We start from the raw sequence: 71534 nt of genomic DNA, 5'->3' as shown, positions 1-71534 counted from the left end.
TGGGACACTGGGATTCGAACCAACCACCTTTGGTCCTGGATCGGCTGCTTGCAAGGCAAACGCTGCTGTGCTACCTCTCCGGGCCCTAAAAATTATTTTTAAAAAATGTATAGGAGAGACTTTACAGTGGGTAAAACACTTGCCTTGCACACAGTTGATCAGGTTTTGCTCCCCAGCATTCCATATGGTCTCTCAAGCATTGCCAGGAGTAATCCCTGAACATCTCCAGGTGTGGCCCCCAAACAAAACAAAATAAAAAATAGTAGAGATAGGACAGCAGATAAAGCACTTGTTTTACACCAACTGACCTGAGTTAAATTCCAGCACCCATATGGTCCTCCAAGCACTGCCAGAAGTAATTCCTGAGCACAGAGCCAGGATTAATCCCTGATATCACCGGGGTGTAGCCCAAAAACAAACCCCAAGATATGTCTATTAGGATGAGGGATGTGATTCCTGATCAATTAAATGCCTCACAGATCCTGAGTTCAATTCTCAGCAATGCCAAAACCAAGAAGACAAATGTGAATAAAAAGAATTAAACATATACTTTACCACAGAAGATGCACGAATGACCAAAATGTAATGATGAGGGGCCAGAGCGATAGCACAGTGGTAAGGCGTTTACCTTGCATGCAGCCAACATAGGACGGACCCCAGTTCAAACCCCGACATCCCATAGGGTCCCCGGAGTCTGCCAGAAGTGACATCTGAGAGCAGAGTCAGGAGTAACTTCTGAGCACCACTGGGTGTGCCCCCACCCCCCAAAAAAAGAAGGAATGTAATGCAGAGCCGGGCGGTGGCGCTAGAGGTAAGGTGCCTGCCTTGCCTGCGCCAGCCTAGGACGGACCACTGTTCGATCCCCCGGCGTCCCATATGGTCCCCCAAGCCAGGAGCGACTTCTGAGTGCATAGCCAGGAGTAACCCCTGAGTGTCACTGGGTGTGGCCCAAAAAAAAAAAAAAAAAGAAAGAATGTAATGGGAAGTGAAGGGAACTCATACATTACTGCTGGCAATATAAAATTTGGAAACACTTTCAGACACAATTTGACAGTTGCTGATAAAGTTAAACATACACTAACCATATGACCCAGCAATTCCACTTCTAGGCATGAACCCAAGAAAAATTACAGCATATGTTCTCACATTGTACACAAATACTCAGGGAAGCTGTGTTTGTAATAGAGCAAAAGTGGAAATCAGCCAAATGTCACCAACAGGTGAATGATTAAACAATTAATGGTCTAATCTGTATAATAGATTTTATTCTCAGCAATAAAAAAGACTCTTGAACTATTGGTTCTACAATGTGAATGAAATTTGAAAACTTCTGACTGGGGATGGGTGAGGCTTAAAGGGCTGGAGCATATGTTTTGTATGTAGGAACCCTGAATTTGGTTCCTGGCACCAGGTACACACACACACACACACACACACACACACACACACACACACACACCACCTGCTGTGATCCAAAAAAAAGAAAGGCAAAATCTTTTGGCAGAGCAAACCAAACCTGAAAGAGTTACACTCTAGACTACAAGAGTCTCTTAAAATAGACCAATCCAGGGGGCCGGAGAGATAGCATGGAGGTAGGGTGTTTGCTTTCCAGGCAGAAGGACAGTGGTCTGAATCCCAGCATCCCATATGGTTCTCCGAGCTTGCCAGGAGCGATTTCTGAGTGTAGAGTCAGGAGTAACCCCTGAGCACTGCTGGGTGTGACCCAAAAACAAAACAAAAAAATAGACCAATCTATTGCCTAGCACTAAGCAGACATCAACTGGGAACTGGTACCAGGAAATTCCAAGGCTTGAAGAGAGGTTGAGGGAAATATTCCAGAGTATGGCTATATGAAACATCAATCTATCAAACTTCATCAAAGATGCCCTCCAAATTCATTTATTTCATGTACTACTGCTCCACGTGTTGATTTGGGAGGTGGTTTCATTGTTTTGGTTGGTTGGTTGGCTGGTTTTGGATTTCAGGTCACACCCGGAAGTACTTAGGGGTTACTCCTGACTCTGTGCTCAGGAATCACCCCTGGTGGTATTCAGAGAACCATATGGGATGCCGGGGATCAAACCTGGGTTGGCTGTGTGCAAGGCAAACACTCTACCCTCTGCATTATTGTTCCAGCCTCAGTGGTTTTGTTTTGTTTTTATTTTGTTTTTAATATCTTTATGTAAGCACCATAATTATAAGCATGTTTGTAGTTGGGTTTTACTTATATAAAAAAAGAACACCCCCCCTTTTACCAGTGCAACATTCCCACCACCATAATGCCCCCATCTCCCTCCTCCCTCACGCCCTGCCTGTATTTGAGACAGGCATTCTATTTCTCTCACTACCATTGTCATGGTAGTTGTCAGTGTAGTTATTTCCTAACTGAACTCACCATGGTAAGCTTCATATGGTTTTCCAGACCTTCCAGCCCTCATCTCTATTGTCTCTGTATTATTACAACAATGTCTTTTATTTTTCTTAAAACCCATAGAAGAAATTATTCTGTGTCTATCTCTCTCCCTCTGACTTATTCCACTCAGCATAATAGTTTCCATGTCCATCCATATATAGGAAAATTTCATGACTCCTTTTTGTCTGACAGCTGCATAGTATTCCATTGTGTATATGGACCAAGTTTCTTAGGCCACTCATCTGTTGTTGGGCATCTGGGTTGTTTCCAGATTCTGGCTATTGTAAATAGCACTGCAATGAATATAGGTGTGCAGAAGGCCTTTTTGTGTTGTGTTTTTGTGTTTTTAGGGTATACATCTCTAGGATGTTTTGTTTTGTTTTTAATGATTTGAGCATGGTTATCCTATTAATGGGTAGACCTTGAGGGACATTTTCTTGGTTTTAACTCATTAGTATACGAAACTCCTCCCATTCAGCTTGAGAAGTATTCCCCATGTGTAATTCAGCGGGGTGTCAGCTTGCAGCTTTACACAAGAAATCAGACAGAGTCAAAATTGTACTTTTGGCCAGGGGTGTCGAGCAGCATCTTGGATCTTACTGAGTCAGCCAAGCCTCTTTTTCTGCTGCTTTCCCTGCCACTTTTATTAGTCAAGAGTTTAACATAAATCACCTGAAGGTCACAATTGACATAATTAAGGGTACTTGTGCTAATTAACTTAGAAAAGGTGAAAGGAAAAAGTCAAGCAATTTTACATGTGTATAACAACACCCATGTGTGGTTGTGAAGACCAGAGAGTTCCTCATCTACTCCCAGAAAATTGTTACTCAGGGACCAGAGAAATAGCACATTGGGTAGGAAGTTGCCTTGCACACAGTCAACCTGAGTTCAATCCTAAGGATCCCATATGGTTCCCCAGAGCCTGCCAGGAGTGATTTCTGAACCAGGAGTAACCCCTGAGTGTTGATGTATTTAAGGAATTAGTGAGTGTAATTTTAAGGGATGATGACACCTCCCAAGAGCAATTAGACTGGGACATGCCCCCCATAACTGACAACTGCCCTAAATATAAAAAGGTAAAGTCTGACAGTTGGGAGGGTAGGTAGGGTAGAGTGAAGACTGGAGTAGAGCCCGCTTGGGGGGGGGGGCAGAGGCACAGGCACCCCTGGAGGACATTTTAGTAGCATCCCAGCCCAATTGTTTTCTACCTCTCCTTCTTTCAGTCCTGCCCATCTTCTTAGCCAAATTCTTGTCTTTTGCCTAAGGGACCTATAACCCTTCCAGTGAATTGGGTGGAGAGGGGGAGAGGGGTGCTTAGAGCTTACTCCTGGCTCTGTGTTCAGGAATTACTCCTAGGGGGGTGGGGGGAGTGGAATACTAGAGCTAGAACTAACTTGCTGTACCATTTCTCCAGTCTCCCAATAAATTTTCTATGAATAAAGTCTCTGTTGTTTCCACTTCCCAACCTTAATGCACATAGTCTTCCTGTCACCCAGCTCCCCTTGAGTCTGTCCCATATTTTCAGCTTACAGTTCTGATCACAAAACATGAGGACTCTTTCAGTTGCGAGTAACACGAAGCTCAAGCTGCCATAGCAAATAAATAATTTACAAGTTTCTGGGAGGTGGAGAGATAACACAGAGGTAAGTCATTTGCCTTGCACACGGCTGACCCAAGACGAACCTGGGTTCAATTTCTGGCATTTCATATGGTCCCCCACCCAGCCTGCCAGGATCGATTTCAGAGCAGAGCCAGATGTAACCCTTGAGCACCGCCAGGTGTAATCCAAAAACAAAAACAAAAACCTGGAGAGAGGGGCTGGAGCGATAGCATAGTGGTAAGGTATTTGTCTTGCATGCAGCCATCACAAGACAAATGGTGGTTCGAATCCCGGCATCCCATATGGTCCCCCAAGCCTGCCAGGAGCGATTTCTAAGCACAGAGCCAGGAGTAACCCAAGTGCCACTGGGTCTGACCCAAAAATCAAAAATAATAATAATAAAATAATAGTATACAAGTTTCAGTATCCAGGTACACCATCATCGTGGATCCAGGTTCTTTTCAAACCTCTCCTGTACCATCCTCAGCAAGTCAGCCTCACCCCCTCCTGCTGGCAGAAGGATCCGAGTACTGCGGGCATCACCTTCCCACACAGCAGCTTCTAATGGCAAATACATTCATCAGAATTCATGCTTGCACGAGATTATAATTTAATGTCATCTCATTTGAGCACAAAAGGCTTCCGTAGCCAAACTACAAAGAGAGCAAAGGTAAAGCTGGTTCTAGGGACATTGGAGGAAGGATTACAACTGCAACCAGGACCCAGGTTGGTCCTTCTCTCTGCTTTTCTTTCTAATTTTCCATGCTGTGGGTGTCAACTGCACCAGGCCCTCCAGATGACCACTGACCATTCCAGGCTCACTCCCTAATTGTCCATCACTGTCAAGAAAAGGTTTGGGGCTGGAGAGATAGCATGGAGGTAAGGCATTTGCCTTGTATACAGAAGGTCAGTGGTTCAAATCCCGGCATCCCATATGGTCCCCCGAGCCTGCCAGGAGTGATTTCTGAGTGTAGATCCAGGAGGAACCCCTGAGCTCTGCTGGGTGTGACCCAAAAAAAAAAAAAAAAGAAGAAAGAAAGGATGGTTTATGGTGCCAAAGTGGTGGCGCAAGCAGTAAGGCATCTGCCTTGCCCACACTAGCTTAAGACAAACCGAGGTTTGATCCCCCGGCATCCCATATGGTCTCCCAAGCCAGAAGCGATTTCTGAGTGCATAGCCAGGAATAACCCCTGAGCGTCACTGGATGTGGCCCAAAAACCAAAAAAAGAAAGAAAAGGAGGTTTCTGGGACCAAAGAGATAGCATAGCAGTAGAGCATTTGCCTTGCATGTGGCCAACCCAGGACCAACCCCAATTAAGATTCCTAGCATCCCATATGGTCCCCTAAGTCTGCCAGGGGCAATGTTTGAGGACAGAGCCAAGAGTAACTCCTGAGCACCACTGGGTTTGACTCAAAATCCAAAAAAGAAAGAGAAGAAGAAAGAGAAAGAAAGAAAGAAAGAAAGAAAGAAAGAAAGAAAGAAAGAAAGAAAGAAAGAAAGAAAGAAAGAAAGAAAGAAAGAAAGAAAGAAAGAAAGAAAGAAAGAAGAAAGAAAGAAAGAAAGAAAGAAAGAAAGAAGAAAGAAAGAAAGAAAGAAAGAAGAAAGAAAGAAAGAAAGAAAGAAAGAAAGAATAAAAGAAAGAAAGAAAGAAAGAAGAAAGAAAGAAAGAAAGAAAGAAGAAAGAAAGAAAGAAAGAAAGAAAGAAAGAAAGAAAGGAAGAAAGAAAGAAAGAAAGAAAGAAAAAGAAAGAAAGAACGAAAGAAGAGGGAGGGGGAGGGAGGAAGGACGGAAGGAAGGAAGGAAGGAAGGAAGGAAGGAAGGAAGGAAGGAAGGAAGGAAGGAAGGAAGGAAGGAAGGAAGGAAGGAAAGGGATAAAAAAGAAGGAAAGAAAAGGTTTCTGCCTTTCTGCTCCAACTTTGAAAAATTTCAGGGAAAAGCTTATTGGCTGACTCAGATCATACATCTATGCCTTGAACCAACGACTATAGCATATCAAGGATGTGAGATTATGTTTTACGTTGGGGGGGTAGATATTTTGTTTTGTTTTGTCTGGATTTGGGCTACACCTGACTATGTTCAGAGATTATTCTTGGCTCTGCATTCATGAATCACTCCTGGCAGTACTCGGGGATCCATATGAGATGCCAAGATTCTAACCCTGATCAGCCGTGTGCAAGGCAAGCACCCTGCCCCTAAAGAGCCCTTAATCTCCCAGGGAAAAATGCTGGTCCCCATATTAGGGACCAGAGACTCAGACTGGAGCAAGGGTGGCTCTCCACTAGAAAGGAAATCAAGTCATCTGACCCTCACAGAAAAGAAGTTCAGGAGGAGACAAATAGGAAAGTAACATAATTTTATTAGGCAAATATGATTGGCAGAGGAAAGAGAGGAAGTTATACATTAAAGAGAGAGTGCAGGCTGGCCCAGAATAATAGCATAGCAGTTAAAGCATTTGCCATGTCTGACCCAGCTTTGATCCCCAGATCCCATATGATTACCACCCACCTCCCAGCCTGCTGGGAGTGATTTTTTTGGGGGGTCACACCTGGCAATGCTCAGGGTTTACTCCTGGCTCTATGCTCAGAAAGTGCTCCTGGCAGGCTCAGGGGACCATATGGGATGCTGGGATTCGAACCACCGACCTTCTGCATGCAAGGCAAATGCCTTACCTCTGTGCTATCTCTCCTGCCCCTGGAAGTGATTTTTGAGGACAGGGGTAATCCCTGGCTGCTGGGTGTGGCCCAAAAGAAAACCAATAAATAAATAAATAAATAAATAAATAAATAAATAAATAAATAAATAAATAAATAAATATGAGAGAGGGGCCAGAGAGATAGCACAGTGGTAGGGTGTTTGCCCAGGACCTATGGTGGTTCGAATCCCAGCATCCCATATGGTCCCCGGTGCCTGCCGGGAGCGATTTCTGAGTAGAGAGCCAGAAATGACCCGAGTATCGCCGGGTGTGGCCCAAAAACCAAAAAATAAAATAAAAGAGAGAGAGAGAGAGAGAGAGAGAGAGAGAGAGAGAGAGAGAGAGAGAGAGAGAGAGAGAGGGAGAGGGAGGGAGGGAGGGAGGGAGGGAGGGAGGGAGGGAGGGAGGGAGGGAGGGAGGGAGGGAGGGAGGAGCAGGGAAGGCAGGTTTCACCTGAAGGGAGAGATCTGGGAGGGCTTTTCTAGGATTTTCTCCAAATTCCTGTAGCCTGGAGCTCTCTGCAGATATGAATGCCACAGGGAAGAAACTTTGAATTTGGGGTGCTTCTCCCCCTGCTCTTACCACAGCCTTTTCTGAATCTTGTCTCGGTTTCTGCATCTTCAAAGGGGTGAGTCTTCACTCCTTAAGTCAAATACAGGTGACAGGGAAATTTCTCTAATACTTCTAAGAAACTGATGTGCTAGGAGCCCTCTATCTGCCTACCTGCTCCAGAACACTAAACTGGCATAAGCCCCAGGCAGCATTTGCTTTTGTTGATGACAAGTAGCTTCAGGCAAAAGCGACAGAGGGAGTGTTTCTGAATTCTTACAATCAATTCCTTTTTTTCTTTGGTTGCGGAGTCATACCTGGTGATGCTCAGGGGTTACTCCTGACTCTGCACTCAGAAATTACTCCTGGTGATGCTCAGGGGACCATATGGGATGCCAGCAGGGTTTGAATCTGGCTTCAAAGAAAATGCCTTTCCCTCTTATACTATGGCTCCAGCCCTTCATTGATAAAATTCTAACCCAGACTTCACAGAGATCTCAACATGAGTTTGTTTTCAGACACATACTCTGCACTCCTCTGAATTCTTTCCTTGTTTAAACCTTGTTTAAAGACCTCCCCCAGCTTCCATTCCTGCTGTTTCTCAGCTCTCCTCTATAATCTCCTTAACCCACTCACCCCAGCATGTCCCACGTGCATGCCTCTCGTCAGTTGTATTCTATTCAGGGATTTCCATCAAAGTCAAAATGTATTCCCAGACTGACATAGCCTGGCAATTTTCCTTTTTTTAAATTACAATGATATCAAAGTATAGAAAGTCATTATTAGAATAAAAATCCAGGGGCTAGAGCCAGCAGAGAGGGCATTAGCCTTTCCTTTGGCTGACCAGGTTGGATCCCTACATCCCACAGGGTCCCCCAAGCCCACCAGGAGCGATTACTGAATGCAGTCATGAGTAACTCCTGAGTATCATAGAGTGTGGCCCCCAAACAAACAAAAATCCAGACAGCCCATTGCTTTGAAGAAAGTGTTCAAAATGCAGATATCCCCCAAATATCAATGGATTATTTTAACCTGGCATACTGAAAAAATTCACACAGTCATAATTAAATTCACAAGTAAGGATTTCCCTCCAACCAAGACTCTTCAGTAACTTCTCTTAAAGAATTAGTTCAGTGGGCCAGAGATACAACCATTACCTGCTTTCCTTGCATGCAACCAACCTGGGTTTGATCCCGATCCTATATATGCTGTCTTGGGCACCATATGTGGTCCAAGCCTCCCACCCACCCAGTGGAAAAAAAAATCTTTTTAGTTTTATGTCATAGTCCATGACGCTCACTTATGGCAATGTCAGGGGATCCAAGGTAGTGTTGGGGATCAAACCAGAGTCAGCCATATGCACAGAAAGCACCATAACTCTAAAGTAGTGTGTTCAAGACAGAAAGGATCATCCTGTGTAAAGGTGGGTCTGGAGCAGGGAATGCCACAGGAAATAATCCAAACCAGATACATGAGGATGAAACACATATCTAGAGACCTCGCTACCTCATGGAGCAAAAGGAATAGACCAGCCAACACCACCCCCGTGACGGGGGTGGAAGAGCAAGGCTAAGGATCTTTCCAGAAACTCTACCTTGGTGAGTCTTTGACATGTAAAAGAGGAAGTGATCATTGTTTAGGATGAAGAGGGGTCAACCTCACAATCTTGCAAAATTGCATAATATAGAAACTCAGATGTGTGGTGTTGAATCAGAATTTAGGGAGTGAAAAAAAAAACTCCCCCAAAGTGACAGTTAAATTCAGAACTGAATGAAAAAAGGAGGCAGAGGACTAGAGAGCTAGTACAAGGGTTAAAACACTGGCCTTGCATGTAGCCAATCCGGGTTCGATTCCTGGCATCAAATATGGTTACACACCCAAGAATACTATTCCCAAGCACAGAGCCAGGAATAGTACCTAAACATCTACTGGGGCCCAAACTTCCCCCCAAATAAGATAACCTCTTCTGTTCAGTTGAAGAATCCTCATCCACCAGGAAAGGACTTTGACTCCCTGCATACATGGACACATGTCTGTCCTCACACAAGCCCTAGCTTCCATCTATGTCCTACTTGTTGTGCCCAACCAACTTTGGTCTTCTTAACCTGTTTACCTTGGCCTGTGCCTGTTCTTCCTGTCTGGTGCAGCTCACACCCTGCACTCCTGGGACCACATGCAGTGACTGGTCTCTCAAACCATCCTTGTCTTCTTCATCCACTCCAGTTTGATAGGACCTGGGGGTTCACAATAAGTCACCAGTGGACAGAGCACCTTCTACCACACCCCCATCTCCTGTCTTATATCAATGTAAGTTAATACAAAAAAAGAACTATGTACAGGGGCTAGAGAAACAGTACCAGGTCAGATACTTGCCTTGCATGCTGCTGATCTAGATCTAATCCCTGGCACCCCGTATGGTCTTTTGAGTACCACCAAGAGTGATTTCTGAGTGCCGAGCCAGGAGTAACCCTTGAGCGTGGCCAGGTATGCCCATTCCCCTCCAAAAAAGAACCATTGTTCAATTTAATAAGTGGAGAAGACCATGCCTATGAAGGGACCATGAAAGAGAGGAATTCACTCCTTTGAATATAGCCCAGCACTTCTTTTAATCCTGGCTCTATGCTCAGAAATCGCTCCTGGCAGGCTCAGTGAACCATATGGGATGCCGGGATTTGAACCACTGACCTTCTGCATAAAAGGCAAATGCCTTACCTCCATGCTATCTCTCCAGCCCCTAGCCCAGCACTTCTAATTTGCAGATCAGAATTCTTCCTGAGTCTGCCATGCCTCCTCTAAAAGGATATTGGACCCCACCCTGTGAGCTCTGTCAGCAGAGTGATCCCACATATACACAATCCTCTGAGCAACAAGAGAAGGACATCTGGTTGATCAGAGAGGTGAGAAAGTCATGACCTTGACACCCCTAAATCATTATCGAGATCAGGACATCTGGATATTTTCCAAGGAGGTGTCAGTCAGGAGGAGGAGCCGCAGGACAACCAACCGGGAAGTCCCAGCTATGCAAACAGTTTCCCCAAGTCAGTCTGCTGTAGAAGAACTTGAACCTGAGCGTAGTCCAGCCCTCCAGGCTTCTCTTTCTTTCTAGTTGGGACCTCTGCCTCTGCCTCACACCACTGTGATAAGGTCCCTCCCAGCTCAGCAAGGACACAGACATGCTGACACAGAGAGTATCTGACTAAGAACACAGAAAAAGGCTAACACACACATACACACACACACACACACACACACACACACACACACACACACACACACACACACCCTCATGCTTGCATGTGTGCTGGTGTTTGTGCTTCTCTTCTTCCTCTGTATCTGTGTGTTCTTTCTATTTTATTTCTATGTCTCTGAGCATCTTGCAGCTCAGGTCTTTGTTGGTGGTGGTGGTGGTGATTTTATCCAATTCTACTGCCTAAATGCATTTCCTCTCTACCAATAAAGCACAGCAAACAAAAATGTTGCCAGGCCTGCAAGATGACATGTAGGCTGTCTCTGACTATGAACTCTAAGTGTTAGCTTTGCTAGCAGCTTCTCCTGCTGTTATGCTAACAAGTTTTCCCTTAACCTCAGTCAGAACTGCTTCCGGTGCCATGGAGGGGCTACTCCCACCTGAAGAGACAACTCCTGGCTCAGTTTCGGGGCTCTGTAGCAGTGGGGATCAAACATGTAAGTATGAACTCTAACTCTTGGAGCTCTCTCCCAGCAACAACTGCATTCTTCAAGATTAGAGAGTTTGCCATAACTTCATAATTTATTCTACCAGTGGTAAACTAGTGAAGTTTACTATAGGTTCTTTTCAGATCTTTTCAGTTAAAAACAAGGGTATCAAAAGTATCCCTAGGTGTCTGTCTGATATTCCTTGGAATAAATCTTTAAAAAGTGTGATTATTGGGCCAATAGTACAGAAAAATATGTATCTTTTCAGCCTACACTCCAGTGAAATAATAGTCTACAAAAAGCTGAGACAGCCTCATCAACATTGCTCAGATAAATAGAAAATAAATAATACTATTGCTCAAAGAAATAGAAAATATTATCTTATTTTTATTCACATTCATTTGACTCTGGAGGAAGTTGAAGAGTTCTTTATAAGATGTTGATCTATTTATAATTTTTTTCATAAATTTCCTATTCATTTCCCTGGCCCATTTCTTCCTTTGTATTGGCTTGCAAGAACTGTCTTTCACATAAAAAAAAAAAAAAGAAAGCTAGCCTCTTACCCTAAATAATCAAGTTTTTACATTTCAAAATGTGTCTTCTAAATTTTGTTCTTATTAAAATAGAAAACTTGTATAGCTTTATATAATCATATCTATCCTTTTCTTTTTTGGGGGGTGTTGGTTATTGGGCAATATCCAGTGGTGCTCAGGAATTGCTCCTGGCTTTGAGCTCACTCCTAGCAGTGCATGGGGGATCAGATACAAATGTTGGGGGTTGAGGCCAGAGCAATAGCACAGTGGGTAGGGCATTTTGCTTTGCACACAGCCAACCTGAGTTCGCTCTTCAGCATCCCCATTGAGAGCCTGCCCAGAGAGATTTTCTGAGTGCAGAGCCAGGAGTAACCCCTGAGCACCACTGGATGTAACCAAAAAAAAAAAAAAAATGCAGGGGTTTGAACCAGGGTTGACAGCATGCAAGGCAAGCACCTTATATCCATTACTACCACTCCTTCATTGATTCTTAAATATTTATTTTTATTTTGGTTTTTGGGATACACCCAGTGATGCTCAGGGCTTACATTCACCAATCATTCCTGGCAAGGGTATCCTCTGCAGATCTTATGAGGTGCCAGGAATTCATCCTGGTCTCCCCCAATGCAAGGCAAATGCCCTACCAGCTATATTATTGTTCTAGTACCTTCATCTATTCATTATTTGATTTAGTCTTGGTTTGGGGGTCGCATTCAACAGTGCTCAGAGCTAATTCCTCACTCTGCACTCAGAAATTTTTCTGGCAGTGCTCAGAAACCATATGGGATGCCAGGGAGTAAACCCAGGTCAGCCACATGCAAGGCATATGCCCTATGAACTAAACTATCATTTTGGCCTCAACTTCAGTTTTTAAAACTCATTTTCAAGTTACATTTAAAAAAAAAAACCTCTTGAGGCCGAGTGGTAGCACAATGGTAGGGTATTTGCCTTGCACACAACCAATCCCGAATAGATCCAGGTTCAATCCCCAGCTTCCCATTTGGTCCCCCAACCTGCCAGGCGCAATTTCTGAGCACAGAGCCAAAACTAACCCCTGTGCACTGCAGGGTATGGCCCAACAACAAAAACAAACAAACAAACAAAAATCTCCTGGGACCAGAGCTTCAGGCACAGTAGATACAGTTGATAGGGTGCTTGCCTTATATCCAGTCAACCTGGGTTCAACCCCCAACATTCCATATGACCCTTCAAGCTGGCCAGAAGTCATTGCTGAACATAGAGCCCAGGAGTAACCCCTGAGTACTACTGGGTGTGCCCCCACAAAAATAAAGTCTTCCTCTATTTCTGAATATAAAAAAAAATTCACCTAGGTTTTCTTCCAACAAGGTCTTTTCTGTTTAGACTTTCTTTTTCCATTGTTTATTTTAACTCTAGACTATTAAAACACCATGATTCACAATTCTGTTAATAATAGAGTTTCAGGATTACAATGTTCCAACACCAAATCTACCACCAGTGTCAACATCCCTTCACCAATGTCCAAGGTCCCCTCCCACCCTCACCCTACTTCCTTAGCAAACTCACTTGATAAAATTTAATTATTATAGTCCAAGAGCCTCCACCAACACTCTTAGGTTGGTTATCTATCTCCAGTTCACCCCCACCACCCCTCTACCCTAATTCTTCCCTGTCTTGACATGTTTGATACTTAATCCAGGGTCAAGGCTTTGCCATCATTTGATGCCTTTCATTCCTTTGTCTTGCTCTTGTCTATCCTGGAGAGTGACATCATTCAATATTTATCCTTCTGCCTCTGACTCACTTCACTCAACATGAGACCCTCCAGTTCCATTCAAGTTGCTGCCAGTTGCATGATGTCATCCTTTCTTGCTGGGCTTTTATATTTGATCACAATCCGTATGGAATTTGGTTAAACAAAGTCGAAAGTAGGACACATTCCTCTCTTAGCTGAATGTTTAACAACTTACCATTTAACGAATCATTCGACTTTCTCTGGCTGGTAGGAAACATTATGAGATTGTTTCTGGACACATCAGTCCCTTCAACTTGTCTATTCTGATGCCAATTCTACTCTGTTTAATCTACCTCTTTCTGGGGCTGGAGAGATAGCACAGTGATAAGGTGTTTGCCTTTCGTGGCCAACCAGGAGGGACCCGGTTTGATTCCTGGCACCCATATGGTCCCCCAGCCTGCCAGGGACTATTTCTGAATGCAGATCCAGGAATAACCCCTGAGCACTGCTGGGTGTGGCCCAACAACCAATCAACCACCCATCAATCAATAAATAAATAAAAGTTTGTTTTTAAAAAACTACCTCTTTGGGCCCGGAGAGATAGCACAGTGGCGTTTGCCTTGCAAGCAGCCAATCCAGCACCAAAGGTGGTTGGTTCGAATCCCGGTGTCCCATATGGTCCCCCGTGCCTGCCAGGAGCTATTTCTGAGCAGACAGCCAGGAGTAACCCCTGAGCACCGCCGAGTGTGGCCCAAAAACAAACAAACAAAAAAAAAAAAAAACTCTACAGGGAGGTGAAGGAAAAACTGACAGCAAAAGTAGAGGCTTCTCTGCCCACCCTCAAACCATCCTTGCCTAGCAGCCAGTTTCCTGACTCTCTTTTGCACAGCCTCTCAAATCTCTTGAGAATTTCTCTCCTGCTGTCCATAGCGTGCATCTATCAGTAGAACCAACCAGCCCTTAAATGAAACCTCCTCCTTTCTTAAGATATCTTTGCTTGTCATTTGTGCATTCCTAAGGGCAATCAACTTGAAAAGCAGGCACCTAGCAAAAGTGGGTTTTTCCAAATATCAAAGGAGCTTGCTTATCTGAGACATATAGAATAACAGGACAGGGCCCGGAGAGATAGCACAGCGGTGTTTGCCTTGCAAGCAGCCGATCCAGGACCAAAGGTGGTTGGTTGGAATCCCGGTGTCCCATATGGTCCCCCGTGCCTGCCAGGAGCTATTTCTGAGCAGACAGCCAGGAGTAACCCCTGAGCATTGCCGGGTGTGGCCCAAAAACCAAAAAAAAAAAAAAAGAATAACAGGACAAGGGAATGCAAGGAACCGAAGGAGTGTGGGGAACTCGAAATTACTTACTTTGCAAGTAAGACAAAAGCAAGAATATGCACTCAATGTTCTTGAAAGGATAGTACTGTTTCTACATAAATGTCTAGGTTATACAGGTATAAAACGGGGTAAGTTTAGCAAGGGAAGAAGAGTCATAGGCTGTCGACTCTAGGATGATGATTTCCCAGAGTCCATGTGCCACTCAGATTTGAAGTGGTTGATTCCAGGGGTTGTCATGGGAATTGCATACTGTCATGGTGCTGATGCCACGACATCATAGTAAAATTTACTAGGCAATTGTATTCTAATGAATATATAATGAACCCAGAAGTCATCCATTGGGCACTTGTTCCTCCATCTTGAATTTTCTTACTTCTAACTGATCTTATTTCTTTTTTTGTTTGTTTGTTTTGTTTTGTTTTGTTTTTGGGCCACACCCGGCAGTGCTCAGGGGTTACTCCTGGCTATCTGCTCAGAAATAGCTCCTGGCAGGCACGGGGGACCATATGGGACACCAGGATTCGAACCAATCACCTTAGGTCCTGGATCGGCTGCTTGCAAGGCAAACACCGCTATGCTATCTCTCCGGGCCCTGATCTTATTTCTAATAGCTCTTGACCTCATTGTTCTCATAAGTGTGTGTTCTGTACCCATAACACAGCCACTCTTTTGGCAAACCATGTTAAAGCTCCTGGCACTGTATATGGAGACATAAGAAAAATATGATTGGGCCGAAGAGATAGCACAGCGGTATTTGCCTTGCAAACAGCTGACCCAGGACCTAAGGTGATTGGTTCAAATCCCGGTGTCCCATATGGTCCCCCATGCCTGCCAGGAGCTATTTCTGAGCAGATAGCCAGGAGTAACCCCTGCGCGCCACCGGATGTGGCCCAAACCCCCCCCCCAAAAAAAGAAAAAAAGAAAAACATGATTAAAAACAAGGACTGGATTGCTACAGTTCAGTCCGAGTCACGGTCGGAGGTCTTTAAGGCAAGATGCTTCGGAATTTGACAGCTCTTCGTCAGATTACTCAGAGAACCATAAGTACTGCTTCTCAAAGGCAGTTTGAAAATAAGGTGCCAGAGAAACAAAAACTATTTCAGGAGGATAATGGAATTCCAATACATCTAAAGGGTAGGTTGTCTGATGCCCTCCTGTATAGAGCCACTATGATTCTGACACTTGGTGAAACAGCATATACCATATATGAGCTGGTTAAGGCTTCATTTCCCAAGAAGCAAGATTGACTTCAATTTATTACCCCAACAGTCAACTGAAAAAATGGACCACTAATCTGAGTTCTTTGGGATCAATATTTATTAACTTGTACTTAACTGTCACCAATAAATCAATCTTTACCATTAAAAAAAAAAAAACAAGGACTGATCAAAGTTGAAAGGAGTTCATTGACTTTGATATGTTAATAAACAAGGTACAAGAGTTACCTTGTATAAGCACACAGATGTTTGCTGAAGGGAATGACAGATTGTTGTAGTTGTTCCACTTTGCAAGGAAATATTTTTTCTGTGAGAGGCGAAGCCTTCTGAGTCCTCCTCCATCTAGGTCACTTATAACCTACATTTTTCACTGGCTATTCTGTCTCAGAGCAAGGCCAGAATTCAGGACTGTTCTCACAGAGAGCTGAGGCCCCTGAATTCCTCAGGAGTCTAAGCTCTGGGAAACAAGAAGCCATTGGAACAGAGAGTGGGGCAAACTAAACAGACACTTTCAATGAAAGCCCCAAATCTCCTGAAACCTGTTTCTTCTTCCCCCATAGACTGCAGATGCAGAAGAAATTGCAGGTAGCTCAGCTCCAGGCTTCCTGAGGCCTGGGAAAAGACAGAGGGTGCAGGGAAGGAGCACCCCACATTTCCTGGAATTACTTGCACATGTACATAAATACTCAGTGCACCCCAGTAAAGTGAAGAATTCCTGTGTGGACATACACAAACTTATGCTCCAGTTTTAGAATAAAACTCCTCCTGTACCTAGTTCTCCCCGCCTCTCAGTCCTATAGTTCTGGAAATGAACATGAATGAAATGAAGGCAGCCAACTGACAGAGGCTAAGATTTGGCTTCACCCCCACCCCAGAGCAAATCTCTGGGAATCCAGTGGAGAGAAAGAAAGGAGAGAGAATACTGGCATGGCCTGTGTCACTAAATCCTAGCTATTCTCTCAACCAGGAAGTTCCTCCTCCAAATAAATCTGTTTTCCTGTTGGCTTTCTAGGCTTTTCTGGAATCTTCCTCTTCCAGAAACCCTAGACAGCTGAGCCCAGAGAATGACTAAACTTGAGCCTCAAATTTTGGTCTTTTTTGGGGTAAGGGGGGATGCCAGGATTCGAACCACACACAGTCCATCCTAGATCAGCTGTGTGCCAGGTAAATGCCCTACCAATGTGCTATCTCTTTGGCCCAAAATTTGATCCTCCTTTTATTTTTTTTTTTTTTTTTTTTGGTTTTTGGGTCACACCCGGCGGTGCTCAAGGGTTACTCCTGGCTGTCTGCTCAAAAATAGCTCCTGGCAGGCACGGGGGACCGTATGGGACACCGGGATTCGAACCAACCACCTTTGGTCCTGGATCGGCTGCTTGCAAGGCAAACACCGCTGTGCTATCTCTCCGGGCCCGGTCCTCCTTTTAAAATCTTCCCAATGTCAGGAGCTAGGACTGATGGGAGACCATGGAAGAAGGAGATGTAGAGTGGTGTAAAAAGTGTTTTATTTTATTGGGAAGAGGTGAATTCTGGTACCGCTTCTTGGTAAAAGAGAAAACAATTTCCTTTGGGTATAGCAGTGATAAGATAATCCTCAAATTACAAGTCGCATCTTTTTTGTACATAAGTACTTGGGGGTGGGAGGAAACAAGAAGTTGGGGGGGTGTCACACTGGGGATTGTTTGAAGGAACATGTACAGGGCCTTGAATTGAACTCATACCCTGGGGCTCCTGCAGGCAAAGTATGCGCTTCACCCTTTGAACCATCTCCCCTACTCCTAAAGAGTTGATTTCTAGCAACTTGACCCTGTTGCCTGTCATTTTTTGAACATTTTATAAATATATTAAATTTTTTTTTTTTACTTTGGGGAGAGGTCATACCCTGCTGTGCACAGGACTCACTCCTGGCTGTGAACTCAGGAACCAGGCCTGGAGGGACTCGGGGGACTGTGTGTGGTGCTGAATATCAAGCCCTGATAGATTGTGCACATGGCAAGCACCTTAGTTCTTGTACTATCTCTCTGGCTCCAAAATACAGACTTTGATCAGCAAAAAAAAAAAGTCAACATTTTAGCCATCTGTACACCATCTTTGAAGAATGGTCCAGTTCTTCTTCCCTTTTTCTTTTTTTGTTATTGTTGTTCAAATTTTGTGGGTGCTTTACAAATCTTTAATATTAACCTTTTGTCAGGTGAGTGCTGAGAAAGTATTTCCTTCCATTCAGTAGGGTGTCTTCTTCTTCTAATTCTTATTCTTTATTTTATTCACAGCACCTAAATTGGGGGGGGGGATCACACCCAGCAGCGCTCGGGGGTTATTCCTGGCTCTACACTCAGAAATCGCTCCTAGCAGGTTCCAGGGATCATATGGGGATGCCGGGATTCAAACCACTGTCCTTCAGCATACAAGGCAAACGCCTTACCTCCATGCTATCTCTCTGGCCCCTAAATATTTTCATTTAATGGAGTCTTATATGTTCGTTTCTCTGCTTCTTTTTCCTTAGTCGCTGACATCAGTTCATTGAAGATGACTCAGAAGTGATTATCATGGTCAATGCTAACTATCTTTTCCTCCATGTATTTTATGGATTCAGTTCTAATATCAAAGACCTTTTATGTACTTAAAACTAACTTTCTTTTTTTTTTTTTTTTTTTTTTTTGGTTTTTGGGCCACACCCAGCGGTGCTCAGGGGTTACTCCTGGCTGTCTGCTCAGAAATAGCTCCTGGCAGGCACGGGGGACCATATGGGACACCGGGACTCGAACCAACCACCTTTGGTCCTGGATCGGCTGCTTGCAAGGCAAATGCCGCTGTGCTATCTCTCCAGGCCCTAAAACTAACTTTCATGTCTAATATAAGATAGGGGTTCAGGGGCCGGAGAGATAGCATGGAGGTAGGGCGTTTGCCTTTCATGCAGAAGGACGATGGTTTGAATCCCAGCATTCCATATAATCCCCTGAGCCTGCCAGGAGTGATTTCTCAGCACAGAGCCAGGAATAACCCCTGAGTGCTGCCAAAAATCAAATTAAAAAAAAAAGATAGGGATTCAGGTTTGTTTTTGTTTTTGTTTTTTTGTTTTTTATGTTGTTGCACATGTTTCCCAACATCATTTGTTGAAGATCCTTTTCTTGTTTTATTTCATGCACTTAGCTCCTATGGCAAATATTAACTGCCTATATATCTGAGAGCATCTTACTAGCATTTAATTATTTTCTTTTTTTGGGGGGGCCACACCCGTTTGATGCTCAAGGGTTACCCCTGGCTAAGCGCTCAGAAATTGCCCCTAGCTTGGGGAGACCATATGGGATGCCGGGGGATCGAACCGCGGTCCTTCCTTGGCTGGCGCTTGCAAGGCAGACACCTTACCTCTAGCACCACCTCACCGGCCCCAGCATTTCACTATTTTCAATTGGTCTAAGAATCTATCTAAGTCTTTAGCCAGTAGCACACTGTTTTGATTACTATAACTTTACAGTATAATTTAAAGTCAGGGAAAGAAACACCCCTAATGTTCATTTTTCCTCTGGATTGCTTTGTCTATTTGGAGAGTTTTATTACTTTTTTTCAGTACCAATGATAAAGCTCAGGGGTCCCAGATAAACACCAAAAAACCTCTACCACTGAGCCATACCCCTAGCCTCCAAATAAAATTTAGTAGTATTATTCCAGGTCTTTCAAAAATGTTATGGAAATGTTGATGAGGATTGTATCAACTCTATATAATACTTTGAGCAGATGTACATTTTAACAATGTTAACTCTTGCAATCCATAGGAAATAAGAAATACATTTAATTCCCATGTCTTCTATTAACAGTGATTTTGAGTTTTCTTTTGGATAAGTTTTTTCCTCTTTTGTTGATTCCCAGATGCTTATTGTGGGAACACAATCATAAATGGGATTTTTTTTTTCATCCTCATCCTTCACTACATACAGAAATGCAACAGATTTTAAACATTGATTTTATAACCTGTTGCTTAAATGTGTATATATATTATACATATATATATATATATATGTTGGTTTGCTTCTAGGATTTCCATTGCTTTCATAACTAGTGATGTGCAGAAATTACTCCCAATTCTTTGCTCTGAACTCGCTCTGAGCTATGCTTGGGGAATCATGTGATATTGGGGATCAAATCAAAGTCTCAGGCATGCAAAACCTGTTGGACTATCTCTCCCCTGAGCCTATAATGTCTGTAACAGATCTGTGGGGGAACTCTGCTGGGAATTCTTCTACATGTTAAGATTCTTTGAATTTGTTACTTTAGATTTTTATTTTTGACTCTGCCATTTTAATTATAATGTGTCTTTGACTTGTTTTGTTTCGTTTGGAACCCTTGGTGCTGCTTGGGTCTGAATATAGACTCAGCCCTCAGATTGGGGAAATTATCAGCTATAATTTCTTCAACCAATAGTTCTTCCCCCATTCTCTTTCCTCTCCCCTGGGGACTCCTATAATTCAGATGATGTTTCCCTAGGATTGTTCCAAATTCTCTGATGTTGCCTTCATTATTTTTTATTCTTTGTTCCTTTATTGATGGCTTTCTGTATCTTATCCTCCAGCACTCTGAATTGTTCTTTGGCTTCTGTTACTCTGCTGTTGAACCCATTCAAAGAGTCCACCAACCATGCCCCACAGTTAGTTCAATGACTAGTTGCAGGTTTTTTATTTGTTTGTTTGTTTGTTTTGTTTTGTTTGTTTGTTTGTTTTAGTTTTGGGTCACACCCAGCGGTGCTCAGGGATTACTCCTGGCTGTCTGCTCAGAAATAGCTCCTGGCAGGCACGGGGGACCGTATGGGACACCGGGATTCGAACCAACCACCTTTGGTCCTGGATCGGCTGCTTGCAAGGCAAACACCGCTGTGCTATCTCTCCAGGCCCTGGTTGCAGTTTTTCATACCTTCTCTCATGCTTTCTCTTTCTTTCTTGGAAAGTCTGTTCCATTGTTCCTTCAGTTCATTGAACTTCCCTCCCTTAACTTTGACATCTTCATTTGATTGGGAGTGGGGAGAGGACCACACTCATCTGTGTTTAGTGTTTATGCCTGGCTCTGCACTCAGGAGTCTTGGAAGATCATATGGGATGCCGGGGATCAAATTTGAGTCAACTACAAGTCAGGCAAGCACCCAACCAGTTGTGCTATCACTCCAGCCCCTGAAATGCTCATTTGAGAAGTTGTTTAGTCACTGAGTTTTGGGAGAACTTTCCCAAGAACTTTTCCAGATTCTTATCTTCACCCATAAATTTTGATGGCGTCTTCTATTTTTGGAGGAGATGGCTCCAAACTGCTACTCAGGAGGCCTTGGGGTCCTTTCAACCAACAAGGCCAGTAGTTCTATTCAAGGGCGCAATGATATAGTGCTGCACATGCTCCATAGTGCTGAGTATTACCAAGGCCTCCCGGGCTGCACCAGTGATGAGAGGGGGACTATTGGTACAGGAAATAAAACTGGAACCAGCTACAAGCAAAACATGTGCCTGAACTCCTGTACTATCTCTCCAGACCTCTCCTCCGCTTCTTATTTTGTTTGTTGGCCCACATCTGACAATGCTTAGAGAGTACTATTGGCACTGCCCTCAGAAATTACTCCTGGAGGTACTCGGGAGATCATATAGGATGCCAGAGGTAGAACCTGAGTCAGCTGTGTGCAAGGTAAATGCCCCAGTTGCTGTACTATCGCTCCAGCCCCAAATTATATGTACATATTTTTTATTTAATTTTTGGGTTTTGAGCCACACTCAGCAACACTCAGGGTTACTCCCTCTGTGCTGGAAATTATTTCTGGAGGGGCCGGCAAGGTGGCACTAGAGGCAAGGTGTCTGCCTTGCAAGCGCTAGCCAAGGAAAGACCTCGGTTCGATCCCACCCCCACCCCCACCCCCGGCATCCCATATGGTCCCCCCAAGCCTGGGGCAATTTCTAAGCACTTAGCCAGGAGTTTGTTTGTTTGTTTGTTTGTTTGTTTTTGGGCCACACCCAGCGGTGCTCAGGGGTTACTCCTGGCTGTCTGCTCAGAAATAGCTCCTGGCAGGCACCGGGGACCATATGGGACACCGGGATTCGAACCAACCACCTTTGGTCCTGGATAGGCTGCTTGCAAGGCAAACGCCGCTGTGCTATCTCTCCGGGCCCGCACTTAGCTAGGAGTAACCCCTGAGCATCAAATGGGTATGGCCCGAAAAACCAAAAAAAAAAAAAAAAAGTTACTTCTGGAAGGCTCAGGAACCAAATGGGATGCCAGGAATCAAACCCAGTCCGTCCCAGGTCATCCATGTATAAAGCAAATGCCCTACTTCTGAGCTATCACTCCAGCCCCAATATATGCTTTTTTGTTTGTTTGTTTTTGGGCCACACCCGGCATTGCTCAGGGGTTACTCCTGGCTGTCTGCTCAGAAACAGCTCCTGGCAGGCACGGGGACCATATGGGACACCGGGATTCAAACCAACCACCTTAGGTTCTGGATCGGCTGCTTGCAAGGCAAACGCCGCTGTGCTATCTCTCCGGGCTCAATATATGCATATTTTAATAAATTTATTTGATCTCCTCTACTTCTAAATTGTCTCTATTACACTGTCAGGGCTATCAGTGAAGCTCTAGTTTTGTGCAAACCTGAATAAAAATTTAAGGTCCCCATTCACCAATTCCACAGAGTCTGTGAGGCTGAGCTTGTGTTACATCCGCCCTGAGACTTCTCAGTACAATCCAGGGCTGCCTCCCTCTGTTCCTAGTCCCTGGTGCCTTGCCCTGGCCCCAGACTGAGCAGACACATACACCAGTGAAGCAGAAACCTCATGCCCCAATCCCCAGGGATTAGGGAGCGCAGGTCTGGAAGCAAATGCCAACACAGGAAATAATCCACACAAGATTGAAGAGGATAAAACCGGCTCAGAAAAATTCCACCACAAGCTTTCTGCTCACTAGCAAAACATACCAGTAGGCAGATAGACTAGTTGTGGAAACCCAAAACCACAAGCAGCCTCTCCCTGAGACCTGAGGTCTTTATTAGAAAGAGAAAGATTGGGCCGGAGAGATAGCATGGAGGTAGGGCATTTGCCTTACATGCAGAAAACAGTGGTTGGAATCCTGGCATCCCATATGGTCCCCCGAGCCTGCCAGGAGCAATTTCTGAGCGTAGAGCCAGGAGGAACCCCTGAGCACTGCTGGCTATGACCCAAAAAAAAAAGAGAAAGAGAAGAAAAAAAGCGTTCCCTTGGGTGGAAGACAGGTAGAGATAGGGTATTAATCCAGAGGTACTTCCAGTCCATAAGTGACAAGCACAAGCAAAGAAGAATTATCCTGAATAGAATAAAAACAGAAAAAAAAAATTAAAAATAATAAATTAAATAGGCTGGAGCAGTGGTGCAAGCAGTAGGGTGTTTGCCTTGCACGTGCTAACTTAGGACGGACCACGGTTAGATGCCCCAGCATCCTATATGGTCCCCCAAGCCAGGAGCGACTTCTGAACTCAGTCAGGAGTAACCCCTGAGCATCACTGGGTGTGGCCCAGAAAAAAAAAGAATAAAAACAGGTTACTTCAGGGGCCAGAGAGATAGCACGGTGGTAGGGCATTTGCCTTGCATGTAGCCTATTTAGGATGGACCAGGGTTCGATCCCCAGCATCCCATATGATCCCCAAGCCTGCCAGGAGTGACTTTTGAGTGCAGAGCCAGGAGTAACCCCTGAGAGCTGCCAGGTGTGACCCAATAACAGGTTACTCCATACCAGAACTAACTTTTCTGGGGAAGCAGAGATAGAATAGTCAATAATATAACCTTGGGCCGGAGAGGTAGCATGAAGGTAAGGCATTTGCCTTACATGCAGAAGGACAGTGGTTCAAATCCCAGCATCCCATATGGTCCCCCGAACCTGCTAGGAGCAATTTCTGAGCATAAAGCCAGGAGTAACCCCTGAACGCTGCTGGGTGTGACCCAAAAACCAAAAATAATAAAAATAATAACAAAAATAATAATAATATAACCTTGCACACTGCAAACACAGGTTTTATCCCCAATACTCCATACAGTCCCCCAAGGCCTGCCAGAAATGATCCCTGAGCACAATCAGAATAAATCCTGAGCATAACTAGGTGTGGTCCAAAATCAAAAACAGAACAAGCTCTCCTTATTTCTGAGATTAAATACCCTGTCTGGAAAGGAGTGAATGAATTCTGTTTGGTAGTGAGAGAAAGAATAGATTCCAGGGCAGAAGTGATAGCACAGTTGGCCTTGCACAAGTCCAACACAGGACCGATCCTGGTTCGAATTCCGGCATCCCATATAGTTCCCTGAGCCTGCCAGGAGTGACTTCTGAGCACAGAGCAAGGAGTAATCCCTGAGCACTGCCACCGGATGTGACCCAAAAACCAAAAAACAAAAAAAGAATGGGTTTCAGTATTTGGGGGTGAGTGACTAGAGGACCAGGATTGTATCTACTGAGACTGGAGCAAAACTGTAGCTAGAGCAGGTTTAGAGTTTGGGCTGATTCATGTCTGAGATGACGCTAGAAATCAAGTGGAACTGCAGGCAGCAGTAATGACATGATAACAATAATCAGAGCGCCCCTCCAACGCTCCAAGTCCTGACTCACCCTGGCCACAAAACAATCCTGTGATGCAGTGCTAATCCGAGCCCCATTTTACAGATGAGGACACGCTGCGTAGACAAGCCCAGGATTTGAGAAGACAGATATAAAAGCGGATGTGGACATCACTCCCTTGGGAAATGGCTTCAACTCACCTAGGGAGCAGCTGTGAGAGCGGAAGAATGGAGTCCAGTCATCCCTCAACTGTAGAGAGTAGAAAAGTGAAATGCAGAAAGCAGCTGAGGAGGAGACCTCAGAGGCTGATTATAAAGTATTTTAAGGAGGAAGAGGAACACTTTGGAAACTACTCATTGAGATCACAATATAGCTAATACAGAGACTGGAGAAATAGCACAGCGGTAGGGCATTTGCCTTGCATGGTGCCAGCTCAGGATGGATGGTAGTTTGATTCCCGACATCCCCTATGGTCCCCTGAGTCTGCCAGGAGCCATTTCTGAGAACAGAGCCAGGAGGAACCTCTTCCCCCAAAATATAGATAGTACAGCAGGTAAGGTACTCGCATGTAGCAGACCCAGTTTGATCCCCAATATCCCATATTAATATATCCCTGCCAGGAGTGCAGAGCCAGCAGTAACCCCTGAGCATCACCAGGTGTGACCCAAAAACAAATAAAATCAAACAAAATCAAAAAAATGGGAGAAATCAGTGTGGGAATCACTGTATGTTCACTGTCTCTCAGAGATTCTTTTTATCTTTTTTTTTTTTTTTTTTTTTTTTTGGTTTTTGGGTCACACCCGGCAGTGCTCAGGGGTTACTCCTGGCTCTAGGCTCAGGAATCATTCCTAACAGACTTGGGGACCATATGGGACTTCGAGATTCGAACCACAGTCCTTCTGCATGCAAGGCAAAGGCCCTACCTCCATGCCATCTCTCCGGCCCCAGATTCTTTGTATCTTTTGCCATTTAGCAACTCTGGACATTTAGCCCAAGACAGAGCTCCGTGATTGGACACTATGACTCGTCTGTGGCATGTTTGGATCCCTGACACCCAAATCCATGAAAGTAGAATACATATCCTGAATATGTTCCTACAGGAATGAAAGCCAACTTGAGCTCTTTTGTCATGGAGGTTTTTTTTGTTTGGTTTTTGTTTTTTAGAGTCACACCCAGCAGTGCTCAGGGGTTACTCCTGGCTCTAGGCTCAGAAATCGCCCCTGACAGGCACAGGGGACCATATGGGATGCTGGAATTCGAACCACCGTCCTTCTGCATGGAAGGCAAACACCTTACCTCCATGCTATCTCTCAGGCCCCGTCATGGAGGTTTTTTAACTGTTACTTAAGCCTACAAATTGATTTTTTTAACTTGACTGATAGATTGATTGATTGACTGGTTTTGGGGCCACACCCAGGGCACTCAGAGGTTACTCCTGTGTTTGCATTCAAAAATTGCCCCTAGCAGGCTGGGGCCCATATAGAATGCCAGGAACCAAACCGGGTCCCTCCCAGGTCAGCCGCATGCAAGGCAAACACTCACCGCTGTGCTATCTCTCTGGCCCCCATAAACCTACTAATTGATTTGAAGGAACCAGAAATGGGGTGAGGGGAGGAAGCCTGACCTCTTTCACTTTTGCCTGACCAGGAAACCAAAGGTCATAGAAAGAGAAGGATCTCCCCGCACCCTACTCTGCCAAAAGAGGCAAAACTGAGTCAAACCCTGAGTGTCCCACCTTCACAGAACAAATAAGACCCAAAAGTCCTTTGGGGCCATCTGGTCGACCTTTCCCCTCTGGCCTCCTTTATAGATACATAGGATGATTCTGGTAACTACTTCAGGAGTCCTTCTTTCTCAGTAGATTCCAAATCCTTCCCTACTTGACCCAATTCGTCTGGATCCCTGGCTATGACACAATTTCTGGAACCAGGCCTTCTCCCTTTAGGACCAGCTCCTTGTCTTTTTTTATTTTGTTTTGTTTTAATTTTAGGCATCATGGTTTACAATACGGTTAGTGTTAGGGTTTCATGTATAACACATTCCTACATCACACCATCACCAGTGTTTACTTCGGTTTCCCAGTGTCCTCCCCCTTTTCCCCCACTTCTCCCCCACTCCATAGTCAGCTTCCTGAAGACCATTTCTCATTCTCTGCCTCTGTGCATTTGCTATTGCCCTACTATGTTTCTTTATATCCCACACACTAGAGAGATCATTCTGTGGTATCTGTCCTCCTTCTCCATCTAAATAACTTCACTCACTGTGATCTATACATATAGCAGCAAATTGCATAATTTCAACTTTTATCATTTTTTTGTTGTTTCTGTTTTATTGGGGCCACACTCGGAAAGCTTAGGGGTTATTCCTGACTCTGCACTCAGAATTAATCCTGGTGGACGTGGGAGACCATATGGGATGCTAGAGATTGAACCTGGGTTGGCTGATGCAAGACAGATGCTCTACTGTACAGTGGTCCTCAAACTATGGCCTGCTAGCCACATATTGTATTTGTTCCTGTTTTGTTTCTTCACTTCAAAATAAGATATATGCAGTGTGCATAGAAATTTGTTCATAATTTTTTTTACTATATATAGTCTGGCCCTCCAACAGTCTGAGGGACAGTGAACTGGCCCCATTTAAAAAGTTTGAGGACCTCTGCTAGTCTATCTACTATTGCTCTGCCCCTCACCTTTTCTTTATAGCCAACTAATATCTCATTATGTTTATGTACTATAGTTTCTTTATCCAGCCATCTGTTCTTAGCCACTTTTCAGCTACTGTGAACAGACTACAATGAACTTAGGAGGGCAAATGTCTTTTCTAAATAGTCTTTGAGCCCCTTGAGTAGGTGCCAAGAAGTGGAATTGTTGAGTAATATCAAAGTTCAATTTCTAGTTTTTTGAGAATTATTTTTTCCAAAAGGTTGGCCTAGTCAATATTTCCACTAGGAGGAAATGATGGTCCCTTTTTCCCCACATGCCAAACTTGGTAGTTTTTTTTGTTTGTTTTTTTGTTTTGTTTTGTTTTTTGTTTTTGTGCCACACCCAGTAACGCTCAGGGGTTACTCCTGGCTATGCGCTCAGAAGTTGCTCCTGGCTTGGGGGACCATATGGGACGCCGGGGGATCGAACCACGGTCCGTCCAAGGCTAGCGCAGGCAAGGCAGGCACCTTACCTCTAGCGCCACCGCCCGGCCCCCTTTTTTTTTTTTTTTTTTTTTTTTTTTTGGTTTTTGGGCCACACCCAGCACTACTTAGGGGTTACTCCTGGCTGTCTGCTCAGAAATAGCTCCTGGCAGGCACGGGCGACCATATGGGACACCAGGATTCGAACCAACACCTTTGGTCCTGGATTGGCTGATTGCAAGGCAAACGCTGCTGTGCTATCTCTCCAGGCCCAACTTGGTAGTTTTTGTTCTTTGTTATGTTGTCAAGTCTCACTGGTGTGAGATGATATCTTGTTGTTTCGATTTGCATTTCCCTCATGACAACTGATGTAGAGTGTTTTTTCCATATATTTCTTCCTTTAAGGAAGTTCCTGTTTATCTCTTCCACCCATTTCTTGATGAGGTTGACGTTTTTTTCTTTTTTCTTTTTTTTTAGTGCTTGAATATGTTTCTTCACCTTTTCCTAAATTTCCTCTGTTCTTGGGGAATTCATGGTCTCTTGTCTCCCTGGGTACCTTTCCCAAGATCATTTTATATCCCCAAATACTTCCAACAACCTCAAGACTTCTGGATTCTGGTTTGTTTGTTTTTTTATCCCTTCCCCACAAGGATCACAGAGCTAAGGACAAATAGATTCTAAGATTCTAGATTCTTAGAAGAGGGCTGCATACTCAAGTCAGAGGAATTGGTATCTATGGGTGAGATCTATATGAGATGCCAGGGATAGAACCTGGGTCGGCCGCATGCAAACAAGTGCCTGACCTGTTGTACCATCACTTATGTGACTTCTAAACTGCAACTACTGCTGAAAACTCTACAAACCAGTGAAGAAACCCAAGGCTGCCAGGGCTGCAGAGCTGCAAGCTGCAGATCCTCCAGGTTGGCAGGACCTGGTGCTACAAAACTCACAGAAGGCCGTGGAACATAGCTGCTGGGTTGGGCCAAGAGCCCACCCAGGGACACAAGCATATAGCCTTCACCAGCCTGGGAATAAAAGAGACACCACCCAGGGGTGTGTGTGTGTGTGTGTGTGTGTGTGTGTGTGTGTGTGTGTGTGTGTGTGTGTATGTGTGTGTGTGAGAGAGAGAGAGAAAGAGAGAGAGAGAGAAGAGAGAGAGAGGAGAAGAGAGAGGAGAGAGAGAGAAGAGAAGAGAGAGAGAAGAGAGGAGAGAGAGAAAGAGAGAGAGAGAGGTGGAAATTCAACTGGGGAGGCCCAAATTCAAAGAAGATAGAACAAACAATAGATACAAAGGAGGCAGCATCTCTCCGATGCTTTATCTCTGTTCCCCACCATCACCACAAGCAGATGCTGCTCTGATCACTATTCTGGGACCCCCCCAACAACAGTCCAAGTTTTTCCTTTCATACCAGCATGACAAGGGGGCTTGTACAGGGGACATGTCCAGGTTGAAAGTCATTACAGTTAGAGTATCCAAGGGTTATGTCTAAGTCCAACTGCCAAATAGGGCTATTCAAGGGGCATGCCCAAGCCCAACTGCCATAAACCAGATTCTGAAGCATAGGCCAAGGTAGGCCCCAAGATGGGGCTAGAGTCGTGGCACAAGCAGTAGGGTGTTTGCTTTGCAAGTGTTAACCTAGGACAGACTGCAGTTGGATCCCCCAGCATCCCATATGGTCCCCCAAGCCAGAAGCGATTTCTTTTTTTTTTTTGTTTTGTTTTGGTTTGGTTTGGTTTGGTTTGGTTTTTGAGCCACACCCGGCGATGCTCAGGGGTTACTCCTGGCTGTCTGCTCAGAAATAGCTCCGGGCAGGCAGGGGGGACCATATGGGACACAGGGATTCGAACCAACCACCTTTGGTCCAGGATCGGCTGCTTGCAAGGCAAACGCCGCTGTGCTATCTCTCCGGGCCCACAGAAGCAATTTCTGAGTGCATAGCCGAAGTGACCCCTGATCGTCACCAGTGTGCCCCCCCCCAAAAAAAAAGTCCCCAAGAGGAGAATCAAACTGGGTTTGATCATTACCCCTTAAGGTTTATAATGTCCCCCATTAATAGCAAAGCTAGAAAGACTGGGTATGTTGTGCTCAGGAGAGAGGTTCGCACACCTGGAAGACCAATTAGATACAAACTCTCTTGAGTGAGTTTGTTGGTTCAACCCCCAGTATCCCATGTTATCCCCCAAGCCCACCAAAAGTGATTCCTAAGTTCAGAGTCGGGTGTAACCCCTGAGCATCACCAGATTTGGCACCAAAAACAAAAAATAAATAAATAAGCGGTGGAGTTAGCTGAAGGGACTGGAACACACACTTAGCATGCAGGAACACCAGGTCTGATCCTCTGAGGCCCAGACTGGGCTGTTTCTCAAGTCCCAAAACCCAGGGCGGGGCCTAACTTGCCTTCATCCCTTCCTCTTCCCTTATTAACACCATGTCCAGTTGAAAAGCCAAACATCAGGAAAAGGATTTTGAGTTCATGGGGTCAGAGAGATAGCACAGCGGTAGGGCATTTGCCTTGCATGCAGCCAACCCAGGACAGATGGTGGCTAGAATCCTGGCATCCCATATGGTCCCATGAGCCTGCCAGGAGAGATTTCTGAGCACAGAGCCAGGAATAACCTGAGCGCCACCGGGTATGACCCTAAAATAAAAAATTTTTTAAAAATTTTAAAAAAGTGCTCACTTCAGCAGCAGCACATATACTAAAAACATAAATAAATAAATAAATAAATAAATAAATAAATAAATAAATAAATAAATAAATAAATAATAAAAGGATTTTGAATTCAAAGGAAGAGCACAAGTACTTAGGGCAGCTGCCTTGCAAGCTTCGTTCCAAATATTTTGTTTGTTTTTGTTTTTGTTTTACTACACCTAGCAGTGAAGGAACTATAGGATGCCAGGGATTGAACCCAGGTAAGTCACATGCAAGGTAAACACCATCCCTGCTGTGCTATGGCTCCGGGCCCTGCCTTGTAAGCTTCTGGTTCCAGGTTTTAATCTCAGGTGGCCCACATATACCAAACACAATCTTGGCAGCTCTTTGAGCCTATAAACTCTGCTATCTGTGATTCGCTATGCTCCAAGCAATGTAAAACCTCACAAGTGTGTTAGCTCCAAAGAGAAGGGGTGCCACCCTTGGCAAGCACCCCAGGCATAAAAATGTGCCGGTCTATGCCCAAAATACAAAATCAATCATTCAAAAGAATATATGGACATCTATGTTCTTCACCACACTTAATACAATAGCCAAGATATGGAAACAACCCAAATGCCCAACTATGGATTAACAGATTAAGAAATTGCAGTACAGGGCCGGAAAAATAGCATGGAGGTAGAGCATTTGCCTTGCATGCAGAAGGATGGAGGTTCGAACCCCGGCATCCCATATGGTCCCCCGAGCCTGCCAGGAGCGATTTCTGAGTGTAGAGCCAGGAGTAACCCCTGAGCACAGCTGGGTGTGACCCCAAAACTGGAAAGAAAAAAAAAAGAACTTGCAGTACAGGCTGCAGCCATTGCACAATGGGTAGGGTATTTGCCTTGTACGCGGCCAACCTGAGTTCAATCTCCAGTATCTCATATGGTCCCCTGAGCCTGCTAAAAGTAATTTCTGAGCACAGAGCCAGTAGTAACTCTGAGCACCACCAGATGTGCCTCCCCCAAATAGAAAATTGCAGCATATCTGCATGGTGGAGTATTATGCAGCTCTAATAAAAGAACAAAATCATGCAATTTGCCACGACATTGGTGGAACTAGAGGGTATTGTCCTGAGTAAAGTCAATCAGAAGAAAAGGGAAGATACAGATTATCTCACTCATCTGTGAGAGTTAAAGAAATACAGCAAGGTAGCAACAAAGGCAATACAACATGACAGAACTGATCCATATGATTGAGGTGGGAGGACCTGAAAGGGAGAGGTTTGGGATCCTGGGGAGGAGGTAGATACACAAGTGATGAGTGTAGGGTTGGAATTACGAGCATGAAAAACCATCATTAAGAGCACTATAAATCAAAGAAATTCAATTAGAAAAAAACAAGTTAAGGGACCAGAGAGATAACACAGCAGGTATGTCGTTGATTTACCTTCCATGATGTCATCTAGGTTCAATCCACAGCATCCCATATTGTAGAATTAAATAATAAAGTGGCCCTTTGAATGGAGCTGGATGGTGATGGGATGAATGGAGGGGCCTTTCTCTGCCATCCCAGCACCACATGTATTCAACTCCTCTCTAGCCTGCGGTCCCCAACTTCTGGATAGCAACAGGTAGAAACCTCACTCACAGGCAGGCTTCAGGAAATATCAGCTTTATTCATGCCCTAGCCAACATGTGTGGCTTCTATCATAATTTTTTTTGGTTTTTCGAACCACACCCATTTGATGCTCAGGGGTTACTCCTGGCTAAGTGCTCAGAAATCACCCCTGACTTGGGGGGACCATATGGGATGCTGGGGTATCGAACTGTGGTCCTTCCTTGGCTAGTGATGCAAGGCAGACACCTTACCTCTAGCACCACCTCATTGGCCCCTCTAGCGCCACCTCGCCAGCTCCTCTAGCACCACCTCACCAGCCCCTATCATAATCTTTTATGCTGGATTCCTATTCAGCCCTGCATTGTACCTTGTACCTCAGAGATCTCCTCCTGCTTCCTCCTCCATCCTGCATCCATGCAAATCCCCTTTTGCCCCTGCGGCCAAACCTTTTGTAACCTCCCCAAGACCCCTCCCAGAAATGAGAGGGTCTTTCTTGTAGGTAAGGTTACACGAAGAATGCAGGGTGGGGTTATACTTATGATCCCCTGAGTCGACCAGGAGTTTTTCCTAAGTGCAAAGCCAGGAGTAACTCCTGAGCACTACTGGGTGTAGCCCAAAACTAAAAAAAAAAAAAATTTAATTAATTAATTAAGTCAATAAACCGTAAGCCAACAATATCTGAGCCATGAAATATGAGCATCTATGAGCCTCACCGTGACCTCCCTGCCTGTACCACAGCCGTAACTGGATGCTTCAACCCAGAGTTACATACCTGGCAAGCATGTCAGCAAGTATAACTATGGGAATATGAAGGTGGCTGAGCACTGGGGACAGGGAGGAGCCCTGAATCCTGTTGTGCAGCTAGCTCCCAGCTAAAGTGTGCAGACAACACAATCAGGGGTGTCAGCTCATCTCCACAATAGCAGCACCCAGAAAAGAAAGAACCTGGGGGGAACAAAAAATATAAATGGGGTGGGGGAAGTGCAGAGCATAGCACAGAAGTAGGGTGCTTGCCTTGCTTGCATGTGGCTGACCCAAGACAGACCTTGGTTCTATCCCCAGCATCCCCATATGGTCCCCCAAGCCAGGAGCAATTTCTGAGCACATAGCCAGGAATAACCCCTGAGCATCACTGGGTGTGGCTCAAAAATAAATAAATAAATAAATAAATAAATAAATAAATAAATAAATAAATAAATAAATAAATAAATAAACAGGGTGCAATGATCAGACAGTGGGGAGGGCATTTGCCTTGCATGCTGCCAATCCAGTTCAAATCCTGACATCCCATATGGTCCCCCAAGCCCACCAGGAGTGATTCCTGAGTGCAGAGTTAGGAGTAACCCCTTAGAACCTCCAATGTGTGGTCCCAAACAAATAAGTAAACAGGGGCTGTGGTGAAGGCTGAAGGGGCTGGAGTACACACTTGTGCTTCCCTGAGTGCCTCCAAAATTATCCTTGAGCACTAATCCAGGGGTAGCCCCTGAGCACTGCCAGGTGTAGCCCCAAATCTATAAACGAATAAGTAATTAAACAGAATCAGAATAAAGGATTCAAAGAGCCACTTCCAATCATAAGTAGAGTTAATATGGGAAGAGGGAGGGAAGAAGGCAAGCTATTGAGTAATGCTTTGTATTAGGGAGGGGGTTGTCTTCTATCAACAGGTTGGAAGAAATCCCAACACCACTAGGTATTGCCATTATATATATATATATATATATATATATGTATATATATACATATATATATACATATATACATAGATATACATAGATATACATAGATATACATACTATATGTGTGTGTATATATATATATATATATATATATTGTTTTGGGCCCACCCAGTGGTGCTCAGGGGTTACTCCTGGCTCTGTGCTCAAAAATTGCTCCTGGCAGGCTTGGGGTATGGGATACCAGGGATACCCAGACCTGTCCTGGGTTGCTGCGTGCAAGACAAATGCCCTACTGCTATGCTATTACTCCAGCCCAAAATAATATTAATTAATTAATTCAAAGCTTTAAAAGAGGTTTCTTTTCCCTTGAGTCCCAGGGTGAAAGGAGCCAGTCTAGTCCTCTGTGCACCCTCCCTGGCAAAGAAAAGCGGGGTGAGAAGAGCCAGGGAGGTTGCCTGCCCATCCCTGGAGTTCTGTGCCTCCCATCCCCCCCCAAGGACGCTCCCTGCAACCCCCCTGATGTGCCCCAGAGACTAGCAGCTCCTGCAGCCAGGCCCTTCCCCCTCCGGGGCCTGGGCCTCCAGCTCTGAGTCCTTAACTCAATTGTGCCCAGTTAATCACTGCGCATGTCTGCTCAGATTAAACAGATGACCTCTGGGTCGGGACAGGCTCATCCATCCGGACCCTGGCAGCCTGGTGTCCTTCAGAGCTGGCTTGGCAGGAGCTGGGGTGGTGAGGAAGCGGGGCCACAGGGCCAGGGCGCTGTTGGGTCCTAGCAGAAAAAGTAGATGCTGGGGCCAGAGCCATAGAACAGCGGGGAAGGCGCTTGCCTTGCACACAGCCAACCCAGGTTCGAATTCTGACATCCCATATGGTTCCCCCAGCACCAAAGGGAGTAATAAATGAGTGCAGAGCTAGGAGCATTCAAAGCATTCTGAGCATTGCAGGGTGTGACCCAAAATCTTAAAAAAAAAAAAAAATGGGGCTGGGGCTGGAGCAATAGCACAGCGATAGGGCGTTTGCCTTGCATATGGCCAACACAGGTTCAAATCCCAGCATCCCATATGGTCTCCCGAGCCTGCCAGGAGCGACTTCTGAGCACAGAGCCAGGAGTAACCCCAGAGCGCCTCTGGGTGTGACCCAAAAACCAAAAACCAAAAAAGAAAAAAAGAAAAATGATCCCCTCCTCAGTCCTAGAATCTAAGGGACAAGGGGAGGCAAGATGGGATGAGAAGCACACTTTGACATTGATATTTGGGGGGCATTTATAATAAGAGCAAAGGCAATGATGGGGTGTTAACTAGCTCTGGCACCTACCAGCCATGGAAACCAGGAGGAACCCCTTGGTTCCTCATTTTTCTCTTCTATAAAAATAGGGATAATGGGGGCCAGAGCAGTGGCACAAGCGTAGGGCATTTGCCTTGCACGCACTGACCTAGGACGAATCGCAGTTTGATACCCCGGCATCCCATATGGTCCCCCAAGCCAGGAGTGACTTCTGAGCACATAGCCAGGAGTAACCCCTGAGCGTCACTGGGTGTAGCCAAAAAAAAAAAAAAATAGGGATAATAGTTCTATCTAGGGGCCAGAGCGATAGCAAAGCAGGTAAAGCATTTACTTTGCATGTGGCTGACTTGGAATCGATCCCTGGGATCCTATATGGGATATCCCAAGCCTGCTAGGAGTAATTTCTGAGGGCAAAGTCAGGAGTAATCCCTGAGCACAGCTGGGTATGGTCCCCCAATAAAGGAGTTTGAGGCACTTGTTTTGCAGTCCTCACACCAGGGTTGGAGTTCCTGGCTCTGTATACGGTCCCACAAACATGATCAGTGTTACTCCAGATCACAGAGCCAGAAATATTCCTGAGCACCAAAAAGGGAGGTCCCCCATCCCCCCCCAAAAAAAAAGTACAATACTGAAAACACTGGAACATATAGTTGGAGATAAGAATTGGCTTGTTTGAAGCCAAGCAGAGAGTATAGAGGTTAAGTCATTTGATTTGCCTATTGCCAACCAAAATTCTGCATATTATTCCCCAAGCACTGCCAGGAGTGATCCCTGAGCACAGAAGCACAGAGCCATGCTCATGAAAAAAAGCCATAAAAAGCCATGCTCATGAAAGAGGGAGAAAGAGAGGGACAGATAAAGAGAGAAAGGGAGGGAGGAAGACAGAGAGAGAGAGAGAGAGACAGAGACAGAGACAGAGACAGAGAGACAGAGAGAGAGACAGAGAGAGAGAGCATTTAAATAGATGGGACAGCAGAATGAAGGACAGAGGAGACATAGGTTTAGCAATTTCCAGAGCCCCTTCCCTTCCTTATTCTTAAAAAACACACATGATAGCACAGCAGTAGAGCGTTTGCCTTGCATGTGGCCGACCCAGGACTGACCAGGGTTCGATTCCCAGCATTCCATATGATTTCCCCTAGCCTGCAAGGAGTGATTTCTGAGCACAAAGCCAAGAATAACCCCTGAGCGCCACCGGGTGTGACCCAAAACACACACACACACACACACACACACACACACACACACCCTCAACTTTAGACCAAAGCCTACAAGTTGTGAAGGAGACAGAAAAGCAAACTGAGTTAAACTACCCTCTTCGGGTCTAGGATCTTTTGAAAAATGGAACTCTTTGTAGGGTTCCAGAGTAGAAAAACGACACCACAGTAGCCCAGCCTTTTGTAGTGAGCTGTTATAATTAAATGAGAAAAGCAACTAAAATACCTGAGAATGGGGCTGTCAGCTCCTAAAATCAAGCTGTACCATCCTTCACCAACCCGAGCACACATCAACACAAAATCCTGGGCCAGAGCGAAAGCAAAGCGATAGGGTGTTTGCCTTGCACTCAGCTGACCCAATACAGACCTGAGTTCGATCCCCGCCTTCCCATATGGTCCCCCAAGCCAGGAGCGATTTCTGAGCGCATAGCCAGGAGTAACCCCTGAGTGTCACCGGGTGTGGCCCAAAAACAAACCAAAAAAAACCCTAAGGTCAATACTCCGGGGCATGAAGGAGAACTTGGAGCTATTTTTTTTAGCCCTTTCCCAAAGGAGGGAAAGAGTTCTTGGCGCTGGACCCCTCCTGGGTACGGAGCAGGGCTGCTAGGGACGCAATGGTGTCAGGGGGCCAAGGCGCCGGCATCGCTGCAGCGACTTGAACCGCCGGACCTAAAACCCTGGACCTGGAGGGGAGGTTCTGAGGTTCCCGATACTCGGAGTCCAGGGAGGACATCCTCGGGCATCCTCTATCCCTTCCCAGATTGAGGCTCGAGGGCGAAGCGTAAGCGCCCCGGGATTTATGCACTCGGGGAGTTAAGACCACTGGAAGCCAAGTCATTGGGGCCCGGGACAAGGGACCCTGAAATGAGTCCTGGATGGCCTGGATGGTATTGGGTAGACACCCAAGGGCCCGAGGGGCTGCTCACGTCGGGCCTGGGCTGGCAGAACACGTGGCGGGAAACTGGGGGACCCAGGGGTCCAGGGAGCAAAAGGAAGGAAAGTGGGCGCGGCTGCAAGGGCAGATTTTTCCAGCTGCCTTTGGACCATCGCAACTGGAACTGGAAGGCAGTGGCTCGGCCCCCCCGGGCAGCCGAAAGAATACTCACCCTCGCTCACCGCACCCCAATCACCCCGCACCCCAGACACCCCGGAGTCAGCAGAACCAGCGTGCGCTCCTGCCAGGACTGGTCCCCTTCCTTACTAAACATGCGCTCCAAATGTTCTTTGGAGGAAGCTGACCTCGAAGCTTGGCGAGGCGTGCATGGGGGACCCCAGAAGGACCCAGCTCAGAGACAGAGTGATCAGGGCTGGTTTGCACTTGATCTTAATTTCATCCCTAGATTCAGGGACAGACGGATGGACACACACACACACACACACACACACACACACACACACACACACACACACACACCGTGCATCCAGATAAAAATGCTTCTGTTTGGTTTGGGTTGGCTTTGGGTTTGGGGGTCAACTTCTACTCTGCGCTCAGGGATCACTCCTGGCAATGCTCAGAGGACCATATGGGGTACCAAGGATCGAGCCTGGTTCAGCTGCAGGCAAGGTAAACTCCCTCCCTGCTGGATAACCCCCACAGGATAACGATGCTTTTATTGTGGCTATTTTCCCCTTGATTGAAGAACCCCCAGACCCCTTCCTAGGCCTGCTCTATCACAACCTGCCCTGGATTTTATTATCCCAGAACCAATCCTTGGAGAAACACACACCCCCAACTCTGCTGCTGGGATAGGAAAGGGGGCATAAAAGAGCCCAAAGCAATAGCAGGCCAGGAGCCTGACCACTCAGCCTTCCTCCAAATAAAGATGACCTCCCTTGGAGTGGGGGGGCCTGAGCATCACCCCCCTCACCAGGCATGCAGGACCAGCCGGTTTCTTCCAGCTGCCCTGTGCAAATTGCTTCGTGGGGGACAGAGTGAGGGTTAAACACTGGGGCGTGTTGGAGGTAGCTGCCACTTTGCTTTCTCCCCCATCTCTCCAGAACCAGGACCACTGGACTGGCCCCCTAGCCCCCTCATAGTCTCACCCCGCGCCTAGCACCCCCGGAGGCTGCAGACCAAGCCCTGGGAGAAGCCTGCAGCTGGTGGATCTACTCATCTGTAAAATGGGAATATTAATAATAATGCCTCCCGCAGGGCGCACAGGCCGCGCGCTCTGCAGCGTCTGGCAGGTAGTGGCAGCTCGGTGGCATCTCCGACTCCCAACAAGGATGGTTTTTCGCGGCTGGCAAATGCCAGCCAATGCCACGTGGAACCTGCAACTTCGCGTCAAAACAAGCGCTGCCAAGAGGGACTTTGACAGCTCCTGGCCGCACTCAGAAACATTGGAGACCTGGAGAGGGGGGACCCCAAGTTGCACCTCCTGGGAGATGGCTGAGCTCCATTTGCACCCGCCGCTGCTTCCCTGCCCTTTCCTATCCGGCAGGGCTGAAAGTGGGGGCTCAGAGACTCAAGCAAGGGCCACCCCGAATTCCCAAAGTCTCCAGGAATGGGTTGGAGGAACCAGAAAGAAGAGGAAGAGAAGGAAGAAGAGGAGGGGGAGAGGGGGAGAAATTTGCAACCCAGAGATTGGGTGGGATGGGGTGCAAGGGGTTGAGGCCCAGATGTCCTATTCCCCAGCAGCCTTGGGGGGTCCGGCTGGGCATCCTGGGAGGGGTGTCTCTCAGGGGGACAGGGCCGGACCCCCCACGTGCGCCTCCCTCCGCGGCTCCCCAAGCCTTTTGTCACCACCAGCAGCCGCGTTCGTGCGGCACTCGGCGGCTTAAAATAAAGACTCTGTTCCCAGCCTCCCTGCGGCTAAATCGAGCGCGGGGGCGGGGGCGGTGAGAGATCTCAGCCGGGTGGGAGAGCCGCTCCAGGGCCCCGAGCGCCCCGCACCCTGCCTGCCTCAGTTTCCCCATCCCGGCAGCCAGCCCAAATCTGATCGGAGAAGAAAAAAAGAGATTGCACATGGGGGGGAAAAATAAGGGTGTGGGGCATGGTCCCCTCTTCCCCCTACATGTATTCCTGCAAAAAAGGAAAACCCAGCTTGCTTGGGATTGGGTTTGGAGTGAGGGATAGGGGAGGGAGGGTTGGGGGGGATGGATAAAAATGGGGGGGGGGAGGAAGGGGCCTAGGAGAAAGCAAAGCAAGCTAGCTGGACACCCTCCTCTCCCCGCCTACAAAATAAGTGTTTTTGTTTCTACAGGGACGTGTGCAGAGGCGGTGGGAGAAGAGGGAAAAAAAAGGGGGAGGCCAAGGAGATGGGGGGGATGGGGGGGCAAAGGAGCGAGCCTGATTCAGACTCGGAAATGGATGTGCAGCGTGGAGAGGCCTCACACCCCCACACTCAGCCACGTGTATGCGCACAAGGACCCGCGAACCCCCCTAAGGCGCGCCAAGGCCTTAGGATGGAGCTGGAGGGCCCAGCAGGGAGCAGTGTCGAGCCTCGCCCACCACACCGCGAGGGACCAGGGCCCGACCTCCTTCCTACCTCCTTGATCTTGGGGTCACTTCTCAGGCATCAGTGAGAGGGGGGATCTGGGAGGTCACACTGGGCAGGGCTCACTCCAGGGTCAGCTCACTCCAGAGCCCAGACTTAGCACCCTGAGTGAGTGTGTAAGCAAGTGAATTCTTTGCAGGAGTGGCTCTCAAAATTGAGACAGAAGGAATGGGGTGCTCCGGGTCATCCCCACACTTTGTAGAATCCCCTGCACATACCCCCCTGGGAGTAATCCCTGGAGCTGAGAGCTGGGAATGGCCCCTGAGCACTGCTGAGTGTGACCCCCTCAAAAAAAAAAAATATATATATATACATATATGTATAATATGGTCCTAGGTGACTCATGTCTCATCCACCCACACACCCAGTTTGTCTTTCTAAGGAGGAATTGACCTCGAGTTCCACCCCGGGGGGTCAGCACCCACTTGATGCCCAAAGGCTATATATATATAGCAGAACCATCCTAGCCACCATCACCCCACCATCCCACCCCCATCTCTTCTGCAGGTTCAAGTCCCCAGGAGGTGTGTTCAGGCGCACTCCAGGGGGGTTCTGTCTCTGGGGAAACGCAATACAGAAATCCAAGCCGGTCTGGGGGGTTCAAGGGTGGGGGAAAACCTGGCCTGGTAGTGGGGTGCTTCCCCCCCCCCAAGGAGGGGAGGCGGTCCTGGGATTCTCATCTTCCAGGTACACACACACCTGTGCGTCTCGAGTGGGAGTCGAGTGGAGAGGAGACGGGAGTTTGACAAGCTGGGAGGAGAGCTGTCTGTCTGCCTGTCTGTCTGTCTGTCTTCCTAAGGGAAACTGGGGGTGGCACGGGGAAGGAAGTCGAGGCGCTCTCTCGGCTCGTCGCAAATTAGCAAGTTCCCCAGTCTGGGCGACGACTCTGGGATACGCACACACACGTGTGCCCGTCGGGGTGACATCTGCGTGGGGACTCGTGGGGATCTGCAGGTGCTGGGTTTTGGGGTAGCGCGCAGGGTCCCCCACCATGTATCCAATGCGCCCTCCTGCAGACCCCCAGGTGCACCTCCAAGCCTGCCCGACCCCCCAAAGGGCACCGCATGGCCCTGCACCCCCTCCCTGGCCACTGTGCCGGCCCCCTGGCTCACGTGAGCCCCAATGTGTCACTTGCAAACAGAAGGGTTCCCGCGCGCCTCCGCTGCGGGGAGGAAGCGGCGCGGGTGGGTGCGTGGGTTTGAGCCCGGCCTGGGGTGCGCAGGAGGGAAACGCATGCGAGCCCAGGTGGGTGCTGCTGGCTTAGGGTGGTGGGGTGCACCGGCTGGGTTGGGGAACGCTCAGGTGGGGAAGAAGGGAGGAGCCTGAGAAACTGCTCCTGGCTGAGGGTGTGTGTGTGTGTGTGTGTGTGTGTGTGTGAGTTTGTCTGTGTGATTGTGTGTGTGTGTGTGATTGTGTGTGTGTGTTGGCACGCGCACGCGCCTGTGCGCGCCTCCGAGTCTATGTGCAGTGGGTGTGGGTGTTTGTCTCCCAGTATCCGCCTTCTCTCCTGTTCTGGACTTTTAGCCTTCTCTGGGGCGGCTCTTCCTCCTGTCCTCACCCTTCCTTCCCTGTAGGAGATCCAAGCCAAGGGGTGCCCTGGTGGAAGAGGGGGGCTCCAGGCAGGACCCGGTCCAACCCCAGACGCTTGAAGCTTCCCTCCAGCTCCCCCTCCCTTCCTTTGCTCCCTCTCCTCCCTCCCTCTCTTTGCCTTCCTCCCTACCCCCCCCAGGCTGGCGTGCCAGGGGGTGGGACATGCCAATCACTGGCTGTGCCTCTCCGGCTGCCAGCATAGGGCGCAGCTCCCCCCCGGGAGCCAGGTGTTTGGATCCCTGGAGACGCCGCCGGCCCTCGGGGAGGCAGCCACACTGAGGACCCCCCACACCTCTCTCCAGATCCATGGTGAGTACAACGAATGGGGGGGTTGCGGGGGTTCCATGGGGTCCAGGGGTGTGGGGGTGGAGAAGCTGGGTCCTGAGTGCCAGGCAAGAACCAGGACTTAGAAAGAAACAGGGATGGAGCCCAGGGAGAGAAGGAAGGCCGGAAGGGGTCTGGAGGCCATGGGGCATTCTGTAGTCTTGGACATTGGCTCCCTGGTACACCCCCCTATCTCCTGGCTTTGAGTGATGTTTTTCTGGGGTTCAGCTGGCAAAGGAGATGGAGGACCCCCTGCCAAAATGGATCGTGGATCCTAGACCGCCACATAATAAGCAGAGCCCCCCAAAATTCCCAGGGGTGGAGGGGGAAGAGCAGGGGTCAGGGGGCAGCTCTCGCCTCCTGTCCAGTGTGGGAGACGCCAGCTGGGGTGTCATTTCCAGGCCCTTCTCCTCTCATCCCTCAGGGAACCCTGAACCCCACCAGTCCCATCCACCTCCAGCCCCCCAAAGATGGACTGAAGCCGGCTACTGGCCAGACGGACATGCTGGATACTAAGGTGGGTGCCAGAAGCCTTCAGGAGCCTCAGCCAAGAGCCCCAGGGTTCTCTGGGGACAGACGGGCATGCACAGACAACCACACTGGCCAGCCAGGAACGTGACCCTGACATGTGCGGTCCTCAGTTCAGGTCACCGGTGCATGGACCCTCAGGGCCACTGAGGCTGGGTCCCCATGCCCGCATCCCCCATCAACTTTCACTGTGGGCATAGCATGCAAGATTGCTGATTCTAAGCTGGCAAGCAGGGGAGGAGGATGCCCGCTTACACTGGGACACTCAAGGGTTGATTCGGGGTTTAGCCATGCCGGGAAAGAGGCGCTCATCTCTTTCCACAAATCATACCTGCAGCCCCCACTCCTAGACAGATGCAAACCCCCCGGCCCCCCAAATTTAGCTGGCCGGAAGGAGCCAGTCTGTCTCCTGTCTCCTATCCAGGGAAATCAGCTGCTCGCTGAGCTGTCAGCCAGTTAGTTCTCTGCCCTCTGACCTCAGCCACTGGGCAGCCTCACTCTCTGCTGAGATGGAGACAGAGAGAGAGCGAGACAGCCAGAGAGAGCAGAAGAAGATGGTGAAGAAAAGCAGCTCCAGGCTGGTGCCTAGAGGTCCCCGGAGGTCCCTGGAGGTTGGAGAACTCCACTGCCAAGTGCAAAGAAGGGAAGAAGAGGTTGCCCGGAGGTCAGGCCAGGTGGCCCCGCCAGTCCTTCCCCCATTATACAGACACAGAGACTGAGGCTGAGGAAGGGGGGCACGGTGGGCATAGGAGGAACCTTGGGGGGGAGAAGGCAGGCGCTGGGGCTGGTGTGGGGCGGCTGGGAGAGGTGGGTGAATGTGCTCTGGGTTTCTGTTCTGCGGTGATACCATGGTGATGGTAGCATGGGGGAGGGAGAGAACAGGCAGAGAGAGGGCTGGGGAGGGGAGTGCAGGAAGGAAGAGCAGGGGTGAACCAGGAGGGTGAGGGGGAGCCTGGCACTTCCCAGCTTACCTGGCAGCCGTGTGAGGTCCAGGGCCCAGCCCGCTTCCTTGCCTGCCTGCCAGGTCCTGCCATGGGCCAGCGTGCACCCAGCAAGCGCCTGGTTAAGGTCCATCAACAGTGAGGGTGTGTGGCTGAGGTTCCGGGGGTGCTGCCTTCCGGCTCAGGCTCGGGACTGCATTTATGAGTAAGGAAATGCCGCCTGCTGCCCTGTGAGTGCCCAGTGGACACTCCCACAAGTGACTATTTAGCCTGGAAAGGTGATAAATAAAAGGTCCTCTGACCTCCTAGAAGAAGCAGCTTCCTTCAGTCCAGAGCTTGGGAAGTCCAAGAGATTCCTTTTTTGTCGGGGGGCGAGCTGCCTCCTCCAGTAGGGATCATGGATAGCATCCCCAAGGCCCCAGTGACCCTTTGAGAGTCACATGTGAGGTCCCGGGTACCCAGTCCTGCAGCACCCCCTCCTCCTCTCCAGGCCCAGTCTCACGAAATGGCTCCATGCCTTCCCCCTGAATCGCTCCTGCAGCATTCCCCGCCATTTGCTCCTGCCTGTCTCATCTCCCTTTCTTGGCCTATAGAAACCCTCTCCCCCAACCTCCCTGGGCGTCTCCTGTCCCCTTACTTTATCCAGCCAGAGCCCCAGTCCCTCGAGATTGGTGCCCAGCCCTGGTCCATCCGGGAATGTGGCCGGCCTGCCGGAGACTCTGACCTCATACTGTAATGCTTTGCATCCAGTTCAGGCTGTCTTTCGCCTCCGCGTCCCCCCCTCGCACAGATGCCCTCCTGTGCCACCCCCAAGCTTGTCCAATATATTACCTTTCACCCTACCCCAGGGCAGGTAGGATCTTCTGGGACTGTTTAGCAAGCTGACCTGGTATTCAGGGCTGGTTTTCCCCCCTCTGCACACAAACCAGGCAGAGAAGAAATCCCTGAGAAGGGATTGGGGGAACTGGAAGGCAGGGGTAGATAGCAAGCAGGATTGCAGGAGCTGAAAGTAGCTGAGGGACTGTGTTTTGGAGCTGTTCTGAGCTCTGGCCTTCTCGGGTTCATCCTCCTGGCCCTAAGGCTAGAGTACAGAGGACGCACCCCAAGTGCACGACCATGTATATATCACACACACAAACACACACATAAACACACATTTATTGAGCAGCTACTATGGGCCAAGTACTGATGTAAAGCAATACATAAGGCCAGTAGCTCCCCTCCGCTGCATCCCAGCCAGCTCCACCCAGCCCTACCCTGGCCACAGCATTACCAACACACACACACACACACACACACACACACACACACACACACACCAAAGCAGCCAGATTCTAAAGAAGCTTTTGGGGCCCGAGCCACAGGACAGAGCGTTTGCCTTGCGTGCTGTCAACCTAGATTCGATCCCCAGAATCCCATATGGTCCCCCAAGCCTGCCAGGAGTGATTTCTGAGCTCAGAGCCAGGAGCAACCCCTGAGTGCCACAGCTTGTGGCGAAAGGAAGGAAGGAAGGAAGGAAGGAAGGAAGGAAGGAAGGAAGGAAGGAAGGAAGGAAGGAAGGAAGGAAGGAAGGAAGGAAGGAAGGAAGGAAGGAAGGAAGGAAGGAAGGAAGGAAGGAAGGAAGGAAGGAAGGAAGGAAGGAGAGAGAAAGAAATTGTATTTACTCTGGACCCATTCCTCTCTGGGTGTTACCAAACTTGAGCACCAATGGGGGTGTGGAGGGCTCCCCCATGTGTATCTCTCAGGCTGAGTTCCAATTCTGGCAGCATTTTTGATGCACTACTAAGTTCACGATCTTTGCTGCCCCCTCCCCGCAAATAGCAGCTTCTAGAGAAAAGTTCCTCTTCCAAGGTGTCTGGGATGCTTGAAGCATGTCCTGGAGGTTTCAAGCCATGTCAGGGGTGCAGTAAGTGTGCCATTCATCTCAGTTGCTAGGATTCAAAACTCCCAACAGGGGCCAGAGAGATAGTGCAGTGGGTAAGGCTCTTGCCTTGCACGCTGCCCACCTGGGTTCCATCCTCGGCATCCCATATGATTCCCTGAGCACCACCGAAAGGAATCACTGAGTGCCAAACCAAAAATAAACCCTGTTAGGTATGGCCTCTCAGACCCAAAGAAAATAAACAGAAATTAAAACTCCCCACAAGGGTTGGGGAAGTGGCTCAGCAGGTACAGCACTTGCTTGGCAGGCCCTTAGGCTCCATTCCAATCCCTGCAAGAAGAGATTCATTCATATTTATTTGTTGGTTTTATTTTTTTGGTTTGGGGGCCACACCCTGTGACACTCAGGGGTTACTCCTGAAAGGCTCGAGGGACCGTATGGGTTGCTGGGAATCGAACCCAGATTGGCTGCTTGCAAGGCAAATATTCTATTCTCTGTTATCATTCCAGTCCCTTCAATCAGTCATATTTATTTGAAAAAGCAAAGAAACATTCAGTGATTCTAGCAGATAGCAGTCCCTATGGGCAGAAAGGACTTTGTCCATAAATGCTTTCCACTTTCCCTGCCTCACACAACCCCTCCAAGAAAACCCATTCCTTACAAAGTATACCATCTCCCTGCACCTCCCATTCTCCCTGCATGGTGCCCCCCATGTACTCCTATTTCACTCAAACACTCATCCTACATAAGACCTGGCAGCTCCAGACAGTGACATGCTAGAGGTCACACAGCCAGACTGGCGGAGAGGGTTTGAATGCAGACAACATCCTCCTGGCACCCCCCGTACCCCACCCCCATCCACCAGCTTTCCCCAGCCAGCCCCAGCCCCAGAATTCCCAGACCATGAAAACGAGGTTTCAAGGCAGCTTCTAGCAGAGGCTCATCCGAAGCCCTGTCCTTTGTCAAAATCTTAAGACGCAGTGCTGAACCCTAACCAATGAATTCTCTGCCCACAGGGCTCCAGGGGGTTGGCAGGGAAGAGGAAAGAATCCAGGTTTTCTGGGGCTGGTACAGCAGTGAGGTACTTGCCTGGCACACCTTTGGCCTGGGTTTGATCCCCAGCATCCTATATGGTCTTTTGAGCCCTCTGGGAGTGATCCCTGAGAACCAGGAGTAAGCCCTGAGCATGGCTGGGTATGGCCCAAACAAAAAAAAAAGAGAAAAATCTTAGCCTCATAGGTGGAAGGGAATGAATTTGGCCAAGTGGGAAGAACAGATCTTGGAGGCTCAGTGTCTCTATTCAACAGGCTTTTCAGCACTTCCCTTAGCCCTAGATTCGGTGACCACAGACCAGAGATAAGAACCCCCAGTCCAGGGGCCACAGGTCAAGTGGAATAATAAATTCAAATGCTTGCAACCATGTGCAAGGCAAGTGCCCTCCCTGCTGTACCAACCTCAGAAGGCCTGGATTCAGGAGCCAGAGAGATAGTACAGCGGTAGGGCATTTGCCTTGCACGCAGCCAACACAGGACAGACCCCAGTTTGATTCCCAGCATCCCATATGGTCCCCCGAGCATGCCAGGAGTGATTTCTGAGCACAGAGACAGAGGTAACTCCTGAGCGATGCCAGGTGTGACAATATATATATATAAGGTCTGGATTCCTTCCTCCTTCTTGCTAGCCCCCTGGACCCCTGTGGGTAGAGAGTTCATTGGAGGTGACTAATCAGGTTGAATATCACCTTGACTTCTTGTTTTGTTTATTTGGTGTCTGTTTGGGGGTAGCAGTGCTCAGGGCATACACCTGGCATGGTGCTCAAGAATCGTTTTCTTTTCTTTTCTTTTTTTGGTTTTTGGGTCACACCCAGCAGCGCTCAGGGGTTTCTCCTGGCTCTACTCTCAGAAATCGCTCTTGGCAGGCTATGGGGGACCATACGGGATGAAGGAATTCGAACCGCCATCCTTCTGCATGCAAGGCAAATGCCCTACCTCCCTTCTATCTCTCCGGCCTCTCAAGAGTTATTTTTTAGAGCCCGGAGAGATAGCACAGAGGTGTTGGCCTTGCAAGCAGCCAATCCAGGACCAAAGGTGGTTGGTTCGAATCCTGTGTCCCATATGGTCCCCCGTGCCTGCCAGGAGCTATTTCTGAGCAGACAGCCAGGAGGAACCCCTGAGCACCGCTAGGTGAGGCCCAAAACCAAAAAAAAAAAAAGAGTCATTTTTTAGAATGCTCAGGGGACCATGTGGGAGTTGAACCCAGGCCCCCTCCATGCAAAACAGGAGCTCAAACCCTTGTTCCATCTCCCACACCCTCAAGAAGGCTATGAAGTGAGTGAGAGCTGGAAGGAACTTCCCAGCACACAAGAAAATGGAGTCAGGCTCCTCATTTTCTTTTTGTTTTGTTTTGTTTTGGGGTCACACCCAGCAACGCGCAGGAGTTACTCCTGGCTCTACGCTCAGAAATTGCTCCTGGCAGGCTCAGGGGATCATATGGGATGCCAGGATTCAAACCACCGTAGGGCAAACGCCCTACCTCCATGCTATCCCTCAGGCCCCAAGGCTCCCCATTTTCAAGGAGTCTTCAGAGGTCCCCATTCTGGAAACTTTTATTTAACTCATCAGAGTAAAGGCTGCTGGAAATGTGGCTCAGCAGTGAGAACACGGGTTTGATACACACACACAAACACACAAACACACACACACATATGTCTGCATCCAAGGAGAGCTGTTTAGGGCCAGTGATGTCCACATTCTACCCCAACCTGATATCACTCCAGCCCCTCACTAATCCCCTTAGCTACCCTGTTCTGGGTCTCACCTCTAGGAATCAGCCCTTTCTGGAACTAAGAGACAGTACATAAGGGAGGGTGTTTGCCTTGCACACAACCGACCCAGGTCCCATCCCCAGCATCCTATGTGGTCCCCCAAGCACTGCAGGAGTAATTCCTGAGTGCAGAGTCAAGTTACCCTCTGGGGCAGATTGATAGTACAGCGGGAAAGGGCGTTTGCCTTACATGCAGATCAGGGTTTGATTCCTGGCATCCCATATGATCCTCAGAACCTGCCAAAAGTAATTTAAGAGAGCAGAGCCAGGAGTAAACCCTGAACGCTACTGGGTGTGGCCCCAAAATAAATATAAAAAAAAAAAAAAAGAGTTATTCCTGAGCATCATCCATCAGGTGTGGTTCAAACCCTCTCCAAAAAAACTGTTTCGGGCCCGGAGAGATAGCACAGCGGTGTTTGCCTTGCAAACAGCCGATCAAGGACCAAAGGTGGTTGGTTCGAATCCCGGTGTCCCATATGGTCCCCCGTGCCTGCCAGGAGCTATTTCTGAGCAGATAGCCAGGAGTAACCCCTGAGCACCGCGGGGTGTGGCCCAAAAACCAAAAAAAAAAAAAAAAAAACTGTTTCAATATCTGAGATGTGGCTTCAGGACCCCAAAAGACTCCCCAGAAACCAGATCAAATTGTCCTCCAGAATACACAGAGGACCAGAGCGAGCCTGTGTCTAGAATTTGGAGGAAAGGCAGAAGGTGAGAAGTGGCCAGACTATAAATTAGAATGAAGAATAGGGGCCAGAGTGATTGCACAGCAGTAGAGTGTTTGCCTTGCATGGGGCCGGGCTAGGACAGATCTAGGAGGAACCTGGGTTCAATTCCCGGCATCCCATATGGTCCTCCTAGACTCCAGGAGTGATTTCTAAGCACAGAGCCAGCAATAACCCCTGAGCACTGCAGGGTGTGCCCCCCACCCAGGAAAAAACAATAGAACAAGGACTGCTGTCCCTGTCCCTGTGAGATAGTACGGTGCTTACCTGGCTTGCAACTAACCCTGTTCAATCCTGACAACATATTCACCCTTCAATGAAATTTCCCTGCCACTATTGTCCCCCATTTCTCTCCTCCCCTGCCTGCCTTTGTATTTCTCTCTCTATCATCATCATGGTAGTTGTTAGTGTAGTTATTTCTCTAACTGCACTTACCACTTTTTGTGGTAAGCTTCATTCCTGCCAGGAGTGATTTCCCAAGCACAGAACTAGGAGTAAGCCCTGAGCATTGCTGGTGGGGACCCCAAAAAGGCAAAAAAAGAAAAAGAATGAGGAGTGGCCTTGAACTTGAGTGTCAATTTCAGCACCTGTACTTAATGGCTTATCTCCTCCATTGGGGGACCTGGGGTGCAGAGATTGACTACTCATGATCCTACACCTAAAAGGGGTATCTTACTTGGGGAGTCAAAGCCAGGCCTGTGATTCCTCCAGGCTAGAATTAGGATGAGCAAAACTTAAGGAGTGGAGGGGCATTGAAAACAAACACCAAATCAAGATAAATAAAAGTGCGATCTAATATTTTGGAAAAACCTCATAGCACACACCACACCACCAGTGGCCTGTCTGTTTTTATAAAGCAAGTTTCTTTGGGGCGAAGGCCAGGAGGGGCAGGCAAGGGCGATGGGGTGTTTGTGCAAGTGGAGGACTGCATCCTGTATTTGTTTAAAATTTTGTTCCTGCAGGATTTTTGGCATGTATTTTCATTCGCTGAAGACTTGTGTTAAAATATTTCTCTTTGGGGGTTGGAGAGATAGTGTGGAGGTAGGGCATTTGCCTTGCATGCAGAAGGACGGTGGTTCGAATCCCAGCATCCCATATGGTCCCCCAAGCCTGCCAGGAGCAATTTCTGAGAGTAGAGTCAGGAGGAACCCCTGAGCGCTACCAGGTGTGACCCAAAAACATATATATATATATATATATTCCTTTTTGGGCACCAGAGAGATAATCCATGGTTTAAGGCACTTACCTTGTGCATAATTGACCCAGGTTCAATCCCCAGGCCCCCAGAAGATCCCCCAAGCACTTCTAGGAATGATCTCTGAGTTCAGATCCAGGAGTAAGCCCCAAACACAGCTGGATATGCCCCCTAATATATACATATATATTTATTTATTTGCTTTTCTCTGAATTACTGCTTTTGGGGACTCCTCAAATTTAATATCCAAAATTAGTGCTCTCTTTACCCTGCCTAAATCCTTACTCTGCCTTAGCATCAGAACCTGGGATATTAGGGAGACAGTGGGATAAGTGGGGCAAGCTGTACCCGACCCAGGTACAGCCAGTGGGGTACAGACCCTTTGCCAGCAAGCGCTTCTCCTCTGAATCCACCTTTTTAGGTCCTTACCCTGATCCACAGAGTCACAGCACTGCTGCCAGCCCTGATCCCTAGAAATGAGGGTGACAGGAAGTGGAACGGCTCTCAATCTAGGCTTCCTTCATGCATCAGACATTGAACCCTGGACATTATACTGCCTTGAGATCAGATTAAAAGGGGCCACAATTGGGCAGCATGGACCAGCGAGATAGTACAACAGGGATGGCACTTGTCTTGCACATCCCTTAGGATCACCCAAGTCCCACCAGGAGTGACCCCTGAGCTCAGAGCCAGGAGTGAGTAAGCCCTGAATACACCCAGGTTTATCCCAAATTTCTGCCTTAAAAAAAAATAACTTTGGCTAGTCAGTATGTCCATCAGCTGTCCTAGGGCACAGTTTAACTGACTCCCTCATAGCAGCTGACCTTAGTTAGGGGAAGAGGAAGCCATAACATTGTCAGCAGGACAGCGAGTGTTTTACTATCATCGTTGTACGCTGCCTCGTCAGCATCAATAAATGGAACTTTCTTGGGATAAGGTGCTTCAATGCAAATCCTGGTGCCTCTCTTGTTTGGGAGGTTAAGTGCAAAGTGCTTGTTTTGCCCAGCTTTTGTTTGTCCATCTCTAAGTAAGGAGGAGAGAATGGCAAATCTTCAGTCATAGATCCTGTATTAGAATCTAAGCAATGGGGGCCGGGCGGTGGCGCTAAAGGTAAGGTGCCTGCTTTGCCTGCGCTAGCATTGGATGGACCGCGGTTCGATCCCCCGGCGTCCCATATGGTCCCCCAAGCCAGGAGCAACTTCTGAGCACATAGCCAGGAGTAACCCCTGAGCGTTACCGGGTGTGGCCCAAAAACCAAAAAAAAAAAAAAATCTAAGCAATGGGGGCCGGAGTGATAGCACAGCGGTAGGACATTGATCTTTCACGGAGCTGACCCAGGATGAACCCGGGTTTGATTCCTGCCATCCCATAGGGTCCCCTGAGCCTGCCAGGAGCGATTTCTGAACACAGAGCCAAGAGTAACCCCTGAGTGATGCTGGGTGTGACCCCAAAACCAAAGAAAAAAGGAATCTAAGCCAGGGAAGCAGAGCAAAAACACAGGGGGTAGGGTTTTTGTCTTGCATGCAGCTAACAAGGGTTCGATCCCCAGCATGACACATGTTCCCCTGAGCATCATCAGCAGTGTTTCCTGAGCACAGAGCCAGAAGTCAGCCCTGTGCACAACCAGGTATGGCCCACAAATAAATCAATTAATCCAATGAAGGGTAAGAGATCTGGTACAGCAGGTAGGGCATTTACTTTATGTTACCCAGTTATGATCCCCAGAACCTTATACAATTTCCTAAGCTTTGCTACGAATGATCCCTCAGCTCAGAGCCCAGAATTAAGCCCTGAGCATCATCAAGTTGAGATATAATTATCCAGTCAAGTATAGCACAGTGGGTAGGTTGTTTTGTCTTGTACCTGATCAACCTGGGTTCGATCTCCAGCTTCCCATATGGTCCCCTGATCCTGCCAGGAGTGATTCCTGGGCACAAAGTCAGAAGTAACTCCTGAGCATCGCCAGGTGGGGCCAAAAACAAAACAAAACAAAAAAAAAACTAATCAAGGGGCCGGAGAGATAGCATGGAGGTAAGGCGTTTGCCTTTCCTGCAGAAGATCATCGGTTTGAATCCCGGCGTCCCATATGGTCCCCCGAGCCTACCAGGAGCAATTTCTGAGCATGGAGCCAGGAGTAACTCCTGAGCACTGCCGGGTGTGATCTAAAAACCACAAAAAAAAAAAAAAAAAGCCAATTAAGTGGATGACAAGATTGTTTAGGATGTATAGCTCTTGCCTTGTACACAATTTTGGTGACTGCTTGGCACTATATATATGGTCCCCCTCCAAGCACTGCCAGGAGGGAACTCCTTTTTTTTTTTTTTGTTAGTTTTGTTTAGTTTTGGGGTCATACCCGGCAGCGCTCAGGGGTTACTCCTGGCTCTATGCTCAGAAATCACTCCTGGAAGGCTCAGGGGACCATATGGGATGCCGGAATTCGAACCACCAACCTTTTGCATTCAAGGCAAACGCCTTACCTCCTTGCTATCTCTCCAGCCCCGGAACTCCTTAACACAGAGCCAGCACTGCTGGTTGGGACCAAAAACAAACAAAATCTAATCAAAGAAGACATATTGGGCTTTGAGCCACAAGTGGCATTCAGGAACTGCTAAACAACCACAATGGGTCATTATTGTTATTAGTGGGGGTTGGCATAGAAGCAGGGAGAAAATTGCGTGTGTGGTGCCAGGTGTCGAACCAAGGGCCTTACGCATGCCAAGCCAGAGCTCTGACTCACGAACGTCATCCCTGACCTCTGTTAGTGGCTGTTTGTCACAGAAGCTGTCACTTGAGCTCTAACTCCAGGGTGTTTGCTGCCACTGTGGCTGTTCTAAAGCACTTTTTGCATCCGGTTGCGTGTTTTAGCCTCGTGTGGTTCCTTGATAGCTTTGCCAGGGGTGGCTAGTATTGTCCCCCCCTTTTTTTTTTTTCCAGGTAAGAAAAGCAAAAACCAGAGCTGGGGTCAGCTGTGTAGCCCTCAACCAGTAAACAGGATAATCTGGCTCCAGTTTGGGGTTTTCATACATGCTGGATCCCTTTGACACAAGCCCCCAAAACATGCCTCTCACCTAAAGCCCCAGGCCAAAGGTCTCTCCACAGACTCGGGGAACCGCCTGCATTATCCCACCACCTACACACCCTGAGGCTGGCTCAGGGACCCAGCAAATCCTCAGAGATACCTCAACTCATCTCTCTGTCCCCAGGAATGTAGGTGGAGGACACAGGGGTACCTATCTCAGAACAGCCCCCCCCACACACACACACACACAATCACAGAGGAGACCCCCGGGCCTGCAGGGATCAGGGCTGCCAGAACAGGAAAGAGCCCCCCACCCCCCCCCAGAACCAGGGCCTGGCCCAGTTGGCCTCCACCACGGGCTGTCCTTCAACCTGGCTCCGCCTTCCACTTCTTCACCTTGGGGCCTGGAGCCCAACCCGGGGGCTTCTGGGAAATCTGGCCTTGCTCTTCACCCACCTTTAGCGCCTGGCTGGACTCCAGCTTCAAGAGAAATCTGGGGGATCCTCCTGTTCCCCAGGCTGCACCCTCTCTCCCCACTCACCCAGGACCTAGGAACAAAGTGGGGAGACGGAGGAGGCCTCCTACGCACCATCTGGGGCCAGGCCCCCCACTTCCCACTGGGAGCCTCTTTCCTTCCCCACTGCTGGCTTTTTTTTTTTCTAGGCCTTCTGCCCACCAGGCGAAGGTTTAGGCCCAGAATCAATGTCTTGCTGCCCTCAGGAGGGGCCCCCTAGCCCCAGACAGCAGTCTTCTCCCTCCCTCTCACACCACTCACACACACACACACACACACACACACACACACACGTATGCATATAGACACATACTTGCAAGCATGTACATATGAATACATGCATGTACAACACTCACACCCTCCTTCCCACCTCTCATTTGCTGCAAGAAGCTAGGAAGGTGCACAGGGCCAAGAAGAGCAGGAGTGGGGTGTCTGCATGCTCGCCTCCTGTGTCCCCTGCTGGGGGAGTGGCGATCGCCTGGCCAGACCAGCAGCGTTCAGCCCTCACTCCCAGATATGCACGCCAGTCAAATCGACTAATTCAATTAAGAACTGAGCGCTGTGTCTGGAGCATAGTAACGACTCTGTAACTGAAAGCTTTTAATGGGATTGAGTGAAATGCTTTGGAAATTTGGCAGTAGCGGAAGCGCAGCCCCGTCTCCCCCGCTCCTGCCTCGGGAGGTAAAGCAAGACAGGGGTGAGGATCAGTTTTCCAGGGAGCAAAAGTGGAACCTAGGCTCCTGCCTGGTGAAGCCAGAACGCTCGAGAAAGAGAGAACGCTCGGAGCAAGGCCTGGATGTTGGCTCTGCCCTGGCCACAGGCCCTAGTTCCCAGCTGGGAACATGCATTACCCATGACCCTGAGTGACCACGAGGTTGGGGCATGCAGGGTGATATTATGGAGTTTCAAAATTGGTTTTGAGGGGGCCAGAGTGATAGCACAGCAGCCTTACACACAGCCAACCCAGGAAGAAAACGGGTTCGATCCCTGGCATCCCATATGGTTCCCCCAGCCTTCCAGGAGCGATTTATTTTTGTTTGTTTGTTTTTGTTTTTTGGGGGGCCACACCTGGTGACGCTCAGGGGTTATTCCTGGCTATGCACTCAGAAATTGCTCCTGGCTTGGGGGACCATATGGGACACCGGGGGATCAAACTGCAGTCTGTCCTAGGTTAACGTGTGCAAGGCAAATGCCCTACAGCTTGCATCACCACTTCGGCCTCGAAGAAGCGATTTCTGAGCACAGAGCCAGGAGTAACCCCTGAGCATTGCCGGGTGTAACCCAAAAACCAAACAGGAAAAGAAAAGAAAACTATTTTTTAATCTGCTTAGAGACAGACAGAGGTGGTGCTAGGGAATCAGACCCGGAACCTCGAGGCCTGCTGAGCTCATGCTTTTTCATCTGAGAGCCATGTTCCTGGCCTCAGAGAGCACTCAGCTTCAGCACTGCTACTCTGGGCCCTCAGAGCTCCCACAGCCTAGCTCAAGGCCTTGTCTTCTCCTTCCAGGTGATGAGCCTTCGCTGAGGAAGCCCGGCCCTGTTGCCTCGAGGAAGGGGCTGCTCCTGCCCACTGACCCACCATGAATATCTCGGCCCCTTCCGCCGCCAGCCCCAACATCACCATCTTAGCTTCGGGCAGGGGGCCCTGGCAAATGGCCTTCATCGGGATCACCACAGGCCTCCTGTCATTGGCCACAGTGACAGGCAACCTGCTGGTCCTCATCTCCTTCAAGGTCAACACGGAGCTGAAGACGGTTAATAACTACTTCTTGCTGAGCCTGGCTTGTGCGGACCTCATAATCGGCACTTTCTCCATGAACCTCTATACCACGTATCTTCTCATGGGCCACTGGGCCCTGGGCACTCTGGCCTGCGACCTCTGGCTGGCCTTGGACTATGTGGCCAGCAACGCGTCCGTCATGAATCTCCTGCTTATCAGTTTTGACCGCTACTTCTCCGTGACCCGGCCCCTGAGCTATCGGGCCAAGCGTACCCCACGTCGGGCAGCCCTGATGATCGGCCTGGCCTGGCTGGTCTCCTTCGTCCTCTGGGCTCCAGCCATTCTCTTCTGGCAGTACCTGGTTGGGGAGCGGACGGTGCTGGCCGGGGAGTGCTACATCCAGTTTCTCTCCCAGCCCATCATCACCTTTGGCACGGCCATGGCCGCCTTCTACCTCCCAGTCACCGTCATGTGTACGCTTTATTGGCGCATCTACCAGGAGACAGAGAACCGGGCCCGGGAGCTGGCAGCCTTGCAGGGCTCCGAGACCCCGGGGAAAGGAGGAGGCAGTAGCAGCAGTTCTGAGCGGTCCCAACCAGGGGCTGAGGGTTCAGCCGAAAGTCCATCGGGCCGCTGCTGTGGCTGCTGCAGAACACCCCGGCTTCTGCAGGCCTATAGCTGGAAGGAGGAAGAGGAGGAGGAGGAAGGCTCCATGGAGAGCCTCACATCCTCCGAGGGAGAGGAACCCGGTTCTGAGGTGGTAATCAAGATGCCCATGGTGGACCCTGAGGTGCAGGCCCCCGCCAAGCCACCACCCCGGAGCTCCCCAAATACAGTCAAGAGGCCCACCCGTAAGGGGCGTGAGAGAGCGGGCAAGGGCCAGAAGCCCCGTGGGAAGGAGCAGCTGGCCAAGAGGAAGACCTTCTCGCTGGTCAAGGAGAAGAAGGCGGCGCGGACCCTGAGCGCCATCCTGTTGGCCTTCATCCTCACCTGGACGCCATACAACATCATGGTGCTGGTGTCTACGTTCTGCAAGGACTGTGTCCCCGAGACCCTGTGGGAGCTGGGCTACTGGCTATGCTATGTCAACAGTACCATCAACCCCATGTGCTATGCGCTCTGCAACAAGGCCTTCCGGGACACCTTCCGCCTGCTGCTGCTCTGCCGCTGGGACAAGCGACGCTGGCGCAAGATCCCCAAGCGTCCTGGCTCGGTGCACCGCACCCCTTCCCGCCAGTGCTGAGAGCCCATCTCACCTGCACCCCCTTCACCTACAGCCCACCCCAGTCCCCCGGCTAGGGCCCTCCAGGCCCCAACCAGGGTCACCCTCCAGGATAGCCCAGAGACAGTCTGCCAGCCTGCCAGCCTGCCAGCAGACTTGGCTGGGCCCAGGCAGAGGGCAGAAGCCGGGGAAACTGGTTTCTCTATCCGGGTCTGGGTAGGAATGGGGGGTTGGGGTGGGGGAGGGAGGGAGGGAGTTAAGGGGAGGATCCCCATTTTGGCAGTTTTGTTTGCCTCCAGGCAGGAAGTGAGCAGGAGGGCCTGGGGAAGGAAGGAAAGCAGGTTCATCCAAACAGGCCTCCCTCCTAGGCCAGAAACTTTCCCCCTTTCCCCAGTGATAGCACAGCGGTAGGGCATTTGCCTTGCACACAGCCAACCCAGGACAGAACTGGGTTTGATCCCTGGCATCCCACATGGTCGTTCCCCAGCCCTACCCCAGACTGCTAGGAGTGACTTCTGAGCACAGAGCCAGAAGTAACTAACCCATGAGTGCTGCTGGGTGTGACTCACACACAAAAAGAAAGAAAGAAATTTGGGGGATGGGGGCATGGACCCGCTCCCAGGGCAGGCAGAGAGTGGGAGGGTGAAGAAAAGCTTAACTTTTTCCCCTGTCCTCCACAAGCCCTGCCCACCATGCAATTTCTGGGCTCTCCCCCAGGATTGTCCCCAGGGCGCCCTCTGTGGGTCTCCCCCACATTGTCCAGTGTTCAAGCATCGAATAGAACAGTGACACCAGGGGGGAACCCCCTTGGCTACTCACACACCAAGGTAGCAGCAGAACCAGGCAGGGGGAATCGGGTCTGTCCCCTCTGCCATTTCCCTGGCAGCAAGGGCAAGAGGGGTCTTACACTCCGCTGTCTGCCACCCCTGCACCCCCTCACTTATACCGTCCTGCCCCAGAGAACCCCTCAGTTCCTCCCTCACTGGCTCGCAGGAGAGGCCTGCTGCACCATGCAGACCAGAGATGGGGCCAGGCCTCCCTCTCGCATGCTGCCCGCCTCAGCTTCTCTCCAGGGAGCTCCCCCCACCCAGCCCACCCGAGCATGGCCCCCCCAGTCACCCCGATGTCCAGGCCCAGCCCACCCCCCACCCACCCACCCACCCAGATGTTCTTTTCTTCCATCTCTAGCAAGTGCTGAGTCTGTGAATAAAGCCACTTTACCAGCGGGCACCATTGAGCTTCCCTGGTCTTACTGGGAGGAAGGGGGGAAAGTGGGTGCCGGCTCTCTGTGGAATGAGGGTATGTATCCAGGAAGCAAACGTCGGGCAGCTGGACCCACTGAATTTCACAGGCCCTGGCACCCCAGAACCCATGTCTCAGGTGAGTAATCAAATGGCTACACCTGGGTACCAGAAGTGGGGAGACTTGGAGAACACGCCCACCTGCCCCTAGCCTGCCATTCTGTGTCACCCACAGTGGGCACTGATGCCAATCCCCAGAGGCCTCAGATTACTTGCTGGGGGATATGGGGGACACTAGCAAACTTGGGTGTTATTTTAAGAGGTACTGCTTGCTCCTTGCTTGTCTCAAGAAGGTAGACTTAGGGGGCTGGGCTGGAGTGATAGTTTTGTGAGGCAGGTGTTTGCCTTGCACACGACGGGCCAGGGTTTGATCCCCGGCATCTCATATGATCCCCAGAGCCTGCCAGGAGTGAGTAATTCCTGAGTTCAGAGCCAGGAGTAACACCTGAACTAAACACTACCAGGTGTGGTTCAAAAAAAAAAAAAAAAGGAAGGAAGGAAGGAAGGAAGGGAGGGAGGGAGGGAGGGGGGGGGGGAGGGAGGAAGGAAGGAAGGAAGGAAGGAAGGAAGGAAGGAAAGGAAGGAAGGAGGGAGGAAGGAGGGAAGGAAGGAGGGAGGGAAGGAAGGAAGGAAGGAAGGAAGGAAGGAAGGAAGGAAGGAAGGAAGGAAGGAAGGAAGGAAGGAAGGAAGGAAGGAAGGAAGGAAGGAAGGAAGGAAGGAAGAAGATTTGAGACACAGTGATAGTCCAGTGGGGAGGGCGGGAGGGCACTGTTGCCTTGCACAACATTGACCTGGGTTTAATCTCCAGCATCCCATAAAGTCCCCTCAGCACTGTTAAGAGTGATTCATGAGGGCAAAATCAGGAGTTACCCCTGAGCATTGCCAGGTATAGCTTCAAAACAAAACCAAAAAAGTCAAGATAGATTTCAGGGCTGAAGGTACTATAACAAGTAGTGTGTTGGCATTGCATATTGTCAACCCTGGTTTGATCTCCAAACCCACATAGTCCCCTGAGCACAGAGCCAAGAATAAGCCCTAAACCTCCCTGATTGTGAATCTGCACACACACACACACACACACACACACACACACACACATTATTTCTGGTGGTGAGTGGGCTGGATTTTTTCTTTAAGTGGGGAGCCAATAGGTTGAGGAGCGTCTTCTCCATCAGCTTTGCATTATGTTTCAGCTCAGGACCCTGTCCCATTAGGCATCTCAGAACTGCACCAAAGACCTTCTGACCAGTAGGGACACTAAAATCCTGGAACCTAGGAAGTGGTATGGGGTGATCATACAAAGCAGCCCCTAGGCTTTCTGTCTACCACCTCCTGACCCCCAAATTTGAGGGATGGTTGAGGTGATATGGCTGGAAACATTCAGGCCTGGTTCTATGGGGACCCCAAAGCTGAAAATAAAGGAATTCTCGAAGTTTTTTTTGGTTTTTTGTTTTTGTTTTCGGGTCACACCCGGCAGTGCTCAGGGGTTACTCCTAGTTCTCAGAAGTCGCTCCTGGCAGGCTCTGGGGACCATATGGGATGCCGGATTCGAACCACCGTCCTTCTACATGCAAGGCAAATGCCCTACCTCCATGCTATCTCTCCGGCCAAATCCTAGGAGGTTAACCCCACAGGTCATAGCAATGGTTGTTGGGGAGAGACCGATTTAAGACCATCCTTAGGTTCAGTGAGTTGCTGAAAGGTTGTACAGAACTAAGCCAGGCTGTTAACTTAGAAATGTAGCTCTGGGCCCGGAGAGATAGCACAGCGGCGTTTGCCTTGCAAGCAGCTGATCCAGGACCAAAGGTGGTTGGTTCAAATCCTGGTGTCCCATATGGTCCCCCGTGCTTGCCAGGAGCTATTTCTGAGCAGACAGCCAGGAGTAACCCCTGAGCACCGCCAGGTGTGGCCCAAAAAACAAAAAAAAAGAAAAAGAACAAAAAAGAAATGTAGCTCTGAACCAGTGTGATAATACAAGAGGGGCTGTTATTTTACAGAAGTAAAGTGTTTGCCTTGCACACTGCTAACCTGGGATGGACCTGGGTTCAATCCTAGCATCCTATATGGTCCCCCAAGCCTGCCAGAAGTGACTTCTGAGTGCAGAGCCAGGAGTAACCCCTGAGCACCACCGGGTATGCCCTTCCCCCAAATACAACAGAAAGGGCATTTGTCTTGCATGCAGCCAGCCTGGGTTCATTCCCCAGCATTCTTTATGGTCCCCTGAGCTCCACCAGGAGTAATTCCTGAGTTCAGAGCCAGGAGTAAACCCTGAATATTACCAGGTGTGACCCAAAAGCCAAAAGAGAAATGTAGCTTGTCCCAGTGAAAGGATCCCAAAAAATCAGCAAAGGAAAGGCCATAAGAGACCAGGTGTGATTGGCCCATAGATCCTGGGGACAGCACAGATATTTCCCAGCACTGGGACATGACAGTAGGTATAAAGAGTTTTTAGAACCCTCACTGGGGGGCCAGAGAGATAGCACGGAGGTAAGGCGTTGCCTTTCATGCAGAAGATCATCAGTTTGAATCCGGCTTCCCATATGGTCCCCCGTGCCTGCCAGGAGCAATTTCTGAGCATGGAGCCAAGAGTTTCCCCTGAGCACTGCCGGGTGTGACCCAAAAACAAGAAACAAACAAACAAAAAAAAAAACCTCACTCAAGGCAAGCCACCTGCAGCTGGTTCAGGTAAGTATGAGTGACCTTTGTCTCCATCCTCCCCAGAGGTTAATCCATACCTGTGTAATCCAAAGTCCCCACTTTAGGGACCAGAAAGATAGTACAGTGCAGAGGGCACTTGCCTTGAACAAAGACAACCCAGGGTCAAATTCATATGGTTCCCGAACACCACCAGGAGTCATTCTTGAATGCAGAATCAGGACTACAAGCTCCTGAGCATCGCCAGGTATGGAAAAAAAAAGAAAAAGTCCCCACTGTAGGGTACTTATCTAGTACCCTACACCCACTAGAAATATTTTTGCCAGGCCACAGAAATAGAGCTCAGTAGGTTGAGTGCACGCTTTGCTCACAGGAGGTTCACTCTCTGGGACCCCCTGGGTCACTGTGCTCTTCCAGGAGTGACCTCAAAGCACAGAGCCATGAGTTTTCCTGACACTTCCTAGATGTGACCAGGGCCGGAGTGATAGCACAGTGGCAGGGCTTTTGCCTTGCACACAGCTAACCCAGGATGGACCGGGTTTGATCCCCAGCGTCCCATATGGTCCTCCAAGCCAGGAGCAATTTCTGAGTGCATAGCCAGGAGTACCCCCTGAGTGTCACTGGGTGTGGCCCAAACCCCCCCCCAAAAAAAAAAAACTAGATGTGACCCAAAGAAGAAACAGAAAACAAGCTAACAAATAAATCACATCATGAGCATAAACTACTGAGCTATTATCAAGACCTCAAGATTTTTTTGTTTTGTTTTGTTTTGTTTTGGGGTCACCATATCAGTGCCGCTCAAGGGTTATTGCTCCTAGTGGGACCGGAGAGATGGCACAATGATGGGGTGTTTGACTTGAATGCAGCCGACTTGGGAGGGACTCTGTTCCATTCCCAGCATCCCATGTGTTCTCCAGCCTGCCAGGGGTGATTTCTGAGTGCAGAGCTAGGATTAAACCCTTAGTGCCGCGGGATGTGGGCCAGAAACCAATCGATCAATTAACAAGTAAATAAATAGGGGCTGGAGAGATAGCATGGAGGTAAGGCATTTGCCCTGCATGCAGAAGGTCCGTGGTTCGAATCCCGGCATCCCATATGGTTCCCTGAGCCTGCCAGAAACGATTTCTGAGCATAGAGCCAGGAGTAACCCCTGAGTGATGTGTTACCCAAAAACAAACAAACAAAAAAAGTAAATAAATAAAGTTTCAAATAAATAAAGTTTGTTTTTTAAAAATAAAAAAAAAAAAAGAAATTGTTTCTAGCAGGCTCTGGGGATTATATGGGATGCTGGGGATTGAACTCAGGTCAGGGCTGCAAAGCAAATGCCCTACCTGCTGTGTTATTGCTCCAGCTCCTGCCCCAAGACATTTTTTTGTTTTGTTTTGTTTTGTTTGGTTTTTGGTTTTTGGGCCACACCCTGCGTTGCTCAGGGGTTACTCCTGGCTGTCTACTCAGAAATAGCTCCTGGCAGGCACGGGGGACCATATGGGACACCGGGATTCAAACCAACCACCTTTGGTCCTGGATCGGCTGCTTGCAAGGCAAACGCTGCGGCTGTGCTATCTCTCCAGGCCCCGCCCCGAGACATTTTTATCTGGTGACCAGTGCAGAGTAAAACCAGGCTCTTACACGTAGGAAACATGTGCTTTACCACTGAGTCCCATCCCTGGCCCTGCAAACATCAGGCAAGACAGTCTCAGGATCCAATCAAAGGTCTGACCTTTCTTTGGCACATGCAAGATTTTCACCACCTTGGCCTGCTACTTCATTCACCTTTTAGTTTGTAGTGGACCTAGTTCATTCAGCAAGCTCCCAGCAACCCTTGGGAGTTCAATAAATAAGTTACCAAAGTATCCCCAAATTTACTGCATGAGAAGCTCTAGGGCAAGAGCCCAGTGACCTGCTTCCTCAAGCCCTGGTGGGGAGAGTGATGGAGCGCCAGAAATTGAGAGAATATTGACCTAAAGAAATGAGGGTCTGGGTGGGGCAGAGAGGAGCAGGGACCCACCCCACCCAAGAAGCTAGCAAGCTAGCAAGAATCCCAGAAGTCTTTGCAAAGAACTCCCAACAGCCTCAGGGGAGGGGGCAGGTTTGGAGCAGAGTTAGCAGGAAACGCAGCCCCAAGAACAAGGATGAAAATTTTGCAACACCCATGGTTCTGCAATGCCGATTCTGCAACGCTGTCTTCCTCTCCCATCAGCTTAACTCCTGCGGGGTCAGCTCAAGATCCTGAGATTCTTCCATTTCATCTCCTCTCAACCTGAGCCTCTTGCCCTGTGTGTTGGCCCTTTGTGGGAGGCAGCAGAAAGGAGATTCTGGGAAGCTAAAGGAGAAAGGGCTCAGGATCTTAGCCTGGACTCTCATGAGGCCAGAAGTGGGGCTCAAAGTCACTATGGTGAAGCCCAGAGAAAAAGAAAGGGGGTAAGGGGGGCCATGTAGCAGACTCCAACATCCCCATGTGGTTTCCTGAACCCCTCCAGGAGTGAGCCCTGAACCCAGCTAGAAAAAAGCATTGAGTATCTCTTAATGAACACACACAGTTGCTATGGAGAACAGAAATGTAATGACAGTGGTCCAGGTCCTTAACATACACACACACACACACACACACACACACACACACACACACACACACCTCCTATCCTCATACACACATATATGCCCTGTTCCTTTGCCAAACACTGCCACATCTCTCTCTCTCTTTCTCTCTCTCGCTCTCTCTCTCTCTCTCTCACACACACACACACACACACACACACACACACACATTCTCTCTTCAACACACACATTCTCCCTCTTCACCCACACACACAACCATTGTCACACATACCCTCTCCTTTCACCACACACAAACCACAGTCCTCATTTTCCTTTTCTGTTTCTTCGAAAGGGAATGGAGGCCTCAGGGAAGCACTGGGAGGTTGAGGGCTCTAATCAGCTGTCCCCCCTACAAGGATGAGGGTGCCCCCATCAAAACCTCACAACTGCCCACACTTCCCTGCTGGCCCCCTCCTTCCACCCGGAGAGCAGCCCTGGCTCTGAGAAAGGAGGAGACAGAAGGTATGGTCCTTGAGGGCCAGCCCGGAAGCCCGGATCCCTGCAGATCCACCTGTCAGACGTGCAGGAAATGACTTGAGTCCCCTGGGCCAAGGTGGCAGGGCCTGGAGGCTATCCAAGCCAAACACTGCACCCCTCCTGCCTGAGGGAGTCCTTGACCCCAACAACAAGGGCAGTTCCAGCCTGATCAGGAAGCAGGGGACTTGGAAGTGAAGGCTCCTAGCTCCCGGACCAGCTCCTGGCAGGCTCAGATCTGGCCAAGAGAGGGTGCCCGCTCCTCCCAGCCGCCTGGCACCTCCATTTCCAACATAACACGTTAGCACCATCTTCAGGCGATAGAGGGAATAGCTCCTCAAAGATGGGCTCAGAGCTGATTCCTGGCCCAATAGGACCTGCCTACTGGAGATGATCTAGAGCAGCCAAGGATCCAGGAGGATCTTTCTCCCAGGAGGATCTACTCTCAGTGCTCAGGGAGCACCTCCTACAGGAGAGGGTCCAGAGGAAGACAAGGCCTCCAGGAGGACCTGCTCACTGACAAACTTTTGTTTGTTTGTTGACCCCACTAGGCCATGCTCAAGAATTACTCCCAACTCTGCACTCAGGGATCACTCCAGTCGGGGTTCAGAGACCATATGTGGTGCTGAGAATCGAACCCACGTCCACCACCTGCAAGGCAAACGCCCTCCCCCACGATGCTATCTCTCGGGCCCCTCACTTGGAAGCCTCCAGAGACAAGCCCTTCCTCTCTCCCATGTTCCAAGCTCACCAGACAGTAACAGATATTATCCAACTACACACCTTTTGTTTTGTTTTGTTTTGGGGCCACACCCAGCAGCGCTTGGGGTTATTCCAGACTCTGCATTTAGGAATCTCTCTTGATTGGCTGGGTGGGTAGACCATATGGGATGTTGGGGATTGAACCTGGGTCAGCCACATGCAAAGCAAATACCTTACCTACTGTACTATCACTCCAGCCCCTAACCGCACACCTTTTGCCTAAAATGCTAAAAATAATTCTGTACAGGCTGGAGAGATAGTAGCAGGTACTTGCATTGATGTTGTCAACTCAGGCTTCATCCCTGGCAACCCATTTGCTTCCCTGAGCCTCACCAGAAGTAATCCCTGAGTGCAAAGCCAGCAGTAAGCCTTAATACTGGCCAGAGGTGGCCTCAAAGCCAACAAATAGAAAAGAATCCTGTAATTCATCTTTGGTAAAATAAGCCTAAAAGTAACTTTTCTGAATGATAGCACAGCAGAGAGAGTATTGCATGCGGCCAGCCAACCAGGTTAAATCCCCAGCATCCCAAGATTGGTCCCCCAAGCATTGCCAGAAATGACCCCTCAGCACAGAGCTTGGATTAACCCCTGAGCACTGCCAGGTATGGCCCAAAAACAAAACAAAACAGAAGTTACTCTTTCTGTAAAAATCCAGATAATTGATATTTGAGACCCTGGGGCCCAAGAGACATAATTAAGGATATTTTATAATTTATAAACTATTATAGATTATCATCTATGTTATATATTTTATAATACGTTGTAATATCTGTTATAAACTATAAACTATTCAACTTGATTGCTATTCAGCTTGATACTGTTCAGCAAACACAACCACAAACCTGGCTGAAGTCCCTCAAAACTGCATTTGCATTTCACTGAGATTGCAAGTTCCTGAGATTCTCTCGGATCACCAAGCATTCTTCCTCGGATCTACTTTTCAAGCCCTTTGAAAATGCAAAACCCATTCTTAGCTCACTGTGGGTACCAAAATGGGCCCATTCATTGCCAGCCCTGCTTGACTGGCCCCGTGCCCATCTGTGTTCCGTTCGCCAGCCAAAGTGATTTGGCCAAAACTCCTGCTGCCAGCCCCTTGCTCACAATCAGCTAACAGCTTAGATTAAAATGTGAGCATGTGAGATTCCAGAAGCTTCCCTCTCCACCCTCCTTATGTCTTCAGACTCAAGAGCTGAAGAGCCCCTTCCCCCACAGAGCCTAGATCCTTGCTCTGAAGTCCTCCTCATCCTCCCTAGGCCCTGTGCTTATTCCTTGGTTCTTTTTTCTCCCTCTTATTCCTCTGCCTAAAATTTTCCTACTCTGCTAAATCCTGTTTTCTTTACACTCTGCTCACAAAGCTTCTGACACCGCATTGATTGGCACAAACTGTTCTCCGTACCAGCTGGCTGTCTTCCAATTCCTCTGACTCTGCCTGGAGTTATGGGTAGATCCTGCACCCCTGACTTCACCAGCCAGTCACCAGCAATCTGGAGGTTACCCTATGCTTCTACCTTATTTACTGACAATTTAAGGATCTCCACAATTCTCTCAGGTTTTGTGATTTGTGGTAATGGCTCACTGAAGTCCAGAAAACACTTTTAGGGTTGGCAAGATAGTACAATGAGTAGGGTGCTTGCTTGCCTTGCACATGGCCATTAGGGGTTCAATTCCCAACAGCATATTTGGTCTCCCAAGCCTTCCAGGAGTGATCCCTGAGCACAGAGCTAGCAGAAAGCTCTAAGCACAGCTAGGTGTGGCTTCAAGAATGAAAAGAGAGAGAGAGAAAGAGAGAGAGAGCACCTATAAGAATATCTTTAGAAGTACCTATAAAAGTACCTACAGTAGTACCAATAAGAATACCTATAGAAGTACCTGCAAGAGTACCTGTCAAAATATCTATAGCAGTACCTGTAAAAAAAAAATACCTGTAAGAGTACCTATAAAAGTACTTGTAGAAGTTCCTATAGATGTACTTGTATGAGTACTTACAGAAGGACCTATAAAAATGCCTGGAGAGATAGCACAGCAGTCAGGCGTTTGCCTTGCACACAGCCGACCCAGGATGGATGGTGCTTTGAATCCCAGCATTCCACATGGCCGAGCCTGCCAGGAGTGATTTCTGATCGCAGAGTCAGGAGTAACCCCTGAGCACTGCTGGGTGTGGTCCAAAAGCAAAGCAAACATGGGGCTGGATCAGTGGCACAAGAGGTAACACATCTGCCTTGAAAGTGCTAGCCTAGGATGGACCCATGGTTCAATCCCCCAGCATCACATATGGTCCCCCCCAAGCCAGGAGTGATTTCTGAGAGCATATCCAAGAGTAATCCCTGAGCATCAAATGGGTGTGCCCCCCCAAAAAAAATAAATAAATAAAAACCCAAAAACAAAGCAAACAGACAAAAATAATTGCAGAACTGCCTGTAGCCATATCTGGAATAGGAATGTTCTATCTCCTAGCACAAAGAACTTTGGTATTTCACCAACTCAGAAAGATTTTCTTGTTGCTCTTTCTGTTTCTTGGGGGTTTTGTTTGTTTGTTTGTAGGGCTGGGGATCCAACCCTGATCTCATGAACACTAGAAAGGTACTTTCACCCTTGAGCCACATCCCAGCCCTTTCAGAAGCTCCATGACTTGAGGAACCTTTTTGATGGCTTCCTCATGTAGGTATCATCTAGAAAGAAGTAAAGGGCTAGAGAGATAGGACAGACATAAAGGTCCTTGTCTTGCACTTAGCCACCTCCAGTTCAATCCCCTGTACCCCAAACCCCTCCAGGAATGCCCCGAAGCACAGAACTAGTAATATGCCCTGAATGCCACTGGGTGTGGCCTAAAAACAAAACAACCCCCCCAAAAAAGATAACAGAATAGAAAAAGGGCCTCTACTGACAAGAAGATGAGTTAAATTGGAAAGGATGTCTAACCAACACCGCCTTATTATAGCACGTTTCAAAGAGGAATTAGAATTTGTGATTTTTGAGTTAACATAACAAATAAGAAATTTTGGGGCCAGAGAGATAGCATGAAGGTAAGGCACATGCCTTGCATGCAGGAGGACTGTGGTTCGAGTCCCAACATCCCATATGGTCCCCCGTGCCTGCCAGGAGTGATTTCTGAGTGCAGAGCTAGGAGTAACCCCTGAGCACTACTGGGTGTGGCCCAAAAACAAAAACAAAAGAAAAATTTTTAGGAATGACATGATTATAGGGCCAGCGAGATAGTACAGCAGGTAGGGTACTTGCCCAATTTCAAAACCGAACATGCCATAGTGTCCCCTAAGTACCATCAGGAGAGATCCCTAAATAGAGCCAGAAGTAAGCCCTGCCAGGTGTAGCTCCAACCCCCCCCCACAAAAAGTGCTTACTTATGAGGAAAAGGTAGGTATGTATAGATGAAAAATATACAATGAACATACATCCCCAGACATTTCATATACAAAAAAAGGTGGAAAATGGCTGGAGAGAAAGTACAAAGAATAAAGCCTTACTCTTACTCTGGTACCATTTAGGATCACCAGGAGTGATCCCTGAACATGTAAGCCCTGAGCACAGAGCTAGGAGTAAGCCTTGATGTGGCACCCCAAAGAAGAAAACAAGGAAAAGCAAAACTGGAGTCAAAGACCAATCACTAATACAAAAGACAAGGGGCCGGGGAGATAGCATGGAGGTAAGGCATTTGCTTTGCATGCAGAAGAATGGTGGTTCGAATTCCGGCATCCCATATGGTCCTCCGAGCCTGCCAGGAGCACTTTCTGAGCGTAGAGCCAGAGTAACCCCTGAGCGCTGCTGGGTGTGACCCAAAAACCAAAAAAGACACTCCTATTACCCATAGGATCTCTGTCACTCTGGACAGTGCAAGGTAGGAGTTGGGGGTCTGTGAAGTTGGATAAATTACATCTTGATCCTGATTCCTTATCTATAAAAGATGAATCATCATACTGGACCAGGTCTACAGGAAGTTCTCAGAAAACATTGAGTTTCCTTCCCCACACCCTGTGCTTTTCATTTTCCCTTTCTTGCGCATGGGATACACAGGTCAGATGATGGTCCCTCGGGATTAGTAAGACTCCAAGCACATTGTCTTTAACAATAATAGGATCTGAAACATGCCACTTTGGCAACTGGGTGCCAACTTCCATGACTGTACTCAACTTTCAGTTTCGTCCCCAACATGCCAACACTAGTTATGTTTTGGGGAATCATCTGGGTTCCTCTTGGCTCCTGTTGCTTAGACATCACTCCCAGCAGTGGGCCTCAGAGCACCACTCAACTATCCTGGTGTTTACTCTTTTTTTTTTTTTTTTATGGTTTTTGGGTCACACCCAGCAGCACTCAAGGATTACTCCTGGCTCTATGCTCAGAAATCGCCCCTGGCAGGCACCGGCACCATATGGGATGCCGAGATTTGAAACAACGTCCTTCTGCATGCAAGGCAAATGCCTTACTGTTGTGCTATCTCTCCGGCCCCATGGTGTTTATTCTTAATCATTCCCCAAATCTTATCCCCAAAGGCGTTCTCAATCTTCATACACACACACACACACACACACACACACACACACACATGATAGGCCAAAAGATCAATAATTGATATGGGGGCCCTGAGAGATAGCACAGCACTGTTTGCCTTGCAAGCAGCCGATCCAGGACCAAAGGTGGTTGGTTCGAATCCGGGTGTCCCATATGGTCCCCCGTTCCTGCCAGGAGCTATTTCTGAGCAGACAGCCAGGAGTAACCCCTGAACAACGCTGGGTGTGGTCCAAAAACAAAAACAAAAAAAAAAATTGATATGGACGATAGGGGGCCAGAGCAGGAGTTGGGGCCAGAGGGATAGTGCAGCAGTGGGGTGTTTGCCTGGCACGCAGCTGATCCAAGACGAACCTCAATTCGATCCCCAGCATCCCATATGGTCTCCCAAGCCAGGAGCGATTTCTGAGCACATAGCCAGGAGTAACCCCTGGGTGTCACCATGTGTGACCCCCACTTAGCAATAACTAAGTGGATAGGGCATTTGCTTCGAACATGGCCAACCTGGATTTGATCCCTGGCATTCCATATGGCCCCCGAGCCCGCCAGGAGTATTTTCTGAGCTCAGAGCCAGGAGTAGACTGGGTGTGCCCCCCAGTCTATATGAACAAAATCTATATGGACAACTGTCCTTGTCCCAAAATCTAAAGATAAGAAGTTTGTCCTTAGTTTACCCTTCCTGAAAAAATATAAAGTTAAAGATAAAAACAGGAGGCCAGAGAGCTTGTAGAGAGGGTAGGCCTCTTACTGGCTTGTGGCTCACTCAGGTTTGATCAGGGAACCTCAAAAGGATCCCCAAAGCAAGAGGGATCCTTGAGCATAGAGCCAGGAGGAAGCCCTGAGCACCACCAGGTGTGGCCCCAAAGCAAATAAATAAGGTCAGTCTTCCTCATTTTTGTCCTTTTCCAAGAGCCTACCCCTCAGGCTTGTAGATAAGAGGGAATAAGCCTCAGAGGACCAGCACTACAGGGATTTTTATCTGGACTGCTACTCACTTTCCTGTTCTTTCCCTATAAAAATCTTCCTTTGGGACTGGAGAGACACATGGCCAACCCAGGTTCTATCTCCATTAACCCAAAAATTTGTCCCCAGAGCCCTGACAGAATGTGAAATGATGCCTGAGTACAGAGCCATGAGTAGGCCCCAAGCACAGCCTGGAGTGGCCCAAAAATTAAAATCCGGGCCTGGAGAGATAGCACAGCGGTGTTTGCCTTGCAAGCAGCCGATCCAGGACCAAAGGTGGTTGGTTCGAATCCCGGTGTCCCATATGGTCCCCCGTGCCTGCCAGGAGCTATTTCTGAGCAGACAGCCAGGAGCACCGCCAGGTGTGGCCCAAATACCAAAAAAAATTTTTTTAATCCTCCCCCCCTTTCAAAAACAAAGAAAAACAGCAAAGCTCTTTCTCAGACCCTCATGTATCTCTATTTGATCAGCAGTGGAAGAGCCAGACCTTCTGCCCTTACTTCATCCTGACAACTGATAGCAGCAGGGGACTTTAACCCCATTGTGTGTGGATTTAAAGGAAAGAATTCTCCATTTAACAAATATTGAAGTCACTAGGAGAAGGCGCCACTTGCTTCTCTTCTGACTCAACTCAAAACTATTCACTGATGTTTATGCCTTCCATAAAGCTGAGGTGTGAATTTAAATATTATTGCCAGGGCAACGCATGATAAAGGAAGACAAGCTATCAGAATCTGCAGTTTTTTCAAAGGTTACTTTCACAGGACAAAGTAACAAGCTCTTACATCTGATTGTGTGACAAGGCTCCTTGTTTAGAAATAACATTGGCAAGGATGGTTTTATATACTGAAGAGAATCCTTTTTTTTTTCTTTTCTTTTCTGCTGCTTCAGGAAAAGGAGGGAGGCAGGAGAGATTTAGTTCCTGCTTTGTAGACCCTGCAGGGAGCAATCTCCAAGCTTCAGCTAGGAGAGGTTTGGCTCGAAGATTTAAAATAAAGGGTTGGGGGGCCGGAGAGATAGCACAGCAGCGTTTGCCTTGCAAGCAGCCGACCCAGGACCTAAGGTGGTTGGTTCCAATCCCACCGGGAATGGCCAAAAACCAAAAACAAAACAAAAACAAACAAAAAAAAATAAAAGGGTTGAGAGCTGGAACAATAGATAACACACAGCTGACCCAAGAAGGACCTGGTTTCGACCCCCGGAGTATCATTTGGTCCCCCAAGCCAGGAGCGATTTCAGAGCACAGAGCCAGGAGTAACCCCAGGCATCACCAGTGTGACCCAAAAATCAATCAATCTATCAATAAAGGGCTGGGGGTTGGAACTGGACTGAATACAGCTTGTAGGGTGCTTCCCTTGCATTTGGTCCACATGGGTTTGATTCCTTGGAATACCATATTGTCCTCAGAGCACTGTCAGGAGTAATTCTTTGGTGTAGGGTCAGGAGTAACCCCTAGCACTGCCTAGTGTGACCCCAAGAACAAAGAAGGAGGAGGAGGAGGAGGAGGAGGAGGAGGAGGAGGAGGAGGAGGTGGAGGAGGAGGAGGTGGAGGAGGAGGAGAAGGTGAGAGAGAGGAGGGAAGAGGAGAGGAGGAGAGAAGAAGAAGAAGAAGAAGAAGAAGAAGAAGAAGAAGAAGAAGAAGAAGAAGAAGAAGAAGAAGAAGAAGAAGAAGAAAAGAAGAAGAAGAAGAAAAGAAGAAGAAGAAGAAGAAATGACATATTACAGCAGTAGGGAGTTTGCCTTGCATGCAGCCAAACTGAGACAGACTCGGGTTCGATCCCCAGCATCCCATATGGTCCCTCAAGCCTGCCAGGAGCGATTTCTGAACACAGAGCCAGGAATAACCCCTGAGTCCCACCAGGTATGACCCAAAAATAAAACAAAAACAAAACCAAAGAAATGATATATTCCATACCCCATAGCCACCACCACATCAACTTGTCAGAAACTTATAGTATTCTTGGAAGAGATCAAAAGTAAAGATGCAAAAACTCATGGATGCACCGCTCTCAAGACTGAGGCAACCTATATGGGGGAGACCGAGTTCTGCCCCTGCTGAAGCCCCAGCAGCCAAGCTCACATCCCACTGTTGCCACAGTTTCACTAGTTCAACTTCATAACTTGACCTCCCATTTCCACAGAGACACCTAAACACAAAAACTCCAGTGGTGTCAGGTTTGGAGCTGAAAACCCTGGGTCCTCTCAGAGTGGGGGGTTGGTGGGCAGCCACCAACCTTCCCCCTCCTTCCAGAGACCCCAGAAGTCACAGATATGTCCCATAGTCTCCGCCATTTTGACTCATCAGACCAGATCCACAGATACTGGTATTCCTGGAACTCGTGGCAGCATATGTGGCTCCATGACACCTCCAAACTCCTCAATGCTAACACCCCTGTAGAAAAATGCCAAATTAGAGGAGAAAGTAGAATAGAAATTCAACAAACAAACAACACAGAATGCACA

General features: G+C 48.5%; 2 protein-coding genes across 2 annotated transcripts; both read left to right on the top strand.

Moving 5' to 3' along the window:
- Positions 1 to 15495: 15495 nt before the first annotated feature.
- On the top strand, positions 15496 to 15887 carry LOC126017903 (cytochrome c oxidase subunit 7A2, mitochondrial-like). The gene has a single exon (XM_049779965.1). It carries the CDS (start codon positions 15504 to 15506, stop codon positions 15753 to 15755), a length of 252 nt encoding a protein of 83 aa, XP_049635922.1. The 5' UTR covers positions 15496 to 15503; the 3' UTR covers positions 15756 to 15887.
- A 25190-nt stretch (positions 15888 to 41077) lies between these two features.
- Positions 41078 to 55995, top strand: CHRM1 (cholinergic receptor muscarinic 1). Its single transcript, XM_049779683.1, has 3 exons — positions 41078 to 41216; positions 41656 to 41748; positions 54363 to 55995. Exon 3 carries the CDS (start codon positions 54436 to 54438, stop codon positions 55816 to 55818), a length of 1383 nt encoding a protein of 460 aa, XP_049635640.1. The 5' UTR covers positions 41078 to 41216; positions 41656 to 41748; positions 54363 to 54435; the 3' UTR covers positions 55819 to 55995.
- Positions 55996 to 71534: the final 15539 nt, after the last annotated feature.

This window comes from Suncus etruscus, chromosome 9 (genome assembly GCF_024139225.1).
Source record: "Suncus etruscus isolate mSunEtr1 chromosome 9, mSunEtr1.pri.cur, whole genome shotgun sequence".
NCBI classification, from domain to species: domain Eukaryota; kingdom Metazoa; phylum Chordata; class Mammalia; order Eulipotyphla; family Soricidae; genus Suncus; species Suncus etruscus.
The sequence above is the reverse complement of the archived record's forward strand: the minus strand, read 5'-3'. Positions and strand labels throughout refer to the sequence as shown.

Excerpts from the sequence above, each read along its gene's own strand:
- LOC126017903 (XM_049779965.1), top strand. The coding sequence starts at position 15,504 with ATGCTTCGGAATTTGACAGCTCTTCGTCAGATTACTCAGAGAACCATA.
- CHRM1 (XM_049779683.1), top strand. The coding sequence starts at position 54,436 with ATGAATATCTCGGCCCCTTCCGCCGCCAGCCCCAACATCACCATCTTA.